Raw genomic sequence first — 72089 nt, 5'->3', positions numbered from 1 at the left:
AAATCAGTACGTGGCGGACGGAGGCCTCTGCGCTGAGAACCGGCTCAACGCGGTTTCGCACAACGCGGCAAAATGATTTTTATCCGCTTGTCAAAGACGAATCAAAGCGGGTTGCCCCATTTTAATATATATACTAATTTATAAACTTATCCGATGTATGAAATATTTTTTTAATATTTTATTTTATTTTATTTATTTATTATATATTATATTTTTTTATTATTTTTATAAAAATATTTTATTATTATTATTTTCTTTCTCTTCTTGTACTTTTTTCGTGCCCGTCGGTGCCGCCCCACCCCCTCTGCCGTCTCTCTCCACCACAGGTCGCCCCCCTCGCACAGCCTCGGAGGAACTTCCTCTCGATGAATATGCTGTCGGTGGCGATGATCTGGCGGGAGCGGGGGTCTTTTATGAACTCCACCAACACCGCCACCGCTTCCGCTCCTTCCACAGTGTCGCCGCCACCCGACCACCATCCTCTCCCACACCACCACCGCCCGATCCCTATCGCCCCTGCCCCAGCTCTGACTCCCTAGGCCCCGATTCCACTGAACGAAGTTGAAGCAGATGGAGGTGGACTGCGAGTTACTCAGGAGATGCTGCGAGAATCTCACAGAAGAAAATAGAAGACTTCAGAAGGAAGTCCAAGAGTTGAGAGCTCTGAAGCTATCGCCTTGGTTCTACATGTACATGGCCCCTCCCATCACCCTCACTCTGTCCCTCATGCGAGCGTGTCTCCAACTCCACCAACACCGCCATCGCTTCCGCTCCTTCCACGATGCCGCTGCCACCCAACCACCATCCTCTCCTCCACCACCACCACCCGATCCCCATCGCCCCTGCCCCAGCTCCGACTCCCTGGGCTCCGATTCCACTTCATCCATCTTTTCTCGATGCTGCTCTGTAGCGTACTTGAAACTCATCGCGGGACATCGTGCGAGACGATGCGCTTCGGAATTCTCCTATTTTGTTTGAACATGTGGCATGCAAACGGCTACGAAACGTGGCGGACGAAACTCGCCGTGGGACGTCGCGCGAGAAGTCGTGCTTCGGAGCTCCCTTGTTTTGTTTGAACATGTGGCATGCAAATGCCTTTGAAATGTGGCGAATGGAGGCATCGCAACTCCCTGGTTTTGTTTGAACATGTGGCATGCAAATGGCTTTGAAATGTGGCGAATGGAGGCATCGTTGCGATGCCTCCGTTTTTTTTTTTATATGTATACTAACTTGGAACCCCGGTCCACTAGACCCTCCACTACCTCGCCCCCCGCCACAGCCCCCTTTTCAGCCTCCACCTCGGCTCCACCCTCTGCATCATTGCCTTTTCCCTGACCTTGCCTGCGAGCTCTTTAAGAGCCATGACACGACCATCTCCGACCACCTCTAGACCGCCACAGCCTGCTACTTCACCTACGATGCCTCCGGCTTCGCCTTCGCCCTCGCCCTCGCCCTCTACGGTCCCCACTGGCACTTCATCAAGTGTCCGTGGATGTCTGAGCTCCTCGACCCTCAGGCCATTGACCTCCTCTGCCCCGGGCGCTGCATGCAGCTACTCGACCTCTAGGTCTCCCATCCGATCGAGGCTCCCAAAAGATGAAAAAAACATAGGAAATATTAGGGGAAAACAAAGGAAAAATCAACAAAAACAAAAGGAAGATAAAAAAAATTAAAGGTAAGATTCTTTCCCACCTCACCGTCCCATCTGTAATGCCACGTGCCCCCACCAAAAGCACCATTGGCCACGCCACGATCGCAGCCCTCGCAAGCCCTTTCCCTATTTCTCTCTTATCTCCACACCAAATCCATCCGAAAAATTGATTTTCATCCTTGAGAGCGGATATCCTTGAGAGCGGATGAAGAGGAAAGCTCCCACATCAACCGGAGGGCCTTCTTGTGGTTCCCACATCCACTCTGACCATGATTTCCGATGCCCTCTCGCTGGCCCTCTCCGCCCACCTCACCTTCGCTCTGGCCGCTGCCAGTATGCAAATATACTCCTCCAAGCCTTGCTCCCCTTCCCTCTCCTTTTGGTTCTCCATCCTCAGGAGTCACAATCGGGTGGAAGACTTGAAGAAGTAGCCAAACAAGAAACCTCACGTGTGATTGAATAGGAAAGTTTGAGCGATCCACGTGGCTCCCTTCCCTTATTTCTAAACACCCACATGTCAAACGGAGGATTTTTCTTTGAGAGATCTTCATTTTAATATACATATATATATATATATATATATATATATACATATATATATATATATATATATATATGCACACAAAACACACACAAAATACATAAAAGGGGAGTTCAGTACTCCCCCCCGAGCAACGCTTGTCGCTTTCTTAGAGGGGACACGTGTCACCAAATTAAAGGGGAGCTTTGAACTCCCCTTTAATAGCATGGCTTAAAAAATAGAAGGAAAAAAAAAATCCAAGAGGAAACTTGCAAAGAGGGCATTGAGTACATAACCATTGATGTCAAGAGAGAGAGAGGCTAAACATGTGCTGTTCGCTGTCTCAGTACGTGTTACTTCCCAGTGAATGGTTATTGTGCCTCTCTGTATAGCTGAATCAGTATTTATGTAGGAAGTTGCATGTCACCTATGAGGAAAAGGAAATGAAGGGAAAAAAAAGAGGGCACATGGATTTGGAAGGAGCATGACAATGGTTCGGTGGAGAAGTCAGGAGAGACGGAGGAAGGGAAGCAGGGAGGTCAAATAGAAGATTTGCGAGAGAGATGAACGTACGACCCGAGATACGATATCGTTGAGAGAGGGAGTAGAGAAAAAAAAAGATCTTCGCATCTCTCCCTTCAGATAGTATGCTCGAGCTAGATCCATAGCCAACATATCATAGAGAAAAAAAAATAAAAAGGTACAAAAATTTGGAAGAGATATAATATCGGCATGACTTGATTTTTGATTAGGATATTGTGGGTTAAGAAAAGAAATTGTTGGGTATAAAATATTCTCAGTCGAAGTTCTCAACAGGATTGACCCCCACGAGTCATCTCCAACTCCAGCGGCAAGGAAGACTCCGTCCGGACTTCTACGGGAGCCGTGCTCCGTCGCCAACTTCAACTCCAAGGAAGACTCCGCCCGGACTCCTACGGAAGCCGGGCTCCATCGCCAACTTCAACTACAAGGAAGACTCCGTCCGGACTTCTACGGGAGCTGGACTCCACCCACAACGCCGACTGCAAGCAGACTCCGCCCGGACTCCTACGGGAGCCGGACTTCGTCGCCAACTTCAACTCCAAAGAAGACTCCGCTCGGACTCCTACGGGAGCCGGGCTCCGTCGCCAGCTTCAACTGCAAGCAGACTCCGTCCGGACTCCTACGGGAGCCGAGCTCCATCACCAACTTCAAACGTTGGTAAGCTTCATCCGGACTCCTACGGGAGCCGGACTTCGCCCCTGACTTTAATTGCAGGAAGACTCCGTCCGAGCTCCTATAGGTACCGAACTTCGCCCCCGACTTTAACGGCAGGAAGACTCCGCCCGGACCCCTACGGGAGCCGGGCCTCATCCCCGACTCCGGCTGCAGACAGACCTCGTCCGGATTCCTACGGGAGCCGGACTCCGCCCATAACTCCGACTGCAAGCAGACTCTGCCTGGACTCCTACGGGAGCCGGGCTCCGTCGCCAACTTCAACTCCAAGGAAGACTCTGTCCGGACTCCTACGGGAGCCGGGCTCCGTCGTCAGCTTCAACTGCAAGCAGACTCCGCCCGGACTCCTACGGGAGCCGGGCTCCATCACCAACTTCAAACGTTGGTAAGCTTCGTCCGGACTCCTACGGGAGCCGGACTTCGCCCCTGACTTTAATTGCAGGAAGACTCCGTCCGAGCTCCTATAGGTATCGGACTTCGCCCCCGACTTTAACGGCAGGAAGACTCCGCCCGAACCCCTACGGGAGCCGGGCCTCGTCCCCGACTCTGGCTGCAGACAGACCTCGTTCGGATTCCTACGGGAGCCGGACTCCACCCACAACTTCAACTGCAAGCAGACTCCGCCCGGACTCCTACGGGAGCCGGGCTCCGTCCCCGACTCCGGCTGCAGACATACCTCGTCCGGATTCCTACGGGAGCCGGACTCCGCCCACAACTCCGACTGCAAGCAAACTCCGCCTGGACTCCTACGGGAGCCGGATTCCATCGCCAACTTCAACTCCAAGGAAGACTCTGCCTGGACTCCTACGGGAGTCGGGCTCTGTCGCCAGCTTCAACTGCAAGGAAGACTCTGCCCGGACTCCTACGGGAGCCGGACTCCGCCCACAACGCCGACTGCAAGCAGACTCCGCCCGGACTCCTACGGGAGCCGGGCTCCGTCGCCAACTTCAACGCCAAGGAAGACTCCGCTCGGACTCCTACGGGAGCCGGGCTCCGTCGCCAGCTTCAACTGCAAGCAGACTCCGCCCGGACTCCTACGGGAGTCGGGCTCTATCACCAACTTCAAACGTTGGTAAGCTTCGTCCGGACTCCTACGGGAGCCGGACTTCACCCCTGACTTTAATTGCAGGAAGACTCCGTCCAAGCTCCTATAGGTACCGGACTTCGCCCCCGACTTTAACGGCAGGAAGACTCCGCCCGGACCCCTACGGGAGCCGGGCCTCGTCCCCGACTCCGGTTGCAGACAGACCTCGTTCGGATTCCTACGGGAGCCGGACTCCGCCCACAACTCCAACTGCAAGCAGACTCCGCCCGGACTCCTACGGGAGCCAGGCTCCGTCGCCAACTTCAACTCCAAGGAAGACTCCGTCCAGACTCCTACGGGAGCCGGGCTCCGTCGCTAGCTTCAACTGCAAGGAAGACTCCGTCCGGACTCCTACGGGAGCCGGACTCCGCCCACAACGCCGACTGCAAGCAGACTCCGCTCGGACTCCTACGGGAGCCGGGCTCCGTCGTCAACTTCAACTCCAAGGAAGACTCCGCCCGGACTCCTACGGGAGCCGGGCTCCGTCGCCAGCTTCAACTGTAAGCAGACTCCGCCCGGACTCCTACGGGAGCCGGGCTCCATCACCAACTTCAAACATTGGAAAGCTTCGTCTGGACTCCTACGGGAGCCGGACTTCGCCCCTGACTTTAATTGCAGGAAGACTCCGTCCGAGCTCCTATAGGTGCCGGACTTCGCCCCCGACTTTAACGGCAGGAAGACTCCACCCGGACCCCTACGGGAGCCGGGCCTCGTCCCCGACTCCGGCTGCAGACAGACCTCGTCCGGATTCCTACGGGAGCCGGACTCCGTCCACAACTCCGACTGCAAGCAGACTCCGCCCGGACTCCTACGGGAGCCAGGCTCCGTCGCCAACTTCAACTCCAAGGAAGACTCCATCCAGACTCCTACGGGAGCCGGGCTCCGTCGCCAACTTCAACTGCAAGCAGACTCCGCCCGACTCCTACGGGAGCCGGGCTCCATCACCAACTTTCAACGTTGGTAAGCTTCATCCAGACTCCTACGGGAGCCGGACTTCGCCCCTGACTTTAAAGGCAGGAAGACTCCGGCCGGACCCCTATGGGAGCCGAGCCTCGTCCCCGACTCCGGGTACAAACAGACCTCGTCCGGACTCCCACGAGAGCCGGACTTTGCCTTCTACCCCAACTACGGGAAGGCCTCGTTCGAGCTCCTACAAGTGCCGGACCTCGCTTTCGATTCCAACCGAACTTCAGCCGACAGGTCTGCATTCCCTGGCAGACCGCTACGATGGCCACGATCCTGCTCCACTTCCTGCGACGGATTCCACGCGACTCCATTACCCCCTGGCAGGCCACAGTAACGGCCACAATCCTGCTCCACTTCCTGCGATGGATTTCGCACGGCTCCATTACCCCCTGGCAGGCCACAGTAACGGCCACAATCCTGCTCCACTTCCTGCGACGGATTCCGCGTGGCTCCATTACCCCCTGGCAGGCCACAGTAATGGCCACGATCCTGCTCCACTTCATACGACGGATGCCGCACGATTCTTCCATCCTCTGGCAAGTCGCGACAACGGACGTCGCTCTACTCCCTGTGGCAGACTCCACGTGGCGCGCTTCGGCGATAGCCACGGGCCTACCCCACTACTCTTCGCAACAAATTCCTCCTGACTCTGGGTGGCCCACTACCAAACGGTTACGAACGTCACTATCAGTCTGTTGCACTCTCCGCCCATAAAAAGGGGACCCAGATACGCTATTCTCTAAGCTCCATTTTCTATTTTAAAATTCTGCTAAAATTTCTGTTCGAGCACTCCATTCTTGTTGAGGCAGAGAACTGACTTGAGCGTCGGAGGGTCTTGCCGAAGCAACCCCACCTCCGGTTGAGACTTCTTTTGTAGGTTCCGATGGCGATCGCGACTCCCTCGACTCCAGCTTCTCCGACGCAGGTGAATTTTTGCACCAACAGGATTGGCGCTAGAGGAAGGGCACCGAACCTTCACGGTACCCTTGTTCTTAAAGGAGCGCTCAACGGGACCGCCCCCGGACATCTTTTTCGGCATCCTCTCCTCCTTCCTCCACTTGATCTTTGCTCGATGCCTCCCGCAAGGCATCCACGCGACGATCCACGGCCTCCGTGGCCAGATCTCAAGCTCCAATCTCACCTCCTGTTTTCCAACTTCCTCCTCCTCCAGCGACGGCGGTCGGCGCGGAGCAGTTTGACCTGCTAGCACAGCAGGTCAGGGGCCTCACTGAAGCTGTGTAGGCCATGCAGTAGCAGCAGCAGCCACAGGCATCAGTGCGCCTGGAAAGGGTGTCACCGGAACACCAGAATCCGACGGTGGGGCGGGCCACTTGGACCAGCCGTCCCGTCTTTCCTGGGAAGACGAACCCGAGGGTGGAGAGCCCTCAATCGGATCACGACTCCACCCCTAGAAGATCTCTGCCCCCATTTTGTCGGAGGATCCTCGAGACCCGAAGTCGAGAGGATTTCCTGGATCGGAGACTCCAAGAGATGAACCGGCGGATCGAAGAACTCCGCCATGCTCCCCCCGCTTATGGTGAAGATATTTGCACTGACCCTCCATTTTCTCAAATGATCATGCAGGAACCGATCCCGCCAAACTTCAAGCTCCCCCAGTTCGAAAGCTACGATGGGACTTCGGACCCGGTTGATCATCTGGAAGCCTTCCGAACGATGATGCTACTTCATGGTGCTCCCGACGTCATTCTATGCCGAGCCTTCTCATCCACCTTGAAGGGAGCGGTGAGAAACTGGTACTCGGCGCTAAAGTCGGGTACCATCTTTTCCTTCGATCAGATGAGCCACCAATTTGTGGCCCATTTTGTCAGCAGCCGGCGCCCCCGGAAGGGTTCGGAGTCCCTCATCAATATCAAGCAGAGGGAAGGGGAGTCCATTCGGGCCTACATCAACCGCTTCAACGTCGCAGCACTGGAGGTCCGAAATTTGGACCAATCAGTCGCAATGGCTACTCTGAAGGGCGATCTTCAGAAGAATGACCTTTTATTCTCCCTGGAGAAGAAGTACCCTAGAAATTTTGCTAATTTGTTGGCTCGGGCTGAAGGGTACGCCCGAGCGGAAGAAGCCTTCAAAATGAAGGATGAAGAGACCACATGAGAGCGGCAGGCGGGAGACTTGAGTAAGCCCGCAGTCGAAAAAAGGTCGAGAGAAGCTCGACCGCGTTCTCGATCCCCTCCTGGGCACAAGCGTGCCCATACTCCACCCCGGGTACGTAGGCAGAGAAGTCCGAATCTCGAGGTTCGACGGGGTTCTCCCCCGGAAAGGTTCCGCAACTATGCCCCCCTCAATGCCTCGAAGACCCAGGTACTGATGGAGGTCAGGGAGCAGCTCCCTAGGCCAGAGAGGATGCACACACACCCCGGAAAGTGCAACCCCAACAAGTTCTATCTCTTCCACCGCGACCACGGCCACGACACGGAGGAATGCATCCAGCTCCGAGACGAGATCGAGGAGCTCATCCGGCAAGGTCGACTCGACAGATTCATCCGACGTCGGCCTGAGGGTAGAGAAGATCGGCCAAGGGCCCTGTCGCAACCTGAATCGCCAAGGAGGGAGGAGCAATCCGGAGATCGACCTCCAATCGGGACCATCGACTCCATCGCCGGAGGGCCTCAAGGAAGAGCAGACCTTCCACGACCATGGAACTCGGGAAACCTGTAAATGTATCACTTACGACTTTGCCCTGAATCTAAATTTCTTTCGACTTCGCATGCTCCTCCCATTTGAAATGGATTTGTTACGACTGGGGATAACCCCTTCAAACAATTAAAATAAGGTTGTGTTAGGAACAGGAGGAGAACCTCATCCTGACATGAGCAAAGTCAAAGGTATGGTTCTTTTAGACCGGATGGGGGGAGAGGCCTTACAACACCCTAATGTGCCCCCACAGCCATGTCAGGAACAGGAGGAGAACCTCATCCTGACATGAGCAAAGTCAAAGGTCCGGTTCTTTTAGACCGGATGGGGGGAGAGGCCTTACAATACCCTAATGTGCCCCCACAGCCATGTCAGGAACAGGAGGAGAACCTCATCCTGACATGAGCAAAGTCAAAGGCCCAGTTCTTTTAGACCGGATGGAGGGAGAGGCCTTACAATGCCCTAATGTGCCCCCACAGCCATGTCAGGAACAGGAGGAGAATCTCGTCCTGACATGAGCAAAGTCAAAGGCCCGATTCTTTTAGATCGGATGGGGGGAGAGGCCTTGCAACGCCCTAATGTGCCCCCACGGCCATGTCGAGAACTGGAGGAGAACCTCATCCTGACATGAGCAAAGTCGAAGGCCCGGTTCTTCCAGACCGGATGGGGGGGAGACCCTTGTGATAGCCCTTATGTGCCCCCACGCCCCCATTGGGAACAAGAGGAGAACCTCATCCTGATGGCGAGAAACCCGACCGTCCAACAAGATCGAATGAAGGGGAAAGGCTCCTCAGCAGGACCTTCATACTTCTACGCAACCCCGCAAAAAGCAAGGGGAGGGCCCTCACTCTGAAAAGAGGAGGGAAATTAAAAAGGAAGAACGACGAACTACGACGGAAACAGATGAAGGACAAACTACACCAAAGACGTAAGGAACCCCATCTCAATAAAGATGAAAAGTTCCTACCAAATACCCCTGACCTCTAAGAAGGCTCTCGACACGGGTCAAGAAAATGGTGGCACCTCCGAGATAGTGCAGAGTTCAGACCACCAAGGAAAGCAGACCAGCGCATCGATGACTAGGCACCTCCAAACGACGTCAACATCGGACAAGTCGAACGACAAGAGAAGTTCGGCGGACGATAATTCAATACAATATGCAGACGAGGTAACATAAAATTCTCTTTTCATTCTATTTGCGAAATATACACCACGAAGCCCAGAAGGCCAAAGGAAGAAAAGCAAAACGACAAAAGTGAGACAAAACAGCAAAAGGGAAAATGTATACATGAGAAGACGGAAGGCCAAGAAGAACCCTAGGGAAGCTCTACTCCTTCCGACCTAGAATTATCTACTCCACCCCCTATCCAGGACTGTCTCAGATTCTCAACTTCTTCTTCTAGCTCTCCCTTTTTCAGCAGTGCATCCTGGAGCGCCCGACGAAGTCGCTGGCTTTCGGCCTCCGCCTCTCGACGCCTCTTTCTCAGGATCTCAGATTCTGCCTCCGCATCCATGACGGCACGCTGCTCGTACGCCAGTTGGATCTTCAGTTGCTGCAGCTCAGCCATCCTTTCCCCGAGGGCGACAGAAATTCCTTCAACGGTTCCTCTTAGGGACTGGAGTTCATCAGAATCCCGAGCGAAAGTAAGCTGAGCCCTGTCAGCCAGCTGCCTCTGAAGACGGGTGACTTCATTGGTCGCCATCCTGAGTCTCCCTTTATATTCATCTACCTGCCTGCACCAACCGGTCCGATGCACGTCGTAGCTCACCTCGGCATCCTGAAGCTGCTGCTGAAGGTCGGAGACCTTCTTCGACCACTCCCGATCGTCGTCGACCCGGGCCAAGAGCCGGGATGAACTTCCTTCCAGCTGGTCGATCTTCTCCTTCGCAGCCGATAGTTCCACCCTGAGAGCGCTGATCTTGGCAGCTTGAGCCCAAATTCAGTCATTGGCGCTCTTCTTGCATTCCTCAAGCTCTTTCGCGAAGTTCGCCTTCCTCCGGCTATACTCCATGATCCCCTTCACGTGGAGATTCTGAAAGTGGGTGGCCTCCGCGGTGGCTTCAGAATGACCCTCTCTCAATCTGCGAAGCTTGCCTTCCATCTTCTTTGACTTTTTTGTCAGGTAAAAAACTTCCTTCTTCAGCCGCTGGACCGTCGACTTCAGCGGAATCCCCAGGGGCAGGGGGAGTGCTTCGGCAGGGCACTGCCATCAGAAGGCAAAAGCGTCAAGACGCGCCTCATCACAGAAAGAAAAGCAGAGAGAAGAAAGGATGGAGGAAGAAGCCACCCATGATAAGAAATTCAACTTTATTGATTGGATGATTTTTGAAGACAAAAAGGAAAAGAAAAATTACGGTCAAATAAAACTACAAGGTCGGAGGTCTCAGACCTCAGAAGCAGGAGTTGGAGAGCTCGACGTTTCGGGAAGGGTGGCTGCTGCAGCGGTGATGGCAGGAGAGGGACCGGCCTCGTCTTCAGACTCCTCACCCAGGAAGTTGAGGTCGAGCTCCAAAAATTTTCTAGCCACCCTCTCCTGGCAGAGCTCGAACCCCTTAATGAATGCCTCCTAGCCGAATTGGACGTTCAAGTCCCTCATCTCCGCAGAGGCCTTGAACTCCTCTACCGCAAGAACCCTGACCTCCGAGACCAGGACTGGAGTCTGCTCAGCGAAATTGGCGACCTCAGCCTCCGCCTTTCTCACCGTTTCCTCCAAGGTCTGCCTCTCCTCCTCCCGGGCTTGTTTCTCTCTTTCCAGGGCCTCTTGGAGGGCGGCTACTTCGGCTGTCTTTTCTTTGAGGTGAGCGACCACGGTCCAGCAATGCTCCTCCACCTGGATGATGTCCCTCCTCGCACGGTTCGTCGCCTCGATATTGGCGAAGAGCTGGTGCCCAATCTGCAAGGGCGGCTAGGGGATCAGAATAAGGGTCGAATAACCAGATAAATGAAGATTTGTTTATCTCGAGGAAGGACCCTAAGGAGTCTCAAACCCGCTGCTCAGGATCAACGCGGTCGATCCTCTCGACGACTTCGGACAAAATGCAGTCGTCGATCAACCGCCTGATCAAGTCCTTATCGTTGAAGGGATTCTCCGGCCCCTCTTCGAAATAGAGGGACTCGTCAGCAGTGGCTCGGCGGCTACTCACCCTGCGGGCCACCAACTTCCTTCTCTTTCCCCTCTCGCCTATGGGTGCCTCCATGGAGCGGACCCCCGAAGCGGGAGCCCCGATCGGCAGACTCCTCGAAGAGGCCCGGAGGGCTGTAGGTTCGGCGTCCGAGGGAACGTCGATCGCTGGAGCCACCTAGGCGGGCATGGCCAAGCTTGACTCCTCCACCCTGACCCTCTTTGCTGGTCTGGAGGCCGTGGCCCTCTTTCTTTTGTGGGCCTTGAGGCTCCTGGCAAGCATCCGTGCTGTTTCGGCATCCATTCCTAAAAAAAAAAAAAATCAAAAAATTAATCAATCAAAAATCAGAAATCAATAATGGAGTGAAAAAGGACAGAGTAGCATCCGAAAAAAAAAAAAAAAAAAAAAAGAGAAAAGAGGAGAAAAAGAAGAGGGACAGAAGAAAAGAAGAGAAAGGAAAAGATGAAGTACTCGCAGGATCCTGAGGGCTCAAGCCGATGTTGAACAAAAATTACTCCCTCAGAAGGTTGGGAAGGGAAGGAGCGGAATAGGCGAGAAGCTTTCGGGCAGCCTGGAGGTCGTCCTCCCCTAGGCTGGGGGCCCAACAGACGGAATCCCTCAGAGAGCCCCAAGGGGGCAGGCCCGGTCTCAGGGTCGGGCAGTGGATGAAGAGGTATTTCCCCTTCCAGTTATGGATCGAAGAGGGGGCACCTTTCAGCAACCCCTTCTTGCCGAACTGAGGGGAGAAATACCACCAGTCCTTCGTCGAAGGATGACGCTTGAAGGTATAGAAATGCCTAAACAGAGAGAGGGACGGCTGGACCTCGACTACGTGGCAAAGGGAGAGAAACCCTATCAAAAACCAAAAAGAATTTGGAGCAACCGAAGCCAAAGAGATATCTAAGAACTGAAAGAGGGTGACGACAAAGGGCGGAAGCGGAAGCCGGAGCCCGGCACGGAACGCCTCCTGATACAGGCAAAAATGATCGGGTGGGGGAGTGCTAGCCCTGTCGGGGGGGCCGGGCAGCTCCAGGTCGTACTCCGAAGGAACTCCATACTGGACCCTTATCAGAAGGAGTTCATCTGAAGTCAGGGAGCATGGAATGGTGCCCGATGCAAAAACCGAGCGAAGCCCAGCCCCCGATACAGGTTCATCCGCAGAGCGAGGGACCTGAGGGGTTGAGGCGGAAGAACTCCCGGAGCCGCTGGAAGCGGAAGAGCCAGAAGATATTTCAAATGACTTCGAATGAAGACTCTAAAAATCCCGAAGGAGACAGATGGGGCAAAAGACGAGAGGTCATAGTAGACTAACTCAGAGGAATACGACAGAAGAAAATGGTGAAGAAAAGGCCCCTAGATGGCAAAAAGAAGGACGGAGGTTCTGGGACTAACCTAGATCGCTCTGAGGGATGCAGAGAGGCGAGAACAGGGATGACTCAAAGGATGCCTATGGCCCAGGAAGACGTCGAGAGGATCAGGGCTCTCGAAGAAAGGGCAGATACCGCTAGAATTCTGAAGAGGAATAGGGCCCCTAAAGGCGGAAGGACGAGTTTAAATAGATCCTGGGATCCGGCGCCATAATGATCGCGAATCCCCCCAGGCCGGCCCGCGCTCGACACGTGTCTCACTCACCACAGCAGGCAGCTGAAAGCGGCTGACGGTTGGTAGGGCCATTATTGCACCGTACCTGGTCCAGTGTACCAGTGAGAATTTTGAAGGGTCCTTTCGTATCGCCCCGATTCGAAAAGACACCAGCACGCGCACATTTAATGCCAAAATATCTGGAGGCGGTCGTACACAGAGTTCGAGGGGACAACTTTGGCTGTGCAAACCTCTCTGTACTTCCTTCATTCGAAATTCAAACTCGAAAGTAGGGGGACTGGTATTGGGTATAAAATACCCTCAGCCGAAGTTCTCAACAGGATTGATCCTCACGAGTCGTCTCCAACTCCAGCGGCAAGGAAGACTCCGCCTGGACTCCTACGGGAGCCGGGCTCCATCGCCAACTTCAACTCCAAGGAAGAATCCACCCGGACTCCTACGGGAGTCGGGCTCCGTCGCTAGCTTCAACTGCAAGGAAGACTCCGCCCGGACTCCTACGGGAGCCGAACTCCGCCCACAACGCCGACTGCAAGCAGACTCCGCCCGGACTCCTATGGGTGCCGGGCTCCGTCGCCAACTTCAACTCCAAGGAAGACTCCGCCCGGACTCCTACGGGAGCCGGGCTCCGTCGCCAGCTTCAACTGCAAGCAGACTCCGCCTGGACTCCTACGGGAGTCGGGCTCCATCACCAACTTCAAACGTTGGTAAGCTTCGTCCGGACTCCTACGGGAGCCGGACTTCGCCCCTGACTTTAATTGCAGGAAGACTTCGTCCGAGCTCCTATAGGTACCGGACTTTGCCTCCGACTTTAACGGCAGGAAGACTCCGCCCGGACCCCTACGGGAGCCGGGCCTCGTCCCCGACTCTGGTTGCAGACAGACCTCGTCTGGATTCCTACGGGAGCCAGACTCCGCCCATAACTCCGACTGCAAGCAGACTCCGCCCGGACTCCTATGGGAGCCGAGCTCCGTCGCTAACTTCAACTCCAAGGAAGACTCTGCCCGAACTCCTACGGGAGTCAGGCTCCGTCGCCAGCTTCAACTGCAAGCAGACTCCGCTCGGACTCCTACGGGAGCCGGGCTCCATCACCAACTTCAAACGTTGGTAAGCTTCGTCCGGACTCCTACGGGAGCCGGACTTCGCCCCTGACTTTAATTGCAGGAAGACTCCGTCCGAGCTCCTATAGGTACCGAACTTCGCCCCAGACTTTAACGGCAAGAAGACTCCGCCCGGACCCCTACGGGAGCCGGGCCTCGCCCCCGACTCCGGCTGCAGACATACCTCATCTAAATTTCTACGGGAGCCGGACTCCGCCCATAACTCTGACTGCAAGTAGACTCCGCCCGGACTCCTACGGGAGCCGGGCTCTGTCCCCGACTCCGGCTGCAGACAGACCTCATCCGGATTCCTACGAGAGCCGGACTCCGCCCACAACTCCGACTGCAAGCAGACTCCGCCCGGACTCCTACGGGAGCCGGGCTCCGTCGCCAACTTCAACTCCAAGGAAGACTCCGCCCGGACTCCTACGGGAGCCAGGCTCCATCGCCAGCTTCAACTGCAAGGAAGACTCCGCCCGGACTCCTACGAGAGTCGGACTCCGCCCACAACACCGACTGCAAGCAGACTCCGCCCGGACTCCTACGGGAGCCGGGCTCCGTCGCCAACTTCAACTCCAAGGAAGACTCCGCCCAGACTCCTACGGGAGCCGGGCTCCATCGCCAGCTTCAACTGCAAGCAGACTCCGTCCGGACTCCTATGGGAGTCGGGCTCCATCACCAACTTCAAACATTGGTAAGCTTCGTCCGGACTCCTACGGGAGCCAGACTTCACCCCTGACTTTAATTGCAGGAAGACACCGTCCGAGCTTCTATAGGTACTGGACTTCGCCCCCGACTTTAACGGCAGGAAGACTCCGTCCAGACCCCTACGGGAGCCGGGCCTCGTCCCCGACTCCGGCTGCAGACAGACCTCGTCCGGATTCCTACGGGAGCCAGACTCCGCCCACAACTCCGACTGCAAGCAGACTCCGCCCAGACTCCTACGGGAGCCGGGCTCCGTCGCCAACTTCAACTCCAAGGAAGACTCCGCCCGGACTCCTACGGGAGCCGGGCTCCGTCGCCAGCTTCAACTGCAAGGAAGACTCCGCCCGGACTCCTACGGGAGCCAGACTCCGCCCACAATGCCGACTGCAAGCAGACTCCGCCCGGACTCCTACGGGAGCCGGGCTCCGTCGCCAACTTCAACTCCAAGGAAGACTCCACCCGGACTCCTATGGGAGCCGGGCTCCATCGCCAGCTTCAACTGCAAGCAGACTCCGCCCGGACTCCTATGGGAGCCGGGCTCCATCACCAACTTCAAACGTTGGTAAGCTTCGTCCGAACTCCTACGGGAGCCGGACTTCGCCCTTGACTTTAATTGCAGGAAGACTCCATCCGAGCTCCTATAGGTGCCGGACTTCGCCCCCAACTTTAACGACAGGAAGACTCCGCCCAGACCCCTATGGGAGCCGGGCCTCATCCCTGACTCTGGTTGCAGACAGATCTCGTCCGGATTCCTACGGGAGCCAGACTCCACCCACAACTCCGACTGCAAGTAGACTCCGTCCAGACTCCTACGGGAGCCGGGCTCCGTTGCCAACTTCAACTCCAAGGAAGACTCCGCCCAGACTCCTACGAGAGCCGGGCTCCGTCGCCAGCTTCAACTGCAAGCAGACTCCGCCCGACTCCTACGGAAGCCGGGCTCCATCACCAACTTCCAACGTTGGTAAGCTTCGTCCGGACTCCTACGAGAGCCAGACTTCGCCCCTGACTTTAAAGGCAGGAAGACTCCGCCCGGACCCCTATGGGAGCCGAGCCTCATCCCCGACTCCGGCTACAAACAGACCTCGTCCGGACTCCCATGAGAGCTAGACTCTGCCTTCTACCCCAACTGCGGGAAGGCCTCGTCCGAGCTCCTACAGGTGCCGGACCTCGCTTCCGATTCCAACCGAACTTCAGCCGACAGGTCTGCATTCCCTGGCAGACCACTACGATGGCCACGATCCTGCTCCACTTCCTGCGATGGATTCTGAGCGACTCCATTACCCCCTGGTAGGCCACAGTAACGGCCACAATCCTGCTCCACTTTCTGTGATGGATTCCACGCGGCTCCATTACCCCCTGGCAGGCCACAGTAACGGCCACAATCCTGCTCCACTTCCTGTAACGGATTCCGTGCGGCTCAATTACCCCCTGGCAGGCCACAGTAATGGCCACGATCCTGCTCCACTTCCTGTGACGGATGCCGTACGATTCTTCCATCCTCTGGCAAGTCGCGACAATGGACGCCGCTCCACTCCCTGTGGCAGACTCCACGTGGCGTGCTTCGACGATAGCCACGGGCCTACCCCACTACTCTTCGCAATAAATTTCTCCTGACTCTGGGCGGCCCACTACCAGACGGTTACGAACGTCACTATCAATCTGTTGCACCCCCCGCCCATAAAAAGGAGATCCAGATACGCTATTCTCTAAGCTCCATTTTCTATCTCAAAACTCTGCTAAAATTTTCGTTCGAGCACTCCATTCTTGTTGAGGCAGAGAACTAACTTGAGCGTCGGAGGGTCTTGCCGGAGCAACCCCACCTCTAGTTGAGACTTCTTTTGCAGATTCCGACGGCGATCGCGACTCCCTCGACTCCAGCTTCTCTGGCGCAGGCGGATTTTTGCACCAACAGGAATCATAGAGGCTTTAATTAGAGGGAGAAGGTTTTTGGATAAAAAATCAGAAGATATCGATGGCAAGCATGGACTGTTATATCGCCTATTTTCCTGCTGAAGGCTATATATACGTGGGAAGATTTAGAGGCCCATTCGAACATGGAGGACAACTGAATAGAGAAGGTGAGGTTGCTTTGTTTGTTTGTGTTGGGGTGTTCTGATTGATTTTTCTTCTATTTTTTGATCAATTTTTCCGACGATTAGAAGGATCAAAGAGACTGAATCGAGGAAAGCAAGCTACAAAAGGTGATTTTGAAGACTCTTTTTAATTTTCGTTCCCTCGTCAGTTTGCTCTGAAGCTTTTTCATTATAGCATCAGCATTGTGTTCCTTATTAAGAAACAAGATTGTGTTTCCTATGAAGGATGCAAGAGAGTTTCTACCTTTGTTTTGACAACCTTCCACTCCTCATTTAAAACATCATGTGAGGAAGGAAAGAGACAGAGGCTTGCTGCCATGTTGTAGCAGCCATGCTCAATGTTCGGTTATTTAAAACATCATGTGAGGGAGGAAAGAGACAGAGGCTTGTTGCCATGTTGTAGCAGCCCTACTCAATATCTGAATGAAAAATGGAAGAAAGGATGGACAGAGGGTTGCTGCCATGCAGTGGCAGCCTTCCTTACTATCCACTTGAGAGAGAGAAAAAAACAAAAAAAGTGATGGTTGCTAACGAGTGGCAGCAGGGTGAACAGGAAAAAAAATCATTAATGGGTTAATGGGTCTAGAAAAGGACCAGATCCAAATCCACAATAGTTGGTTAGCAGATACAGTGAACAGATTGTTCATGGGCCGGCTTTCGATCTAGTGTTTGGGCCGAATATTGGATCAAGTCTGGATTGAGGCCTGAGAGTGGGACGGCCCCAATGAACTGAGCTAAGGTTGGGATGGATTGGGCTGGGATTAAAAGACCTGGGTTGGGCCGCAGTCTGGGCCACATGATGGGCTAGTACCTAGTCCACTGCTTTGGGCCAGATCTTGGACCAAGTTTAGACTGAGGCCCAGGGTGGGATAGGGCCCAATAATATAGGCTAAGTCAAAGATGGGCTGGGTCATGTGTTTTTTTTTTTAGGATAACTGATGGCTAAGGTTTAAGGGGACAAAAGGTCTGACCGCCGATGAAGAAGAGGTCCGACAAGGGTCAAATCATGGAAAATAGGAAAGCACTTAGCTAGAAGAAAATCGTAGGCACGGTTTCGGAGTGGTCCGACGGTGGATCCAGCTTCGAGGCCAAAACCGACGTCATGTCAGGATGGGTTAGAATGGAATTAGGGTTAGAGTGAGAGAAAAAGAAGATGGAAAAAAAATAAAATAAAATAACAATTGAAAATGAAGAAGTGGGAGAATAGAAGAACGTGAAACATGGAGAAAAATTAGTAGGGAGTAGCTGAAAAAGAAGAAAAAAAAGAAAAGTCAAAAAAAAACTTATCTATTTGAGATGAGACAGAGCTTTCCATGAGCCGTCAGAGATGATCGCTTCCATTATGGTTCGTCGGATTTAAGAAAGAAGTGGAGCATCCGAGTGAGAAGAGATAGAAAAGGGAGGAGAGTGGGCTGCCAGAGTGGATTACCGGAGTAAAGAGAGATCGGAGAGAGAGGGGACCGAAGGGAGGAGGTGGAGAGGGAGGAGGAAGAGGGAGGAGGTGGTTATGGTGGAGAGAGAAGAATTATTGGGACAAGGGAGGAGGGAGGAGAGATTTGGGTTGAGAGGGAGAAAAGATTGAGAGAAGGGAGGAGGGAGGAGGGATTTGGGCGGAGAGAGGGGAGAGATAAGAAGAAGGGAGGAGGGATTTCAGTGGAGAGAGAGGAGGGTTTGGGAGGAGAAGAAGGGTTTCGGTGGAGAAGCTTTTGGAAGAAGCTATGGTGAAGGGGGTGAGGGGGAAGGAAAAAATGAGCGAGTAAAATTAAAAAAAAAAAAAAAAAAAAAAAAGAAGAAGAAGGTGGCTGATATTTTATACAAAAGCCCCCTAATTTCTTAGGCCTATGTTGCTGGTCCTAAAAAAAAGATTTAGAAAACCAAAAAAATGAGGGATGACAAAAAAAGGGGGGTTGGGGGATGGTTATTTTTGCAGAAAACCCCCTCATTTTTTAGGTACATATTTTGATCCAAAAAAACTTAAAAATAGAGTTAATAAATTTTTGAAAAACACAGACGTGGCAGTGGATGAAAGTTTTGATAGGGGTGGTGGCGACAGGAGTCATGAAAATTTAATAGGATTGATAGAAATTTTATAGAAAAGTTGGTACAAAAAAATTTGTTTAGAGTGATTCTGTATAGATGATCTTATAATTTTAGTATGAGTCAACTAACTTCTTTTTAAATAAATATTTTTTAAGTTTATTCTAATTTTAAGGGATAAGAATGTGATTTGGTTCCTCACATTTATGACTGGACTGTTATTATTTCTTTTTTTTGTTTAAATATTTTTTTTTGGTTCTTTATTTTTTGAATTTTTCATAAAACATGGGATTTCTATTCATTTTGTTCAATTTTTTTTTCAAAAATAAATCTGTCATAGTAATTTTTTATCAAAGATTTTTTTATCCCTTTTAACTAATTAGTATATTTATGAAATAAAGGAACCATACATCCTTTATCTATTATTCAATTTCCTATTATTCCAACTACATATTTTGATTAGGGTAGATTTATTAAAAGGATATTTTCCAACTATATGGTAAGCATCTATAATTAATGAATATTTTTGGAATCCATGCACATGATTGCTATTTTTTGTTGATGTTAAAAAAAATTATGTATATATTTTTTTTGGTCCAAAAAAATGTACAATTATCTAAAAAAAATTGATGCTTTTTTCGAATTGCTAATTTTGGTATATGTTTTTTAATTGTAGAGATGGATTTAATAAAACTTTATCCAAAAAAAATACTAGAGGAGATCACAATGAGATTAGGTGCTATGCCACCTGTATATGGTTTAATATTACATGATGATCACTTATTCAGGATCTATGTCTATGTTACCTTTAAGCATGGATAGGAACCAGAGGATGAGCTATTTGAATACTTCAAAATATGGGGATGAATGATCTGTACATAGATGGAGTCTGAGCAAATAGCTGCTGAGTTTGTTATAAATGAGTTGAAGTGTCATTGTTATTTAAAGTCGAAGATATGAATTATCTGGATAAAAAACATTACAAATATCTATATGAGGTTGTCAAAAAAGCTCATGATGGTTTGCAGGTGCAACATACGAACCTACAACATCATTATAGTTTAGCGATGGAGAGCTACAAGCAACTTGAAGCAGAATATAATGCTTTATAGGAGGAGGTCGCTAGATATGAGAGAATGTTTCGTCTAGATGCTGACTCATCTATCAGAGAAAACTCGATTTAGTATTTACTATTAGGATATCTTTTAAGTCTTATGTGTATTAATCCATCTTTCAAATTTTGTTATCTTGATTTATCATGTTGTAATACATATTTTGGACTGGTGGCAGTATATCATAATATATTTATATAATCATGTAGAATGAAGGATGGACTATAATATAAAGTGTATTTTCTTTATTAGATATTCTATGTTATGTATACTTTTGAGTTTCTTCTACTTATTTATGCTGTGTTAATCATAATTCGGATGCATTCTAAGATAATAAGGAATGGAATTAAAAAAGACAAAGACCTCCATTTATAGCCATTTTTATTGTTCGCATTTAGAAGATGCTGGAAGATAAATATTCTAAAGAAATATCTACATAATTTAATTGTAAAATTAAGCTAAATATATGATATTCATAATATAAGATATATTTGGATAATTGATATGGATTACATATAGCTCCTTTGCTACATGGGTGACCCCTGAAAAGTCGTTAGTTTTTTTGAATACTATAAAAAACAAAGAAATTTTGCCATAATTATAAGGTTCTTCAAGTATATTGAGTAATGGTGTTTTATTTGATACTTTTTTATTCTTTTCATATATAATTTTATAATAGAATATATCTTAATATCAACCACTCGAATTTTTTTTATTAGGTTGTTGTGGAGATTCAAAGTATAGTATTTTGCACGTTGCTCTATTTTAGGTATAATGTAAATACACCATCATGTATTCATATTTATAATGCTTATTTATTTATTTTAAATTTTTTTATATGTTATTCTTTTTATATCAAATATTTATTACTGCTATAATATTTAATTATTTAATTTTTAGATTTTTACTCTTTTTTTAGCATGTACTTTATTTTTTGTTAGTTAGAACGCACAATGGAACATTCTCAAATATTTAGATAAAATAGAGCTAGAAGAATGAACATAATTGCCGAGGGAAGATCTAGAAAACTAAGCTGTTGTAATAATCATCCTCAACATATTGCTTAAAAAAGGAGGATGACACATATCATTCTCATTCAACTGCTAATGAGCAAGTGATGTCTATACAATCACCTATGAAATAGTTATAGATAGATCTATAGTTTTGAATCTTCAACAAAATAGAAACATAGATATGGTTCAACAAAATATCCATACAGCAATTACTTCTGAATATTCCAGTAAGTTGCTGACAATAAATCTTTTACTTTCTATATATTATTCTAAGACATCTTTTGATTTTATTGTCATTATTATATAGGTATATGTAATGAACAATTAAATATTGAAGAACTTAAACATGAATATTGATATTGTGGAGCTCTTTTTTGTTATAAAGAACGTGTAAATAAATCACGTGATACATCGACTCTTAAATTTGGTCTATGCTGTCGAGAGGGAAGAATATACATTTCATTACTGAAAGAGACTCTAAATTTTTTGAATAATCTATTGGATTATAATGAAGGAAGAAGGGCTTCTAAGTTTCGAAAAAATATTAGAGCATATAACTCAATGTTTGCATTTACTTCGATAAGGGCAAAAATTGATAACGAGATCAATACCAAATCTAGCTCTTATATTTTTTGGATCAATAGTTAAAACCATCATAAAATAGGTTCGTTGCTATCGATTGATGGACAGAAACCAAGGTTTGCACAATTATATATATATATGATACAGAAAATAAAGTGGATAATAGAATTACCGCACTAACCTCTAATAATGATGCATGTGGGATTGATTATGAGATAGTTGAAGAATTAATAAATATGTTTGACTAAAAAAATGAGATTGTATAAGCTTTCATAATGGCTAGAGATCGTTTTAAAAAATCTGATTTCTTGTCGATGTAGTTGAGAGTGATAGAAAAATGTAGGAGAGATACTACACAATATTGTAGTCCTACGTGTTTCAAAATAGCTGGTTTAATAGTTGGTGATCTTGGATAAGCTGACCATCATCGTGATATCGTTGTTGAGCATAAAATAGAGGGATTGAAATGGATCTGTGATCTTCATCTTAGTTTTATGTCTATACAATATCTGATTCTACTTTTATTTGGTGAGGATGGTTATAGAATAGATATAAAATATAAAGATTATCTTCATAAATGATCAACTACAAAATAATGTGTAATAATAAGAGAATTTTATGCTTACAGATTACAATAAAAAATGAATAAAAAAAATATATTAATAAGAAGAGATAGACTATTTCAGTAGTATTGAAGAAGAAAGACTGACTTACATCAGAAGAAATCAAAAAGATTTGAGATTGAAAATTTATAAAGATATTTAAGATACAGTTGTAAGAGGAGATGTAGACGAAAATATGATTGGAAAAAAATTTATATTATCATCAAATTTTATTGGTAGTCCAAGATATATGATCCAAAATTATCAAGAAGCAATGACAATTTATAGATATAATAGATATTCTGATCTTTTTATTACATTCATCTGCAATACAAAATGACCTAAAATTCAAGAAGCTTTGAACATTATTTCTAGTAAGAAGCCTGAAGATAGATCCGATATTGTTAGCAGAGTTTTCAAACTTAAACTGGAGAAATTGATAATAGATATTACCAGAAAAAATATTTCAAAAATTTGATTGCAAGTACATTATTATTTATTATACTAAAAAAATGATATCTACTTCTGAATAATATTTTAACATATATTTTTTCAATTTTATATATAATAGAGTTCTAAAAATGAGGGCTTCCACATATTCATATCCTATTATGGCTGGATTGAAAAATAAGTATCCAACGATGTCAGATATAGATTCTATAATCTCTATAGAAATATCTAATAAAAATAATGATCGGATTGGATATGAAATGGTTGAAAAATTTATGATGCATGGATCATGCAGATCTGATAATTCAAGATCACTATGTATGTTGAAAGGGTTCTATTCCAAATATTTTTTAAAAAATTTCGATCAAAAATAATGATCGATGAAAATAGATTTGCCATTTATAAGAGGAGAGATGACGGACATTATAGTATGAAAAATAGTATTATGCTTGATAACAGATATATTATTCTTTATAATTTAAGTCTGTTGGTTCGATATCAAACTTATATCAATATTGAATGGTGCAATAAGTCTAAAATAATTAAATATCTTTTTAAATATATTAACAAAGATATAGACAGAACAAGAGCTGTCATTATAAAAAATGTGATAACAAATGTAGACATCGGAGAACAGTGATATGAATAAGTTGATGAAATAAAGACATATTTGGACTATGGATATTTATCTGCATATGAATCTGTATGGAAAAGATTTCAGTTTGATATATATTTTAGGGAACCGACAGTTGAATAGTTAGTTTTGCATCTTTCGATGATGCATACTGTAACCTATCATGGAAATCAGAATTTAAGCAGTATCCTTAATCAATAGAATATAGACAAAACCATGTTTACAGAATGGATAGAAACAAATAAAATATTTGAAGATGCTAGAGATCTATTGTATGTTGAATTTCCATCAAAATAGGTATGGAATTCTAAAGATAAAATATGAACCTGAAAAAAGTAGAAGAATCATATCGAAAGAATTATAATTGCATACACCCAAGCTCCGGTGAATTATACTATTTAAGAATACTTCTGAATGTCATCAAAAGATCAAAAAGTTATGATGAAATAAAAACTATAAATGGTATTCTTCATCCAACTTTTCAGTCCGCATGTCATGCTCTCGGATTATTAGGTGATGATAGAAAATGACATGAAGTGCTAAATGAAGCTTCTTATTAAGCATCATCATCCGAATTGAGATAGCTTTTTGTTACTCTAATTATTTATTATGAGATAGCTGATCCGAACAAGCTACTGAAAATTTATTGAAAATTTTTTAGAGATGATGTGCTTTGTAGGATAAGAAATATTTTAGAGATGTCTGATTTGCATATTTCAAAATTTCAATTGAGGAATTATATTTTGGTTGAATATTTATTCAATAAAAAATATTGTTCTCTTTCATATTGCAATCTGCCAATGCCTAATAGAGTCATGGTGCAATAAATTACAAACAAACTGTTGATGGAGGATTAAATTATGATGTATATGAAATACAAAAAGGATATTCAAAATTATTTGAAGGCTTGATGAAGAACAGAGAATTATTTATAACTCTGTATTAGATTCTGTAGAAAAAGATAAGGACCTTTTATTTTTTGTATATGGTCATGGAGAGACTGAAAAATATATCTTTGGCGGGCAATCATCATGAAAATACACTCTGAAAGAAAAATTATTTTGACAGTAGCTTCTTCTGAAATCATATCTTTATTACTTTCAGATGGCTGAATAGCATATTCGAGATTCAAAATTTCCATTCACATTGATGAGCACTCGACATGTGAAATAAAAAAAGAGACGCAACTTACAGTGTTAATTAAATCAACGAGTTTGATTGTTTGGGATGAAGCTCCGATGAATCATAAAAACTGCTTCGAAGCACTCGATAGATCTTTGAAAGATATTTTACAATCAGACAATCCAAACATAGATAAAAAATCATTTGGAGGTAAAACCATTCTCCTTGGTAGAGATTTCAGGCAAATCCTTCCGGTTATTGTTGAAGGTGGAAGAGCTGAAACAATTGATGCATCAATAAGCCAATCATACTTATGAAAATATTTTTGAATCTACACATTAAAAAAGAACATGAGGCTGCTCAATAATGATAATGATGAAGAATATTAGATGATGCTTGCTGCATTTAGTGAATGGGTTTTCAATGTTGGTGATGGGAAGGTATCAACATTGAAATTTCATGATGAAGAAAAGGAACCGAACTGGATTAGAATTTCGGATATTTTTACTGTAAAGGCAAATGAGATCATATGAAACGTATTGCTTCACAAGTCTATAAAAATTTCAAAAAAAATTATAATGATCCCATATACTTAAAGGAACGAGCTAATCATTACGCCTACAAATGATGTGGTTGACGACATAAACCTATCTATACTTTTGTTAGTACCGATGGAAGAACAAACTTTTTTAAGTGCAGATACATTATTCAAAACATCAATCGATATGATTACAGAAGATATCCTCAATTCGTCGGAATTTCTAGACTCTCTGAAATTCAATGGAATTCTAAATCATAATTTGAGATTGAAAATAGGTGTTCTGATTATGTTATTAAGGAACATCAATCAAAATGCCAGACTTTACAATGGAACCAGATTTTTTATGATAAATTAAGATCAAAAGTGCTCGAAGCAGTAATAATCACTAAAAATCATATTGGAGAAAAAATTTGCATTCCTCAAATTATAATGCAGGTCACAGAAATAAAATGGATGTTTATTTTTAAAAAAAAGATAGTTTCCAGTAAGGCTTTGCTATGCAATGACAATCAACAAAAGCTAAGGGTAAACATTGAAAAAAATTGGGTTATACCTACCTAAACCAATATTTTTGCATGGTCAACTTTATGTTGTTCTTTTATGTGTTACTTCGCATGAAGGTCTAAAAATTTTTATAAAAAATGATCATGGTATATCGAAAACATTTATAAAGAATATTGTTTATATAGAATCTTTTCTGATTTATCTTTAGGTACTTATTATTCGTATTGTATGTTTCATTTACATAATCTATATAGTTGCAATAACATTAAACATGACTATATCATCAAATAGGATAAAAATACAGAAAATAGAGTACACCTTACTTTCACAGCTAAATTTAAAAAAATACAAATGAAAAATCAAAGTCCGACTTTCACATATATGGAACTCGACAAATCCAAATGCCAACAATCAGCTGATAAGTGTCGATTGTCTTTTCCTCGATGAAGAGATTAGTATATCTGATTTTTAAATTTTAGATATATTTTTTTTATAATAAATGATACTTCTAGGTTTTTGAATATTTTTGCTTTACATAGAACTCTATGATTCAAGCATCTATTCGGAAAGAAGACACTCTACATTTTTAGAAATTTGCTTACGGAAGGAAAGATTTACTTCACACATCGAACAAAAAAAATTTCAGAGTTGCCCCCCACCAATATATTATTTACTTTAATAGATAGACTAATATACAAAAAGTTGATGACAATATGAATTCTATACCATTTCAAAAATTTTATTTCATTGGTTTTAATGAGTTGCCTTCCAAAAACTATAATGATACATATTTGACTGGTACAACTTTATACAACAATGTCTAAAATCAGAAATATAAAATATATATTGTTGAAATTTTATGTCGGGACATGCATGTATGTTTTAAAATTTTTTTTAAAATGATACAGTGGAATAAAAAATTAAAATATCTTTTAATCTAAATCATGCATATATAAAATATAAAACACAAAGATCTTCTTCATATGCTGAAATTGAACACATGCTGAATTTTTGATGAAATTCAATATGTAATCGAATCACATATCTGTTTCACAATTTCTTATTTCAAATCTGGATCTGAAAGAGAGTAGGTTCTTCTTTAGCTGTGCAAGTATCCGGCCTCTATGGATACTACTCAGGATCAGTCTAAAACAGTCATCTTTGATGTTGATCTTTCTTCTCTAAGAACAATCACCCTGTGAATCTGAACGAAGCCTAGATCACGATCAACTCTTTGATCCTTTTTGATCTTTTCTTCTCTTCTTCTCTTGCTCTTTTTTTCTTGATTATGAAGCAATCAAGGCTTGAAAACTAGCAAGCAAGAGGATGCCCAAGCTCCTCTTGGGCATGGAGATGTTGGACGCCCAACACCTTTGGGTATTGGAACCTCAGGGGAGAAGAGAGGGAGAAAAGAAAGGGGGCGTTGGGAGGATTTGTATGAGGCATGGGCTACTAAAAATTAGAGATAAGGAGCCTTAGAGAAGGCTCCTTTAAATAGGCAAAAGGTTTGAATTCAATTGAAAATCAAATAGCCTTTTAATACAAGTCCTACTTGCATTAGGAATTCTTATTCCCTTAGTTATTTGATCTTCTTTGAGAGATCCATTAGGTACCAACTATTGGAGCCTTTGCACCCATTTTTTCACACACCACATAGGGCCTAGGGGATGCCCCATGCTGGTTCCACACATCCACTTATAGGTGGTATGCCCAACTTGATCAAATCAAGTGGCGCCCCATGCTAATAATCAAGAAAATTGATTAAAAATTTGATCCCTTAATCCATATGATCCAAAATCTTAGGCACCCAACAATTGGAGTCCAATAAATCTAATTTATTAAGATTATTAGTAAGTAATTAATTTAAATTAATCTTATCAAATAAGTAATTCAACTACAAAAAGAAAATTGGATTCAACTATGTGCTAGCAAGGTTATCCTGAACCCAATAGGATTTCTCTAAACCCAATTGAGATTTCATAAGTCCAATTGCTTATTCCAGATCTAATTCCTTTATTGTGTGACCCCATAGGTTCAATTCTATCTGTTAGTGAGATACACAATGATCTCTATTATAGTATCATTGAAACTCTTTTCAATGGGTCAGAATAATTCTACTCTAGCTCATCAAGGATTGTCAATTCTGAGTAATCTTAGTGAGCTCTCACAATTCACCAGTGACACCTAGTAGTATGTAGTGATAATTCAGTAGAATCGAAAAAGAACCTCAAGATGTAATTAACATATGATTCAGTCCCTTTATCATAAGTCCCAACTAAATGGCAGGTCATGGATAAATAGTCAAACTTTATCATCAGTCATATGATAGATTCGATCAGTACAAGTCTAATTGTGATCTTCATAAAAAAAAGATTTTATCAATCACACTGCTGTAGCCATAGACTCTCGAATTTAGTCTCTCAAATCTCATAGGATTACTCTTTATCAAGATCGATAGATTCTAGCTAGATGCGCACCCTACTCCTATAGTGGACCAACTGTCTCCAACATCTACTACAAGATCTTAATGAGGTCATATTTATATGTCAGTCAAACTCCAACAACTTCACTATGAACAGTCGTACCATCACAGATCAAAAGATCAGTCACACAACTACAGCATCGAGATAATCACTGACGATCGATTAGAAATCTAAGTGATCTCTCATATGATCATACTCAATATTACTTATTCACTAACAACTATCCGCACTCACCGCTCAATGTCTCTACACTATAGATCAAAAACTTATCTACTCCGAAAGAAGTAATCTGTATGTCGATCTATTCGGATCGATCACCATCCTTATGATGATACTATGATCGAAAGTATTTAAGAATTAATTATCCATGCCTCTAATTTTTAATACTTTGAGAATATGTATTGAAGTATTAATTCTATGGACGATTCAAGGACACATCAATCTTGAATGAAATTTGTTCTTTTATTGATCAAATCAATGTATTAAGTATAAAATTGTACCCTAGACTTATTACAATGTATCAGTCAGATTAGCTTCTAAGACATACATCTAACAATCTTTCACTTGGATTAAAGCCAATTGATCATTAATCTAAGTGCCATCTTCTTAAGATGGACTTTTATCTTTGGTTGGCTTCAATTACTTTATTAGCGGATCTGCCATGTTATCCATGGAGTCTACTCTTCACACTTCGATATATATTTTTTGAAATAGTCGCGTATACTGCTGCTCTATGTGCTTGAATTTCTGGTGAGATCTAGGCTCCTTAGCAAAAGCTATGGTGCCGTTGTCTTTGCAGTATATTGTCATAGCATCTAATGTTATGACATTCAGTTATGCAACTAACATTAATATTAGATTTCATCCTACACATCTATTGCGTACTTAACTTTCATTGATCGGTTATTTAGAATCTTTCCAACATATCGAACCTACATTGCATAACAATACACCTTGATATAGTCATTCTATCATTAACATCTGTGTATCCTCCCACTCCTAACTCTGTCTATTCTCCAAAGATCAGAAATAAATTTTTAGTACTTTTCAAGTATTTAAGGATGGATTCATAGCAATCTAGCACTCCTAGCTTAGATTCGACTGATATCTATTTATGACACTCACAACAATGGCTATATCAGAGTACAAAACATGGTATACTCCTATGCCCAAGAGGTAGAAGTCCTTTTTTAGAGTTTTCTATACTGAATTTTTTCAGCATCTCCTCTTTGTACTGCTTTTATGATAGGTTTAGTTTTCTTTTAGATCTATCCCTATAGATTTTTATTCTAAAAATATAGGATGCTTCTTCTAGGTCTTTCATAGAGAATTTTTTAGACAATCATCTTTTGATCGAGATCAACATGAAAATATCATTTTCAATAAGGAGAATATCATCCACGTACCATATGAGAAATATTATTGCACTCCTACTGACCCTCTTATATACACAAAGCTCCTCTTCATTCTTAATAAAATCAAATAATTTGATTGCATCATCAAAACAAAGATTCTAACTCTGAGAAGCTTGCTTTAATCCGTATATAGATCTTTGCAGCTTGCAGACTCGGTAATTACCATCACCAGATGTGAAATTCAAAAGCTACTTCATATAGATATCTTTCTAAAGATATTCATTTAGGAAAGTAATTTTCATATCCATCTACCAGATTTCATAATCATAATAAGCTGCAACAGCAAGCAAAGTATGGATGGATTTCAACATGGCTATGAGCGAGAAGATTTTTTGATAGTCAATGTCTTTGCACTGACTATAACCTTTTATCACGAGCCTAGCTTTATAGGTCTCTACTTTATCATTGGCACCTATTTTTCTTTTGTAGATCTATTTACACCCAATATATACTATACCCTCAGATGGATCTACTAAGATCCATATTTGGTTTGAGTGCATCAAGTCAATCTCTGACTTCATTGTATCTAATCATTTTTCAAAATCAATATCAGACATCACCTCATCAAAGGTATTAAGATCATCTTCATGACCCTTATCTTTCATAAAAAATATTTTCTTTACTTTCTCCATAAGCACATCCATGTACCTTTCAGGAGGTTGGGATGGTGCTAGATTTATGAGATCGTGGAGGAACATCAACTACTAGCTCATGAATAATGGGTTCCTGAGGATCTATAGCTTTTTGCTCTTCAGAGATATTCTCTTCAAGCTCGACTAACCTCCCACTGCTACTATCTTGAATAAACTATTTTTTTAAAAATATGATATTCTAACTCACAATTACATTGTGATCTTATAAAAAGTAGTAGTATCCCATTGATTCTTTTGGATACCCTATAAAATAAGCTATTACAGATCCGTCCTCTAATTTATCAGCCATATGTCTCTTGACATAAGTCGGACATCCTCAAGTCTTAAGATAACCTAGACTCGACTTCTTACCGTACCATATCTCATATGATATGATAGAAACAGATTTTGATGAAACTCTATTCAATAAATAAATTACAGTTAACAAGGTATGTCCCTAAAGATATAAAGATAAATCAGTGAAGCTCATCATGGACCTAACCATATCTAATAGGGTCTTATTCTTTTTTTCAAATACTTCATTGAGCTGAGATATTCTAAGAGGAGTCCATTAAGAGATTATACCATTGTCTTTAAGATATCTCAAAAATTTTTGACTAAGGTATTCACCTCCTCGATCAAATCGAAGAACCTTAATGGGTTTGCCTATTTTTTCTACTTTATTTTTGTATTTCTTAAATTTTTTGAAAGCTTCAAACTTGTGTTTCATCAGATATACATATCCGTACCGTAACAGATCATCGATAAAGGTGATGAAGTAGCTATAACTATCCCTTACCTGCACATCAAATGATCCATACATATCGATGTGTACTAGGACAAGTAACTTAGTGGCCCTTTTCCCATATCCTATAAAGGATAACTTGACCATTTTTTCTTGAAGATAAGATTTATAAGCTAGATATGACTCTGAATCAAAAGAGCCAAGGATCCCATTCCTTTTCAGTTTGTTTATCATGCCTCTCCAATATGGCCTAGTCTATGATGCCACAAGTATTTTTGATTAATTTTATCTCTAGATCTTTTTTGGCTTACAGCACTCACTATTTGCTCGTTTAAATTTATATTCTCATCAACATGTAAGTGATAAAGACTGTAAATTAAAAGATCACGTGCAATCAATTTATTTCATAAATAAATAGAATAAAAATATTTACTGAAATTAAAATCAAAACCATCCTGTGCTAGCACAGATATAAAAATCAAATTCTGACTAGCTACAGGAATAAAATAACAGTCTTTTAAATCTAATCTAAATTCTGACGGTAATTGAAGAGGATAAGTGCCAACAGCTTCTGCAGTAATTTTTGCTCCATTGTCAATCCGAAGGATCATGTCACTTTTTTTCAACCTCTTACTTTCTATTAGACCCTGCATTGAAGTACATATATGAGCACTCGAACTAGAGTCCAATATGCAACTAGAAGTAGAAGAAACCGTAAGGTTAGATTCTATTACGAGCATACTTTCTGGAGGTTTATTATCTTTTTTGATCTTTAGGCTCTTCAAGTAAAGTGGACAGTTCTTCCTCTAGTGGCCTTCAGCATCACAGTAGAAATACTTTTCTGTTACTTCAACCTTCTTTAGAACGTCTTTCTTTGACTTTTTCTCTTTCTTTTGTATCTTAGTAGATTTATTCTTTTTCTTCTAACTAGATTTTTTCTTAGAAGAAGTCCACTTCACAGCGAGAATGGTGCCTCTTGAACTCTTCAAGGTTCTCTCAGTAGTGACCAATATATTGACCAATTCGCATATAGTGCAATAAAGTTTGTTCATATAAAAATTTATAATAAATTGACTATATAAATTTATAAGTGATTGAAGGATCAAATTCATCTGTAATTTCTTTTACATATCAAGCACGAGCTTCCCAAGCTCCTCGATATCCTTGATCACTGTCATACAGTACTTATGGACTAACTATCATTTGTGCATCTTCAAATTGAAGAGTCTCTTGGATACTTCGAAATGCACTGTATGGCTCTACTCACCAGACAACTTTTGTAGGTGAGTGATCATAGCCTTGATAGTGGGTATATGCTCATGCTAGCTCTGCAACTCATTTGACATGGATGCCAGCACATAGCACTTGACCTGACTGTCTTCATCCGTCTACTTTTTATAAGTTGCTTTTTGTTCAGCAGTAGGATGATTTGATAACATTAGAGATTTCTGATTGAGTACATGATCTAATTTTTCAAAAGTCACGGCAATCTTAAGATTTCTTAGCCAGTCTTTATAGTTTATTCCGATCAAATGATTGGATTCAAGGATGTGGACTAGAGGATTTGAAGTTGATATTGTTTAACTGTAAGAGTAGAGATTTAAGTTAGACTTTTATACTTTAAATTTATATTTGCTCTGGAGACTTTAAGAAGTAAACAATAACTCCAACTAATATTTTGGATCCCTCCACTCTTCAAATGAAAAATGAAAATCCTAATACGACAATTGGATTTCTAGTGGGTGCTGCGGTCCCACCGATGTCATATACCTCACCTAACAGTTATTGATAATACGTACACTGATGCGTGGACAACTCTTTGTCCAGATGCTTCTCTAAGCATGTTGCAGTGACTTGGTCTCTAAGTCATATGGGCTCACCTAATAGTTATTGACTACACTCCTTAGTTAAGCCCGATCCACCATTCATAAGTAGGTGCAAAGCCATCATTGAGACCCTTACCTAACAGTTATTGGGTCCAATCCCATCCTTATCCTGGAGTAACTCTTTGCTAATAGAGTGATTGCGTGTTCTCGATACAACTGAACCACTGTGACCAGTCGAGAATAATCAACACTGGTAGCATGCCTGCACATCTACAACAGTGGAAGACCTATGGATTTAATATTTATGAAAATATTTAGATTTAGGTCTCATCTAATCAGTCATCATATGATTGATCTAATTGGAATGGACTAAATCAAACCACCAAGCAACCTTATTCAAGACATAATCTTCCAAATAGGCCAGATAAGTGGAGATCGATGGGGGTCCCCCATTATTTTCCTTAGACATCAATAAATTGATCAGATCAGTGAACAAAATCAATTAAATAATCATCTCTCAATTACTTATCTTAAACACCAATAGGTCAATTGGTTCAAAAAGATTAGTTTAAGCGAATCAGGCTCAAGCCATTGAGCCGAATTTGGTCTTTAAATTAACTGATTCTACATATGGGATATAATTGATTTGATCAACAATAATTGCATAATTTTATAACTTTGATCAACAATAATTGCATGATTTTATAACTTAATTGATCTAATCCTAATCAATATTTGATTTGGATTGATCAATTACTTAATCGAATTAGACCCATTATGTTCAAATAAAAAATTCAATATACAATTTAATTACATGACCTAATTTTTGATTTTTTCATGACCAAAACATTCATGCACAAATATAAATTTTAGATTCTAAAATTAAATTTTAGATCTAAATTCTTTACATGAAAGATAAGTTTTAAATCATGAAACTAATTTTTAGATTTAACATATAAGCATATATCTCATATATACAAAATTTAGATCTAAATAAAAATTAGATCATAACATGATATCATATATCTTATATACAAATCATGAATCAATTGAACTTATTTTTAGACCTAAATATGTAATCATATATCTCATATATGAATCATAAATTAGGTCAAATTAATTTTTAGATTTGTGCATGCATCTACATATCACATAGAACATGAACTAGAAATCGATCTAGATCAAATTTTAGATCTATGCATGCCTTCACATATCAAATATATGAACTAAAAATTAAATTTAAAATAAATTTTAGATTTAAAGCAATCATCTATACATCTCATATATCAAGAAAAATTAGATTTTAAATTTTTTTCAGAAATATGTATGTCAATTTCATGCATATGAAATCCATGGCTTTAATACTACTGTTAGAATTTCATGTCAGGATATGCATGTATGTTTCAAAAATTTTTTTCTAAACAATACCGTGAATAGAAGATTAAAATATCTTTTAATCTAAATTATGCATACATAAAATATAGAACACAAGAATTTATTTTATATGCTGAAATTGAACACATGCTGAATTTTTGATGAAATTTAATATGTGATCGAATCACATACCTGTTTATAATTTTTTCTTTAAATTTAAATCTAAAAAAGAGTAGGTTCTCCTTTAGATGTGCAAATATCCAATCTCTATGGATATCCACTTAGGATCAGTCTGGAATAGTCCTTTTTGATATTGATCTTTCTTCTCTAAGAATAATCACCCTGCGAATCTGAACGAAGCCTGAATTACGTCAACTCTTTGATCTTTTCCTAAATCATTTCTTCTCTTCTTCTCTTGCTCTTCTTTTATTGATTATGAAGCAATCAAGACCTAAAAACCAGCAAGCAAGGGGATGCCCAAGCTCCTTTTGGGTGTGGAGATGTTGGATGCCCAACACCTTTGGGCGTTGGAACCTTAGGGGAGAAGAGAGGGAGAAGAGAAATGGAGTATGGGGAGAATTTGTGTGAGGTGTGGGCTGCTGGAAATCAAAGATAAGGAGCCTTAGAGAAGGCCCCTTTAAATAGATAAAAGCTTTGAATCTTATTCAAAATCAAATAGCCTCTTAATACAAGTCCTACTTGCAATAGAAATCTTTATTCCCTTAGTTATTTGACCCCCTTTAGGAGATCCATTAGGCGCCAACTATTGGAGCCTTTGCATCTACTTTTTCACATACCATATGGGGCCTAGGGGATGCCCCATACTGATCTTACATATCCACTTATAGATAGACATGTCCAATTTGATCAAATCAAGTGGCTCTCCATGCTAATAATCAAGAAAATTGATTAAGAGTTTGATCCCTTAATCCATATGATCCAAAATCCTAGGCATCTAATAATTGAAGTGCAATGAATCTAATTCATTAAAATTATTAGTAGATAATTAATTTAAATTAATTTTATCAAATAAGTAATTCAAGTGTAAAGAAAAAATTTGGTTCAATCATGTGCTAGCAAGGTTATCCTAAACCTAATAAGATTTTTCTAAACCCAATTGAGACTTCATAAGTCTAATTACTTATTTCAGATCTAATCTCTTTATTGTGTGACCCTATAAATTCAATTCTATTTAGTAGTAAAATATACAATGATCTCTATCATAGTATCATTGAAACTCTTTTCAATAGGTCAGAATAATTTCACTTTAACTTATCAATGATTGTTGATCTTGAGCAATCCTAGTGAGCTCTCACAATCCATCAGTGACACCTAACTGTATGTAGTGGCAATCCAGTAGAGCTGAAAAAAATCTCAAGATATAGTTAACATGTGATTTAGTCCATCTATCGTGAGTCCTAACTAGATGGCAGATCATGGATAAATTGTTTAACCTCATCATCTATCATATGATAAATTCAATCAGCTCAAGTCCAATTATGATCCTCATAGAAATTTTTTTCTATCAATCATACTGTTATGACCATAGACTCTCAGACTTAGCTTCTAAAATCCTATAAAATTATTTTTCTTTATCAAGATCGATAGATTCCATATAGATGCACATCCTACTCCTATAGTGAATTAATTATCATCAATATCTACTACAAGATCTCAATGAGATTATGTTTATGTATTAGTCAAACTCCAACAGTTTCACTGTAAACAGTCGTACCATCATAGATCAAAGGACCACTCACATAACTATAGCATCGAGACAATCACTGATGATCGATTAGAAATCCAAGTGATCTCTCGTATGGTCACGCTCAGTACTAGATATTCTCTAACAACTACCCACACTTGTCGCTTAGTATCTCTATACCGTAAAGCAGAGACTTATCTATTCTGAAAGAAATGATCTGTGTGCCGATCTATTCGAATCGATCACCATCCTCATGATGATACTATAACTGAGAGTATTTAGGAATTAATTATATATGCCTCTAATTCTCAACACTTTAAAAATATGTATCGAAGTATTAATTCTATAGATGATTTAAGAACACATCAATCTTGAATAAAAATTATCCTTTCATTAATCAAATCAATGTATTAAGTATAAAATTATGCCTTAAATTTATTACAATATGTTAGCCAGATTCGCTTCTAGGACATACATCTAACATATATATATATATATATATATATATATATATATATATATATATATATATATATATATATATATATATATATATATATATATATATACTAACCATCTCTTTTTTTTACAGATGTGATAGGACATATTACGGCTTTCGAAAATATTGAAGAAACAAATGTCAAACAAAAAATCATCAAAAAAAAATATGGAGATAGAAGATTTAGAGTAATAAATCTAAACTTATACGTTTTTGATATGGCAAACCACAATGATAATCTAGATTTTTTTTTAATAAATTTCACCAAGCTAAAAATACCATCCATCAATAATAATGCAGTATACAAAAAATATTGATCATGCTCTGGGCACAAATTTTTGAAGAGCTCGATCGAGATATTATTCGGACAATGGAATTGACTGGTCTGGTGATAATTATTTTGACAGGAATGATTGTCAGAATATATAGAGGTATATTCTTTTCTATAAAGAAATATATCCTTATAGAATTCATATAATAATTTTTGAGTACTGATAATATTTTTCGTATACAAAAAAAAATTATCTTTCCAGCTCTTCTGCATCTAGATATTACATAGATGTTCAAATTTTTGAAATCCAAAATTATCAAAATAGGTTTAGAAATATAATATGCTATTTTATATATTTAAAAAATAAAATTTATATATTTTAAAACTTAAAAGTTGATTTTATGATGCACAGTCTCAATAGGATGATAGCCGTAATTGCATTTACAAAAAAAAAGCAAGTTACACATGTCGATCCTACACATGAAGCAACCACAAATAAAAAATAATTAAAGAATTATTGCAAATGGATCTGTGAATTGCTCAGATATGATACTTAGTACGATCAAAAGATCTGAAAATATATTGCTATACATATTGTTCTTCAACAAATTTTTTTTCATAGAGTATGAAATTTACGTGTTGAATAAAAATAAAAGCAATCGATAACTCTTATGATTGGTAGTACAAAGCATGCTATAACTATAGATCCGCGATTAAAACATATGGCAATAATTTTTTGTGCAACCAATGCAACAAAAATGACCAACCTCCAGTACCATGGTAAATAAATAAAATTTTCTTCCAGATTATTTAAAATAGAAAATCATATAATTTATTCTTCTTCCAAATAAATATGTTTTTTTACTATTTAAATTTTTAAGGTACAAATTGAATGTGATAGTCAAGGATGACACTGTTGATACCAGCTTCATTATATTCGAAAAATTGGCACAACAATTGATTGGCATACTAGCATTTAATCTTGCAACCAATCCAAGATCAAATAAATTTGTTCTTTCAAATATTATAGAAAAAATACTTGGCAGCTTCTTCACCTTTTAAATTATGCCTGGTCTGCAGTATGGTGAAAATGCTAATCATAATTTTTGAGTAATAAAGATTTTTCATGATAGCAATCTTCTAATCGACAGCTCACATGAATCTTGCGGTACTGAATTTTCTTCGCAGTAACTTCCGGAAGAAGTAATAATTTCTACTCTTGAAAAATATTTATATTTAGAAATCTTTCAATAGATCACTCCTCAAAAAACATCTTCTCTTACAATCAGGTAACAAACTTTCTTGGCATTCATGCAAAAAAATATTTTTAGTATAATTTTTTTTTTTTTACAGAGAACCGGCAACACCACCACCTGAGAAAAAATTCTGCATAAGGTAATATAATATCATCCAACTAATTTATTTTTTTTATATTTTTTTGCTACACTTTACTATGGTATAAAAAAAATTTTCAGAATACTAATAGAATATTTATATATTTTTGAAATGGATGATTGAAGAAAAAAAAATAAAAGAATACTAGTCTCTTTGTAATTTTTTTGATAAAATTATATGTTTTATTTTTTTTAGTTGAGATTGTATTTTCTTGCTCTAACTATTGAAATCCGCCGCATAGAGCGGTCCCTTGCTAGTGTGTGTGTGTGTATGATTTTATCACATTAGTTTTTTTTAATTATCTTTATTATTTACTATTTATTTTATTTTATTTTTTTTAAATTTTTAATATGGTGCGAACGGTTGGTGGGCTGGGCCAACCAGGGCCTAGTCACGAAACAGGAATCGCCGGACTCGTCGTCGGCGGTAGGCGGTCGGCCGTCGGAAAAGGGTTTCTTATTTTTAGCACATTGAGCGGTCCAGGTTTCCTTGTCCTTTAGAAAAGAAAAAAAAGGGTTTTTCTCTGCGCCTCAAAGCCCTCCAGCGTTGTAGCTCCATAAGCTTGTTTTTTCTTTTCGTCTTTTCTCTCCTTTTTTTTTTTTTTTTTTGGGCGAACCCGGCGGAGTCCAAAAAGCCTTGCCCGTCTCCAGCCACCCGACGTTCCGATCTTTGGTGGCCGATTCCAGGTCCATAATCTCACCCCCTCTCTCTCTGTTCCCTTCTGTGATCTCTAATTTGATCCAAGCCAGCTATTGCATTCATATTTTTGTACGATTTTCGATGGTTTGATTCTGTTATAGATTTCCTTATGTTTTGTTTAGTTGCATTATTTTCTGATAAAGTTGCGATTGTTTCGATCGGATGAAACTTTTTCTTGATCAGATTGCCAGTGAGAGAGAGCATGAAGTAGTGAACTTTTAACTATTTAATTGATAGTAGGATAAGAGCATGTTCTCTATATTTTTTGGGCTCTGGTTGTGCCGTTGAGTTCTCAACCATCAATGAAGTAATCCTTTTTGGATCGTCGATGGGTTGAATCTGAATATTTTAGTAAAAAGTCGTCGCTTATGTTTAATAGATAGTATTGGCTGCTCGTATTTTGTTTATGGATGGTATTGGTAAAATTTGATGTCCTTTAACGTCATGATGTTCTTGAGATCACAATTGTTGTTTGACAGATATTAACACAGGATCTCTGTTCATACCTGTCTTTTTTATGTGGTCTCAGATATTATATTGTTGATTGATACGTGACCTGATTACTTCTGATTTCTTAAAAATAAAGTTTTGGTGGGAGTTTATGGCTGTCTTTGAAATTCTGCTGAACTGAAAAAGCTGTACGATTGCGTTTTGGACATTCTGTTGGGATGGGAAGAATAGATGCAATCAGAGCTCGACTTTCAATTCTGTCAATTTCGACAGCAACTTTTTTTCTTGTAAGAGGAAATCACGAAGTGTATATTTTGGCACAAGTCTCTTTTCTAATGTTGGGGCAAGTCAACCGACCTCCGACTCAAGTTAACCAACCCCGACTCCGACTCTACATCGGCCGACCGAATGTATTGAACAAACTCACGATCGGTTGACCGACCAACAGTTGGCTATTATCAATCAACAATAGACGACTTGAACAACCTCCGACTTGAGACTGTCGGTATATCAGAATTGCTTACCGATGGTCGCTCGGACTTTCTACCAACATATTAGTATTGCTGACATATAGTCCGCCTGTTTGCTCAACATATCCTAACCGTTATGAACGATTATCGACTACCTATCATAGCAATTAGTGAAAATAAATAACCCACTAACTCCACAATTATGACTCGATAATTTAGCGTCATAAAAAGTGGGACCATGTGCTTGACGGTTACATTAAAATCATCTATAAAAAAGGGTAAGTGGGCAACACTGGTAAGGTAATCTTGAGCCAAGACTTTGCTACTCATTTTTCTACTGTTCCCCAACTCCTCTCTGACTTAAGCATCGAAAGGTCCCCATCGGACACAACTCCGGTCTGTAAGGACATTGTTTTACAGGTGCTCTTCACCGACGACAGGCAATAGGAAGTTGGCCGCAACACCTAGAAAACGATGATTGCTCCAACATAAGATAGTATTATAGATTTGCAAAGGTTGAGATGATGAGCTAAGCAAACCAAAAAGTGGTCATCTTAATGCCTGTTTGGTTTTTAATCATTTTCATTTAAAATTTTGTTCTTTTATCCACGTTCTGCACTAAAATTGTTCATCAGCTCTGCCTTTTGTGAAATATAATTTTATTCATTTTTTTTTAATTTTGAACTTGCTTTTTAAAAATTTTCTATACCTTTTGCTTAACTTCTCCATAGACTTTTCAATATCACTGTAATTGTTATTTTGTAATTTCTGACTACTTTTTCTATATTTGCTTTGTTATCATGATGATGAAATGTCTGCTATCCTTCTTTGTATGCCTTAGGAATCTTCAGATGGGAGTTTGTAGTGGTAACTGGTGAACATTTAAATTGTTCTAATATGTATTAGTTTTCTACTAATAGTTTATATATGCAAATTGTGAAAGGTCTTCATGAGTATTCTTCTAGTTTGACAAAAAATAGAGATCCTTGGTAGTCTGTTTCATACAAGATCTTAAATCTTGTGAGATTGGGGTGTCTGAGTTTCTTCATGGAATAGGACGCCCTACTATCCCACCCTATGCAGTCCCAATTGAGAGTCACTTAGGTACCCTCCATCTCTATCCCCTTCTTCTTTCCTTTCCTTTTTAGTTTTCTGTTATTGTTTTTCTTCTTTCTTTCCTTCATTTTTTCATTCCTTTCTTTCCATTTTATTCCTTTTTCTTTTTCTTGTCCCTTCCTTTCCTTCTTTCTTTGTTTCCTTTCCTTTATTTTTTCTCTTTCCTTTTTTTCTTCTTTCCTTCCTTTCATTCTTTTTTCTTCTTCCTTTTCTTCTTTCCTTTCAATTTTTCTTCATATTTCCGAACTTTCTTTCTTCTTCTTCCCCGCATGGATGGGTCCCAATCTTGTTTTCTTACAGGAATGGAACAAGACAATCGAGATGCCCCTATCCTGCTGAGACTTAAAATCTTGGTTTCCTATGATATTCAATTCTTTTATTTTTGAGATGTATAACAAATCTCAACTTGTGCTTTTAGCTGCAATGTTTAAAAACTAATTTGATTTTATCTTGCAATTTTTGAAAACTAATTTGATTTTTTCTTGCAATTTTTGGAAGTATATTACATTGAAATAAGTTTTGTTAGATTCAGCATACTAAAAATTAACTAGAGTATGATCTGCAATAATGCTGTGCCATCTCGTGAGCTTTATTCATGTTGGCAAAGCCGCTTTCTAGAATATAGTTAGCTCCATAAGGAGTTGATCAGATTTTGATTATTTGAATTTGGCTTGTTCTCTTTGGTCTTGATCTATATTATTTATTAACAATCCTGTTATTTGTCTAAAACTCCTTTGGCACTATGGCATTTGGACAGGTACATCTTTTATTTGGATGAAAGATGGGCAATGGTCCAGCTCCATTTTCTGATATTGGGAAGAAGGCAAGAGGCAAGTCTCTATTTTCACTTATATTATTCTAAACAGAAGCTAGAAAATAACAACCAGAATTCCATTTGTGAAACTGAAATTTTAACGCTGAAATTATGTGGCTTTACTACACAGTTTCAATGATATTATGATATATTACACTCTTAAATTTTAACAATACTTGAATGAAATGTACTTTAAATACTTAATATGGAGTACATTTTATCAGAAGAATTAGTGCTGTTTTAGATATGTTCTTTATCGACAGGTTTGAAGCTATTTTTCAGCTTCCACAATCTAATTTTCATTAACACATGGGTATTCGTTGTTGAGACATTTCAATTTTATTTTACTCATGTATTTGAGTCTATTAGATACTATGCTATTATGGGATATTCTTTGCTCACAGCTGCTTCTACATGCAAAGCTGAACTGCATGAGAGTTCTTTTTAGTCTTGATATGGCCAGAACCCTGTAGCATCTTTCTATTAAATCTTTGTGGTGAGTTTATAGTTGAGCATATGTGGAGTAATAATCTGGTTGGCTTCTTGTAAAGATAAACATGTGTCTTTTACATATCTAAACCCGCTAGTATCACACTACTGCATTTATGTTGTTAATTTTTTGGACCCGGATTTAGCTAGGTTATTTCTGTCACGAAATCGACTCACTTATGTGATGCCATTTGCTTAATCAAATTGATTTTACACTAGGCATTACCTTTTCCAGAATCAGTGGATGCTAGTTGCAAAAACATGCAAGTTTCAAGCTTATTCCATTTCACAATCTTTCAAAAGAACTATCCTAGGCACTTAAAGATGCTCATCTGTGACTTGAGTTGAGAGAGACAAGGGAGTTTAACTGAGTAATTGTTGCTGAACATAATTCTCTGTTTTATAATTCATTCTGCATAAACAACTTGTAGTAAGGATCCAATGACCCTGTTGTTCTTTTGCAACTCAAAAATTAGTTGCTGTGTTTTGGAACAAAGATCAAAGTTATTATAAGGCTCGGTGTACAAAGGTGCCAAGGTCTCTTGGGGCATAGGTGTAAGGAGTGAAGCTACTCATGCACCCGTAAAGTTGCAAAAATATTTTAAACATATTTGACAATGAAATATCAGTCAAACACAATACATATAGCACACATGTAGACACGACACACTCACAGTGCATACATTATGCAACCAAACAAGACAGTCACACTCACAACCCGCAAACATACAGAGCACATACAGGAAAGCATGCAGTCACATGCACGAGAAAATGAAGATGATGGCAACAACTTATTGGTAAAGCCCTAGCTGTCAAAACCCCAGCTGCAGAAATCTTGAAACAAATCCTCTGCCTTTTTCTTTATTTTGGCTTTTCTACCTTTTAACACAACTAGGAGAGTGGCTTGATTATGGCTGGATATGCATGGTTCATGGTGGTGAGTTTAGTGGCTGATGTCACCATCATCCTTTACATGAAGGATCCTTTTAAATTTATGAAAATCAGTTTGGTCTTTGGTTTAGGTTACTTTCAAATACAGAGTTTTCTTAGTTTCAATCCTCTATACAAGGTTGAACCTTAGGTGCACTATTTTAAATCTCAGATGAATTGCACTCTAATGATTGAGAAATTCAAGAGAAGATTGAATATGTTTTCACTAAATTTCTATGCTTATGGGTACAACCATCCTTTTTGAATATCATGTTCTAGGCACTTTCTACTTCATGTCCATTCTTTTAAATTCTAACAGTTATGAAAAATGCATCAGAAGGACAAAAGGATTTTGTGTGGCCAAAACTGCATGGATGCTAATAGAGCCTCCATGGCTTATGGGATAAGTTTGTTGAATGAAGGCCAATGGATGTGGCACGGGGTTACTTATTTAGACATAAGGCACTCCTAAATGGCTTTGTTACTATGTATTGTTAACAGTAGTCTCTGCGAAGATATCATGTATATGAGTATTGCGGCAGGGGATTAGGTTCCTTTCTATTTGAGTGAGATATGGTAATGGACACGCTTGAGTTTTATGGTTAAATGTGGATCCACGGTTATGAAACCTATTTTGACCTGAAGAATTCTGGCTGGTTTGAATGTTTGGAGCTGTTCCTACACTTAACCATCTGTTTTGGATGATTTCTGGTCATAACATATTCATATATGGATCAGGGTGACATGATTGCTAGTTCCCTCTGGACCAATTTTAAGTTCAATTTTTGAATTATATACTTACATTTTTCAGTTTATGTCTGGATACAACCCTAAACTTGAAGTGTTTGATGAGACAGTTTTGAGATGGCCTTGTTTGAACGTTTTTCATCTAATACTTTTATGATTGGTGGCACTAGGTGCTAGATGTTAGGTAATATGAACGCGGTATGCGGTATGTGCTAAACACGGTTCATGCATTTATCTATCTTGCTAGCAATGACGACATTGAATGCAAATCATTTAGAACTGGTGGAACTCAGGGAATTTTCCTCTTAGTATATGTTGTTTCCTTCAAAAGAAATACACCAAACACCTATCACCCAATATTACTAAGGTCAAATTATACACTCCATTTCCATAAGAAGATCGGGTGTTTGGACGAATAATGTCTGCTGGATATTATGTCGATGTCATTTTATACATTGCTTTGTTGGAGAGAACCATGCAAACCTTTGAGTAAATTTAGATTCATGGGGGCAAACGTAATTATTATTGTGAAATTATCCTTCAACTGGCCCATGGTTCTCATTAGTACAGGGATTTGGGTAATCCTGGTACTTCTGATGTTGTTGTTATTCTTATTTATCCTCAGGGTTTGGTCTTCCCTTTTGGGTGGACTGGTTTATTTTACATAATGACATTTCAGGTGGTGTGCTCCCATTTTATGCAGAACTCGTCTCCTGGCAGTTATTTATTTTCATATTGTTGGCTTTGAACTAGTAACAGAATGAACTGAATCTCTCACATAGTTGTTGATTCATTCAAGTATCTAGAGTTTTCCTTATTCTAAGTGTTTATTATTATTATTAAAAACATATGATTGCAGATAATTCAAACAATGCTACTAAAATACAGATTTGATATAACTTTTGCTGTTTAATCTTTTTTTCCTTCTTGTCTCTTGTATTGCTTTACAAACTTCTTGCTTTTCATAGTGGCCTTCTGTTTGATGTGGATACATGTATCAATCTGATAATCAGATTTGTTTTTCTCGTCAAGTCAGCTAATAATTTTTTTATACTTTCTCCTTGAAGATCTTTTGACGAAAGATTACAACTTCGATCACAAGTTCACTTTGACAACACCGAGTGATGCTGGACTGGTAAAAAAAAGATTTTCTGCATTTGAGTGAATTTCTTTTTACATTATTAGTAATCCCATGTCTAGTGAGATCCTACAGAAAAAATAAAAAAAATAAAATTGCTCCTGGAGAATGAGGTTTTTAGGCTATTATTTGTTATTTTAATGTTCCCTCCAGATGTTTTAGCATAATTTATGTGATTGTGCTATATTGCTAATTTTTAGTCTAAGCATTTATTTTAATTTGTCGCTTATTACAAATTATTTATGAGAATGCTATGGAGTTGCTTATTTGACTAGCTTACACCATAATCACAAAGTCAAAGTTCTGCACTTGATTGACTAGGGCCGTAATTTAGCATAAAATTAAGGAAATTGGTGAGGAGCAAAATGACTAAGAGAAAGGAATAAAGAAATAACAATTTAAACATAAACATTTTGATAAGTGGACATTTTGCATATGATGGAAGAAGCAAATTGAGTTATAGATTGTTTTCCTGGTAAGCAGACTATTCTTGATGTTTTCTCCTTTCATATTGTTAGATTTTGCTAGAGTTTATAATTTATTCTTAACAAGGATGCAACAGGTGCTGACTAATAATTTTTATGTCCAACAAGCAATTGATCAAGTTTGGATCTGTCTTACATTGGCAAGAAGTTACATCTGGATGTTTTCAGCTTTAGGATTGGTGCTGAATCCTTAACCAAACATGACTATTGGGAAAGACTGACCTTGTGTGAAGCCTAGGTATTAAACATAAAATTAATAAATATTGATAGCAATGCCCTATGTTTTGCTTCCTTTGATAGGTTCATATGCTAACATACTTAAAAAACTACATTTCCTTAGGGGGAAAAAAGAGTATGAAAAATGTATAGAACAATTTTTTGGAGAAAACTTTGCAAATAATATGCAACATTTTTCGACTGTTTCTTAAATTATTTATATAATTTATTCTTATATAAAACATATTTTTCATGAAGCTAAGATAATGATAGGAAAACCATGAAGAATGGACTTGGCACTTGATAGTGAACTAAGAATTTATTTTGTAATTAGAAGGTACTTGGACTAACTAGTTTTAGATGGGATGAACGCTACAATTTCATCAATTTTGTTGCATTTCTTACGTTCATTTTTTGATGATTTTCTAAACATTTATAAATTTCAAAATAGAGTTAATGGAACCATAATTGTTTTAAGCCATAATTTTCATGTATTATCTTTAGGTTTAGTTGCTTGTTAAAATTATTTGGTTTTTTATCGTCTACTTTTGTTACTTTGTCAAGTTGTGAATGGCAACATTGTTATTTTGGATGTACTTTTTGAAGAATTATAATGCAAGGCTCTACTGAAGAAGCTCTGCACAGGGCTTCTGCCCCCCCCCCCCCCACCACCCACACACACACACAAAATCATCTGTTTTCTCCTTTCTGTGTTCTCTGTTGTCTCCGCACCCAATTCTGAAAACAGGTTCTACCTCCTCTGCTTGTCCTCCACCTTCATTCTTCTTATTTGTTATTCTCCTCATTTTCCCTTTTTCTTCTCTGCCTTACTCCTTTCCTCTGCATCTTTTTGTATATCAGATCTGACAGCAGATCTGCATATTTCTTAGCCTGCCAAGTTTTTTCTTAGAATTGGCCTTTTGCACAGTGATACTCATTATGCAAGTTTTGAACCTGCATGCTATGGCAAATTTTATCTGTTCTTTTTAGAGTTTTCTTTTGCACAAAAAGGTTATTTCACTTGTGCATGTTGTTGTTTTGCATTCTTCTAAAGATGCTGATTATATGGACAGGGGCTCACAGCTATGGGTGTGAAGAAAGATCAGCTATTTATTGGTGATATAAGTACTCAATATAGAAGTGGGAAAACAACTGTTGATGTTAAAGTTGACACCGATTACAATGTAAGTTGAGGATCTTGGATACAATGTTAAAGTTAGATCATCTTCAATTTTGGAAACTCTTATGTAACTTTAATGCTGGACGAGTCTACTATCATAATTAGATAGACATGGTATACCTTCCAGTGGGGCTGCATGCATGGTTTTATATTCTATGCATATGCATCTGATCAAGTTAACATTGAAGGAACAGACATATTTCTTCAATTACATATGCTTGTAGATGTGAGAAGATGAGCCTGAGTATTCTTACATATTGCAGGTCTCAACTACAATTACTGTTAATGAGTTAGTTGCTGGTGTCAGGACTTCATTCAGCTTCAGAATCCCTGATCAAAAGTCTGGCAAGGTGAGTAACCGGTCAATTTATGAGGGTGAACAAAGTACTTGTATAGTTGTATTTTATATGTGTGCTTTCATTCTTTAGAGCAGCTGATTAGGTTGTGAGCTGAACCTATTCTAATTTAGTTCTATTGCAAATCAAAATCTAGACTAGTGTTTTGGATCTTCATCTGACTTCCCAACCAAGTTGGGTTTTGGCAAACAAGTGGCTTCAGTTAAAGAGACAAGTAAGAGCTCCTATCATCACTTGGAAAAGGTGACTAATCTTTTGTACAAAAACTGTGTAAAATGAGGAAAATTAGGGAAAGAATATTCGAACTTCATTTCCTTATGGAACCCCATTTAAAAGGACATCTTAAACTTGATTCGATCTTACTGATTTTATGAGTTATTAAACATCTATTTAAAAGGTTCTAACCCTTTTGTTACATGAAAGTACAAAACTGAATTATCTTACCTACCCCTGGACTCCTGATTTAACTTAAAATTCTATTGGCTGTTGTCCAATTTCAGAGTCTTCGTGATGCTTTTTTTTCTTCTAATTTATACTTAGATAATGTAGTCTTGTGGATCTGTAATGATTTCAAGAATATCTGGATAAACATCTCAGAAACTTACTTTAAATAGAAATATACACTGGTTTATTTCCAGATTTTGTATATACTGACTGGAGGTCTTGGGATTAACAATCATCCAAGTCCTATCCATATTCTCATTTTCCCCCCAAGTTGACTCAGTACTTTTTACTGTAATTTAACTTCTTAAAGTGATGTCTTTGCTGAGTTCAGCTAAAATTTTGCTTGGTTACCTAGAATTTTCTTGCTTGTCTGTCCTTACAAATTCCTATTCCCAATTTGGACCCACTTCTCAACTCTTCTACTATCACTATCATCAAGCATGATAACTGCCTGCTTCTGTTTTATTAATGTAACTTTTGGTGAATAAGGTGTACTCGCTTGGACATGTGTTGACCATGATTTATTTTTTGTGATAAAAGAATCACTATCTACTGAGCTATCTAATGTAGTATAAATATGTAATGTTAAATTTATACTGGCTCGTGTCTGGGATCTCATTTACAGTCAGTAGGGTCGAAGTGTTTTCTCTATCATTAATTCCTTTTATGTGTGCTGGGATTATGTTGTTCAGTTGATAAAAGCAGAAACCTGCTTTGTGTTTCTATTTTGTACAAGGATAGCACATGCTAGTTGTCATTATCAATTTACCATATTATTGATTTTTGGGCTTTCAATTGAGAAGTATTTGCAGCATAATGATGAGAAGGGTGAGAAAATCATATTTACATTCATAAGATCCTCTCATTTCCTATAATATAAGGAGGCTCGTGTCTTTTGTTATAAATATGAGTTTGATTTTGGAAAAGGAGTCTGATCATTTTGGATGTGTCTTGTTCCAGCTTGATCTACAATACCTTTATGACCGTGCAGCGATTAATTCTAGCATTGTTTTAACACCTATACCTTTGCTGGAATTGGCAGCGGCAATTGGCAGCAAAGAACTTACTCTTGGTACTGAGGTTGGGTTTGATAGTGCTTCTGCATCTTTCACCGAATACAATTCTGGGATTGGCTTTAACAAGCATGATTTCTCTGCTGCCCTGATATTGTAAGTGCTTTGTTATCTATGTATTGGTTGTTCTTAATTATTGTAAACTTCAACCCTCTCATTATCTGCTTAATACTGAAAGCATAATGGTATAAGTTTGCATAGCTTTAATAATGTTCTTATCAATTAGTTGTAACATTTTCTGCTTTTCATACTCAGTGCATGCTTCACTTTAAAATGTTGTTTATTTGTTGGTTGGTTGTAAATTCCATGATAGATGGAAGCTCTACTGTTACTCCTTGAATTGATTTTGATGATTACAAAGCATTTGAGGGGATTACTAATGATTTTGGCTTGGAAAAAAACTTATTGCATTTCAGAGCAAAATCGTAATTTTGTCAAGATCTAATTCAGAAGCCTCAAGAGCAAGAACTGAAGATGTACAATCCATTGGAGGAAATTTCAACATTTTTGGAAGTGTATTTTGTAAGAAAACTAGATTTTTACTAGATTTTTATTTTTGAGTCGATCCCATGAGTCGACTCATGGCTTAAAGGGTTGAACGGCACGCTGAAATTTTGGCTGGCACTCTCTATGAGTCGACCCCATGGGTCGATCCCTTGGCATGAGTCGACCCTATGAGTCGACCTCTGCTGCTTTGCAGACCAAAATTACAGAACAAGCATTTTCTGTTCTATTCCACAAAGGTCGACCCTATGAGTTGACCTCTGTGACGGAAAAGTTCCGCAACGGCTAGTTTTTAACCCGTTTCAATTGCATTTAATGTTCATTTAATGTGCTCTAACGGCTCTATTTCAGTCCAGATTATTCTCCACCATTATTTGAAGTTATATAAAGGGACTTAAAGGAGGGAATCAAAAACAAGAGAAGGGTGTTGAAGAGGATTTCAAGCATTCATTTCAGCCCTAAGCAAAGAGCCCTTTTGAAGTTAAAGAAGCTTTCATTTCAAGTTCACCAACCCCTCAAGAGCTTATTCAAGTCTTCAACCATCTTGAGGAAAATCAGAAAGAGCTTCCTTCTAATTGTGTAAAGTGTATTTAAAGCTTTATTCGCTCATTAAAGGAGCTTCATCTGTATTTCTGTGCAATTAACTGTAATACTCTTTTTGAGTTGTTGTTTTTGTTTTGGAAGGATTCCAAAACGTGGAAAGGTTGATCCGAACCTTGAATCGGATTGTATTCGGTTGGTTTGTACCCGAAAAACAAGTGTTCTAGCTTGGAATAGCTAGAGTCGGAGGTTCCGACATTGTATTGGGTTGGCTTGTACCCGGAAAATAAGTGGTCTAGCTTGGGATAGCTAGAGTCGGAGGTTCCGACGAGTGTATTTAGGTTGAATACAATTTAGTGGATTGGAATTCTCAAGTAGGAGCTTGGGGAGTGGATGTAGGTGCAAAGTTGGCACCGAACCACTATAAATCCTCTTGTTTATATTGTGCTTAATTGCTCTCCTTTTAAACTTCTTTATTCTCTTGCATTCTTGCATCCAACCATTACCCTTGCATCAATTACACTCTCCTTATCTTGCTATTATTAAATATTCTTCATAAGTTGTAAGTTAAGTTTAAATTTTTAGAAACCCAATTCACCCCCCTCTTGGGTTGCATAGCTGGGCAACAAGTGGTATCAGAGCTCGGTGCTCTAGCCCTACTTTGATTTAACCATCAAAGAGCTAAAGATCTATGGCAACTCAAGTTGGTGCTTCACTAGCTGAGGGGCAGTCCACTAACCGACCTCCACTTTTCAATGGATCAAACTATACCTATTGAAAAGTTCGGATGAAAATCTTTATTCAAGTACTTGATTATGATATGTGGAGTATCATAGTAAATGGATCACACACACCCACTAAAATAATTGATGGTGTGGAATCAACCAAACCCGAAAGAGAATGGAATGAGGTTGATAAGAAAATGGCTCAACTAAATGCAAAAGCCATGAATGTTGTGTATTGTGCTCTAGATGCTAATGAATTCAATCGTATTTCAACATGCATGTCTGCTAAGAAAATCTGGGATAGATTAGAAGTAACTCATGAAGGAACTAACCAAGTGAAAGAATCAAAAATCAACATGCTTGTGCATAAATATGAACTTTTTAAAATGGAGCTTGATGAGTCAATAACTGAAATGTTTACTCGTTTTACTGATATTATTAATGGTTTAGAAAGTCTTGGTAAGTCTTATTCTAACAGTGACCTCGTAAGAAAGATTCTTAGGTCTTTACCAAAGACTTGGGAGGTCAAAGTGACCGCAATCCAAGAAGCCAAAGATTTAAACATCCTACCTTTGGAAAAGCTTCTAGGATCACTGATGACTCATGAGCTGAGCATGAAACAACATCAAGAAGAGTCAAATGAACAAGCCAACTTGTACCTTATGACACATAAAAATAGGTAAATATTGAAACTCCTATTGACTTTACCTTTGAAGAACTTCATGAAGCTTTTTATGATCTAATTGATGAACTAAAGAAGCTAGGGGTAAAGAACAAAGAATTAAAGTCAAGAAATCAATCTTTACTAAAAAAAATTGAGAGCATTTCAAATGAAAAATCTATCCTGTCTCAAGAAAATTTGAATTTAAAGAATGAGATTGCCAAGTTGAAACTAATGGTTAAAAAATTCACTTTAAGCTCAAATAAACTTCACATGATACTTGACAATCAAAAAGTCATTTATGATAAAGTCGGTCTTAGATATAACCCTTTAAAGAAATAAAAATTTCTGAAAAATATCTTTGTAAACTCATCATATAATAAGTTTTCAAATATAACTTGCTTTAAATGTGGTAGAATAGGACACAAATCCTATTCATGTTTTTCTAACAAATATGAAAATTTCAATGTAAAGAAAATATGGGTTCCAAAAGGAACCATTATGACTAACCAAAAAGGACCCAAGAAAACTTGGGTACCAAAAGTCAAAACTTGGGTACCAAAAGTCAAAACTTGATTCTTGTGTATAGATGTGTCTTGCATCCCAAGGAGCAAACCGGAGATGGTATCTTGATAGCGGATGCTCAAGACACGTGACTGGTGATGAATCCCAATTCATTACACTTGTTGCTAAAAATAGAGGGATGGTCACCTTTGGAGACAATGACAAAGGAAAGATCATTGGTATAGGTAATATTGGTATCACTCCTTCCAAGTATATTGAAAATATTTTATTAGTAGATGATTTAAAACATAATTTATTAAGCATCAGTCAATTTTGTGATAAAGGATACAAAGTCATTTTTGAATCTTCATAATTAAATCAAATCTTTTAGATCTAAAAATTAGCATATATGATATGTTTAATTTAAGTTTAGTTCTAAAATTAGAATGATTAAAAAATTTACATCAAACTGATATAAGATTATCCTGATATTGGGTTTACCCCCTATATTGTAAAGGTTGTCCTAGTTTGATGTGAATCAATTTTTGAAAAGATATTTTTTAAAATATTTTAATCATTATTTTAAATTTAATTATATATATATATATATGATATATGTAAATTTAGTTTTAGATCTGAAATTTAATGTATATATGATGTATTTTTATTTAGATCTGAAACTATATATATTTGATATATGAAACTAGTTTGCATTATAACTAGTCCTGCTAATGAAGGCATTAAATTTGTTGGGCATAGACATGACAATGTTTATATGGTAGATTTGAATGATCTATCCAAAATAAACATGCAATGTCTAGTATCCTTAAATACCAAGATTAATGAGACTAGTTGGATTTGGCATCGTAGACTTGCACATATTAGCATGCATTCACTTTCAAAACTTATTAAAAAGGAATTGGTTATCGGCTTACTCAAATTGAATTTTGAAAAGAATAGAAATTGTGATGCATGCCAAATGGGTAAACAAACACGAGTCTTATTCAAATCTAAAAATATTATTTCAATTTTTAGGCCATTAGAACTATTACATTTGAATTTATTTGGATCCACTAGAACTACTAGTCTAGGTGGAAAATGATATGATTTTGTAAATATTGATGATTTTTCTTATTTTACATGGATCTTCTTTTTGGCACATAAGGATGAAACTTTTCATGTTTTTGATTGTCGACGTTTTGTTTTGAACAATGGTAAAGAAAGACTAAGAAAATTTGATGCTAAATCCGATGAAGTGATTTTTCTTGGTTACTTCTCTTCTAGTAAAGTCTTTAGAGTTTTCAACAAAAGAATCTTAGTAGTAGAGGAGTCAATACATGTTGTCTTTGATGAAACTAACGATCTTCCTTCAAGGAAGAATGAAGGTTTTGATGATGCAGATCCTTTTATAGAAGGAATAAAGGAGATCACTCTAAAAGATTCAACAATTCAAAATAGTGAAGAACATGAAGACAAACAGGATGAGAAAGATGAAGAACAATAAGAACAACCTCAAGGTACAAATAATCTATCCTAGGAATGGAGGTATGATCACAATCACCCCAAGGAACTAATCATTGATGATCCCACACATGGTGTAAAAACTCGTTCTTCACTTAAAGATGCATTTAATCATTTTACTTTTGTCTCTCATCTTGAACCTAAAACTATAGACGAAGCTGAAAAAGATTATAATTGGATTAATGCAATGCAAGAAGAACTTAATCAATTTGAAAGAAATAATGTATGGACCTTAGTATCAAGACCTAAAAACTATTCAATAATTGACACAAAATGGGTATATAAGAATAAATTGGATGAATATGGAAATGTAATAAAGCAAAATTGATTGCAAAAGGTTATAATCAAGAAGAAAGAATTGATTTTGATGAGACTTGTGCACCTATTGCTAGATTAGAGGCAATTAGACTTCTACTTGCTTATGCTTGCTTTATGAAATTTAAATTATTCCAAATGGATGTCAAAAGTACCTTTTTGAATGGATATATCGCTGAAGAAGTTTATGTAGAACAATCCTCAGGTTTTGAAAATCATGTTTTTCCTAATCACGTTTTTAAATTAAATAAAGCTCTATATGGTTTGAAACAAGCACCCAGGGCTTGGTATGAAAGGCTAAGCAAATTTCTACTTAATAATGGTTTTTCAAGAGAAATTGTAGACACAACTCTTTTCATTAAAAGAAATCAAGATGATATATTAGTTATACAAATATATGTTGATGACATTATTTTTGGGTCTACTAATGAAACTCTTTGTCAAGATTTTGTAAAGCTCATACAGGGGGAGTTCGAGATGAGCATGATGGAAGAACTCACATTCTTCCTCGGACTCCAAATCAAACAAACGAAGGAAGGAATCTCCATCACCCAAACCAAGTACACAAGAGAATTACTCAAAAAATTTGGAATAGAGAACTTCAAAGTGATTGGCACACCCATGAGCCCAACATGCAAGCTTGACAAGGACAAAGAAGGTAAAAATGTAGACTTAAAATTTTTTAGAGGCATGATTGATTCTTTACTATATTTAACTGCTAGTAGACCTGATATCATGTTTAGTGTTTGTCTGTGTACTCGCTTTCAATCAAATCCAAAAGAATCACACTTGAATGCAGTTAAAAGAATCCTTAGATACTTAAATGGTACACAAACTTTAGGATTATGGTATTCTAAGGACTCACTAATTGATTTAATAGGATATTCAAATCCTGATTTTGCTGGATGTAAATTAGATAGAAAAAGTACTAGTGGAACTTGTCAATTTCTTGGAGTTAACCTAATCTCTTGATTTAGCAAGAAACAAAATTCGGTAGCTCTGTCTACAGCCGAGGCTGAATACATTGCAGTCGGAAGTTGTTGTGCTCAAATTTTGTGGATTAAGCAACAACTCGAAGACTTTGGTATCAAACTTAATGAAACTCCCATAAGATGTGATAACACTAGTACTATAAATCTCACTAAAAATCCAATTCAATATTCCAGATCAAAACATATTGAAATCATGCATCATTTCATAAGAGAACATGTCCAAAATAAAGACATAATTCTTGACTATGTTTGTACTGAAAAATAATTAGCTGACATCTTTACCATGGCCTTAAGTGAAGATAGATTTTGTGAAATTAGGAGAGAACTAGGAATCTTTGATCCATCTGCTTAGGTGTCTCTCTGATTCCAAGGTATCTATGCCAAAAATTCTTTTAGCTTAATTCCATCTTTTTTTTTGAGCTCAAAAGTCCAAAATAAACATTCTCATGATCAATTTTTGGGTAAACATCCTTCTCCTAATATTTCAAACTTTTTCAAAATTGTTTCATCATTTTTCTGAATTTCTCTGTGCCATGAGTCGACCCCCAAGGTCGATCCTAGGGTAAACTTGTAATATTGACTAAATCCTTCGGGCACTTTCTTTTTGTTGAAAACCTCCCTTAAGCCGACCCAACTCCTCATCTTCTTCCTTCCACCAAGCCAAAAGACTCCCTCTCTTCTTCCTCAAACCCAAATTTTTCCCCAAAACTCTTCTCCCATCATCTCTCACCCTCAAAATCGCCCTCTTGGAACCAAGCTCCTCCCGTTTCTCCTTCTCCATTTGGAGCGAGTCGAGCTTACCCTAGACTCTACCCGTCTTTTTCAAATCGGCACTTCTCTTCTCCAAAATTCTTATCCTTCCCTTAAAAACCTTTTATCTCTCCACACATTTTGCTCTCCTAAGTTTCTTGCTAGCTCTGGTTGTGCAAATGGCTCCGAAAATGAAGCTTCCACAGAGGAGAAAATCAGTTCGCGGGTTGGAAGAAAATGTGCACCGGAAGAGACAAGCAACCAAGACCACGTCAACTTCAATCTCTGCTCCTGCATCTGCTCCTGCTACAACTCGGTCTCCAATCAGCCCCAGTAAGGTACCCCTTTCCGATAGGAAGGTAGAATCCAGCAAAAACATTGATTTCAGATTTTTTGAAAAGGAGGGGTTCTCTATCGGATCAAAAATTAAGGACCAAGGTTGGGAATTCTACTGCTCCCTAAAAGAAAATACTTATGTGGATCTTGTTAGAAAATTTTATCTGAATTTGGGATACAGCAATGAAACAGTAAAATCCACAGTAAAGGGTATAAAAATTAGCCTTGATCCTATGTTTTTGGAAAAAATTCTTCATTTACCTTGTGAGGGATACACAAATATGGAACTCCCAGTTAAAGAGGAGGAAATAAATGTTATTCTAGGGAGAACCTTCGCTGGAAGCCTAAACAAATTAGAGGCTAAGATTCTTTCCATTGAGATGAGGCTGCTGCACAAAATGGTAACTAAGTTATTCTTCCCTAGAAGTGATAGACATGATCTCCTCTCTGGTCGGGATATCTGCATTATGTATCATATTATTACTCAAACCCCCCTGAACCTCCCGGCATTGATGATTGAGGCTATGAGAGAGACCTTGAATAGGTCCAAGGCACATTTGCCTTTCAGTATGGCTCTCACTTTAGTATTTAGGAGGTTTGGAGTTAGCTTTGAGGGGGAGGCAGTAGTTAGGCTATCTCACTCCGATACTATCAACCGCCATACTCTGCACCGCATGAAATTTTTCAAGACTGATGGTGGTTGGACAAAAGGTGTGGAAGAGAGAGCTGAGGACAGAGCAGAGGAGGAAGGACCATCATCACCTCTCCGTGATCACAGGGCTGCATCTTCAGATATTCAGTTTATTTCTGACCATGAGGTTGGGCCGTCAGAGTCTGTGAGGAGGCACACTTCAGTTCAGCAGTCGGACAGCAGAGCACATCCTTCAGAGATCAGATTGGCTGATGATCAGATAGAGATGATATCTCAGCGTGTAGCTTCCATACTATCTTGTCAGATGGATACTTCAGCTTTTGCTCAGAAATTGACATCTCACGATGTATCTGATCAGACACTGATCCCCCACATCTCCACTGTGTTCCAGATGATTTCTGATCAGTCAGTATGCATCGAGCAGCTTGAGGGTTGTGTAGTGAGGCTGACTGGCAGAGTATTTGACTTGCAGAGGCAAGTATTAGCTTTAGCCCATCCACAGTCACATGAGGACATCATTGAGGTCTCAGACCTATCTGTGGAGGCAGCCAGACTACGAGGAGTCTTAGAGAGTGATTTTGACTTTCTGAGGAGAGAGATCAGGGGCTCTAGTGAGCATGCTTTCACTCAGTTCACTGCACTGCTACAATCTGTTTTGAGAGCTCTGAACTTTCTGGACACCATCAGACTCTCTCTTGTAGCTCAGTCTTTTGCTTCTCAGGCTTCAGGATCTTCTACCCCTCCACTCGTGCTGGCATCTCTATCCGTGGCAGAGGCAGACGCGATCGAGGTCGAGCTCGTGGACATGATCCTTCATCTCCTCACCCCATCTCTGATTCATCAGACTCCGATCCGTCCAGCCATGATATCTACTAGATCCAGTGTAGTCTGTCTTTTCTTTAGTTTTTGTCTAGGATCTATCTTGTAGTTGTTGACTGATTGACTCTTGGATAGTTTCTATCCATGTCTTTTGAACTCTAAGTCAACACTTATGTATTGAAATATCTTTGTATTCACTCATCTTTTGGATATATATATACTTTAACTTTCAATGAATATCTCTGATCAAATGGAGTTACTTTTAAAGTCTGAAATACTTGAATAGCAATATCTTTTCAATGACCAAATTGATATATCTTTTACGATTGCTATATTGAGGGGGAGTAAAATAATAAGCAATAAAGAAGAAAGCTAAAAATATAAAATTGATCCCATCAAAAAGAAGGAATAGAGAAAATTTATTCAAAAAAGAGAGAGTAGAGAATCTCAATTGATGCTATCAAAAAGGAGGAGTAGAGAATCAAGATTGAGATTGAGCAAAGCAATAAGAGCAATAAAGATTGCACATTAAGCACCAATGCAATAAAGATTGCACATTAAGCACCAATTCAAAAATCGAGAAGAGGATTTTGATTAAGCAATAAGAGCATTAAAGAATGAACAACACATGTGTCATATGCCAAAGAATCAAAATCAGTTTTTTTTCTTTCCAGGCAAATGCACTTATAAGCAAATTTCAGATTTACAGCAAATTTTAAATTTATTCCTTAAACTACTTATGATGCATCTCGTTCCAATACTTGGCAATAATATCTAAGTGATGCATCTTCATAAATTTGAAATTAATGTTCAATGCTTTCTATATGCTTTTGCTCAAATATTTTGTCATCATCAAAAAGGGAGAGATTATTGCTCTTTGAATTGATTTTGATGATTACAAAGTATTTGAGGGGATTACTAATGATTTTGGCTTGGAAAAAGACTTATTGCATTTCAGGGGTAAAATCGTAATTTTGTCAAGACCTAATTCAGAAGCCTCAAGAGCAAGAACTGAAGACGTACAATTCATTGGAGGAAATTTCAATATTTTTGGAAGTGTATTTTGTAAGAAAACTAGATTTTTATTTTTGAGTCGACCCCATGAGTCGACTCATGGCTTAAAGGGCTGAACGGCACGCTGAAATTTTGACTGGCACTCTCTGTGAGTCAATTCCATGGGTCGATCCCTTGGCATGAGTCGACCCTATGAGTCGACCTCTGCTACTTTGCAGGTCAAAATTACAGAACAATCATTTTCTGTTCTATTCCACAGAGGTCGACCCTATGAGTCGACCCATGAGCATGAGTCGACTCTATGAGTCGACCCCTGTGATGGAAAAGTTCCGCAATGGCTAGTTTTTAACCCGTTTCAATTGTATTTAATGCTCATTTAATGTGCTCTAACGGCTCTATTTCAGCCCAGATTACTCTCCACCATTATTTGAAGTTATATAAAGGGACTTAAATGAGGGAATCAAAAACAAGAGAAGGATTTTGAAGAGGATTTCAAGCATTCATTTCAGTCCAAAGCAAAGAGCCCTTTTGAAGTTAAAGAAGCTTTCATTTCAAGTTCACCAACCCCTCAAGAGCTTATTCAAGTCTTCAACCACCTTGAGAAAAATCAGAAAGAGCTTCCTTCTAATTGTGTAAAGTGTATTTCAAGTTTTATTTGCTCATTAAAGGAGCTTCATCTGTATTTCTGCGCAATTAACTATAATACTCTTTTTGAGTTGTTGTTTTTGTTTTGGAAGGGTTCCAAAATATGGAAAGGTTGATCCGAACCTTGAATCGGATTGTATTGGGTTGGCTTGTACCCGAAAAATAAGTGTTCTAGCTTGGAATAGCTAGAGTCGGAGGTTCCGACGTTGTATTGGGTTGGTTTGTACCCGGAAAACAAGTGGTCTAGCTTGGGATAGCTAGAGTCGGAGGTTTCGACGAGTGTATTCAGGTTGAATACAATTTAGTGAATTGGAATTCCCAAGTAGGAGCTTGGGGAGTGGATGTAGGTGCAAGGTTGGCACCGAACCACTATAAATCCTCTTGTTTGTGTTGTGCTTAATTGCTCTCATTTTAAACTTCTTTATTCTCTTACATTCTTGCATCCAACCATTACCCTTGCATCAATTACACTCTCCTTATCTTGCTATTGTTAAATATTCTTCATAAGTTGTAAGTTAAGTTTAAATTTTTAGAAACCCAATTCACCCCTCCTCTTGGGTTGCATAGCTGGGCAACATCTACTTTTTTTGAGAAGTATTATCATGATCTATGGCAGCAGTCTATCCTATATGTATGACTATTCTCACATATATTGATGCCATATGTAATTTGGTTCAATTTACTTCAGTTCATGATGAAAACAGGTGTCAATCTGGTCAATCACTTTTAGCACTATAAGTGCATGTACAAGCACATTACTTCTACAGGTGTTAGCAAAATACACCTATAGGTGGTAATGTGTTGGCTTCATCTTGTCTCAAGTCAGATGTTCTTCACCATAATAGTTTATCTAGACTCAACATTTCTAACAGATAGGTCGAGTATTCAAACACTAGCCCAACTTATCTATTAAATTACCCAACCAAACATGCTTAACCCATTCAATTAGTAGGTCTCAGTTGTTATGGAAAATTGAAATTAACCCAAGATTCATCCCAAGTAGCTTAAGCCTAAGAAGACAGTGAGAAAAGTGGGAGCTACATGCTCTTAGCTGTGTCATTATCATCTTGCACTTCACTACGTGGGAACTGGCCTTGTTGGTCAGCCCTCCTCTCCCAGGGCTAGAAATGAGCTTGATCTGGGCTAGGTTACTACTTGCCCATGCTTGGCCCTAAACATGTTGGACTTCTAGCAGGGCCTAAGTGGGAAAATTTTACAGATTCTGGTCCAAGCCGGACCTAAGCTTTATTTTGTGTCCAGCCCGAAGCTCGAAGGGAGTTGCTCCTTGGTTCTTAAGTTACCGCTCTAGAAAGTGGCTCTCGATGATGGCTGCAGATATAGAGGCAATAGTGGAGGGCATGGGGAGGACGGAGGGTTATCAGGATGCGAAGGCCTCCTCCTCCAAATCAGATGTGTGGAGGTGATGGGGAGGAAGGATGGGTCATCGAGAGGGAATCATCATTGATAATGGTGAATGGGATGCCATTATGTTAAGATTTGGGGAGGAGATGGGGAGGAAGGAGGGTTGTTGGATGGTACGCAATATTGTTGTGGTGGAGGGGCCGAGGAGCTTGATGTTGTCAATATAGGATTCAATGGGCTGGAGTTGGGAGAGAAGAGGGGCGCGATGGGAGACGAGGGGTCAGAGGAGTATCAGAGAAAAGTGCTAGAGATTTTGTGAATAGGTGATGGGGATTCGGGTTTCTAACATTTGTCACCTATCATCTTAAGATGAGTGGCTCAGAACAAAAAGTAATTTTTTATATATAAATGTATTGTATAAACTATATATAAAACATAAGTTAGATGTTTTTTAGATTTCTGGCTTTGAGATAGGCCAAGACTTTATTGGAGCTCGAGATTTAATTAGGCTTTTAAGATTTTAAGCCCAAGTGCAATTTGAACATCTGGTGTTAGGTCCAAAGCCCATACCAAAGCTGGCTTGGCCCAAATATACCTGGCTTGATGGGTTTTGGGGCAGCTCAGCTCATTTGCAGATCACTGCTTGTGATGGGAAGTTCTCCTAAAAAAGGGAAAGGAGGGCGAAGAAAAGGAGGATGATGCTATTTTTCTTGAGCATAGTTAGCATAATCATTCTATAAATTTACTCATATGATGGCAACTGTAGATGATAATTGTCTGCATATTGTTCTGCATATTTGGAAGAGCATGGAATAAAACAATTAGGTACTTTCCAATGAGGGATAAGAACAAATCATTTATCATGTTTTTGGAATCATCCACTTTGCAACCACTTGATGTGCAGGTTCTCAGCTTTGAAACACAGATTTTGTCTTATAATTTAGATGACCGTACAACGGCACCAGAGTAGGCATAATTTATTTTGGCCCTTGTTGAAGTTTGCTTCATTCAGGTTTTCAGCTTTGGTTGTTTGTTTTCCTCTTCTATTTAACAAACATTATGTTTCTCTTGTAATTTACATATGCTTGCATTTCTTTTAGGGCTGACAAAGGAGGGACCTTAAAAGCTTCTTATGTTCAGGGGGTGAATCCAGTCACTGGAGCTGCAGTGGCTGCTGACATGATCCACAGGTTCAACACATACGGGAATAGTTTTACTATTGGAAGCTGTCATGCTCTTAATCCCTTAATAACAATAAAGACACGGTTTAACAACAGCGGCAAGGCTGCAGTCCTCTGTCAGCATGAATGGAGGCCACAATCATTCCTTACTCTTTCAGCTGAGTATAATCCCAAGGCACTAAATGCACCATCAAGGGTGGGTCTTGCACTTGCTCTCAAACCTTGACCGGATAAGCTCTCCTAATCTAGGCGAGCATGTTTCATGTTTTGATGTCATTATATTATATTTTTTATTGAAAAAAACAAAGCTTGCTTTCGGGTGAAGGGGATATATTTTTGGAATATGTTTAGAAACATGTGGCCAAGGGTCCATACTCAGTTTCTACAGAAATTCAGTATAATGATACAAGTTCATATAAAATTGTTTTCTAATTTTCCTTTTTGTGAGGCTTTTTGTGTGTGAACCATGTGTTGCATCAGTAAGTGGCAATTTGTCTGCTTTTGTTATTCAGGTATCTTTGTTTCAATGACAGCTTCATCAAAGATCAAATTGTGATTATATTCCCAGTGATTTTAATTCACACAGAAATGGGTCACAGCAGTCTCTTTGGTCATGGGCATCACAGTTCATCACATTTTTGCTTGCAATGGTTTCATGGATAATGGTCCAAATAGCACCTAGTAAAGAAACTCTGACATATCCTTTGTTCCTTATTTGATATTTATGAATACTAATAGAGAAATACTTCTGTGATATTAAGGGAGGATTGGCATCATCAATTTGGGTTAGCTGTGGGCTGAGGCTATTCTTAGAGGTGATTTTCGGTAATGTTCTTCTGGCCTAACTCATGATGTAGATGCCCCCTAATTTTCACTACTTTTATTTGAGTTATTTGTTTGTTATGCTATGGTTGGTAAGAGGACATCCATTTTTGTGTAAACTCTAGGAAGGAGGAAGAGGAGAAGGAGAGAACCATGACCGGTACATCATTATAAAGGGGACATTTGGATGCAAGAATGGGACTGTTTGACTGTGCCTTAGGTCATGCCTAGTTAACATGAAGGATTGCATGGTTTTTCCAGGTGATGGTAAGAGGAAGAGGAGGAGCCTGTGATGATGATTTCAAGGTATCAATGGAAGGAGAGGAAGGCCTTCTCTCAGAGATTTGAGAAATGGCGTTCGGCAGCCTCAATTTGGAACACTTGAGCTCTGTAGAAACCTAGTCTTGGTTATTTGATAAGGTATTAAGCCAGTTGGATGAAAAATGCAATTAGGCTAGCACAAGGAGCATCCATTGTGCCCTATCTAATACCTGTGAGATGGCATATCTTTTAAAGGAATGGGATACGAACATATATTACCATCAACAATCTGAAAACTTAAACCTGAGTCTTCGTTACATAGTCATACCTGGTAAATTTTAGAGTATCAAAGTAGTAACGAGGAGTTTTGCAGTGGAGATCTAATGATGTAATTAAATTTAGTAATTGCATCCTCCGTTTAAAACAATCAATAACTTATTATAGATTAGATTTCTTGTTGCTAATAATATACAGATCAAGTTTTAAATATTGTGGGATGGATGTGTTTCGATTACTCTATGAAATATGATATTTCACTACGCTGTTCTATCTCAGCAGTGGTCTAAATTATACGATATAATGGATATTTTTAGTCTCTCTTGTTCTTCTTTTTTTTTTTTTTTTTTTTCTACTTTCTTTTCTTTCCATTCTTTTTTCTTCTTTTTTTATCTCTTCTTTTTTTCTTTTTTTCTCTTTCCCTTTTTTTTTTCTCCTTATTTTTTTCATTTTTCATTTTCTTTTCTTTTTTTCATTTTTTCTTTTTTTTTTTCTTTCGTTCTTCTTTTTTTTTCTCTAGTAGATGGGTTTCAAAGTTTTGACCCCATTCTATCTCATTTTTTTATAAAAATGAGATGGTTATGATATCGGGATGCCTCCATCCTCCAGGGATGTAAAATCTTGTTTACATTATTAGTACTCATTTAGTCTTTGTTAAATATGGATTTATAAAAGGCATTAACCAGGAGCAGAGTTGGATTGGTAATTTTATTTAAGAAGTCAGTTGAGTTGGATCAACAGTTTTGAAGCTAAAAAAAAAAAAAAGCAAAGAAAAGAATTTAAGTGGTTGGAGGATGATTTTTTTTTTTTTTTGATTACTTGGATGATTGCTTTGTGAAATAGATAATAGCATCCAGTCTATATTAAGCTTTCTACAACAAGTGCAGAAAAATCAAAAAGTGACGTGACTTTGCAATGGCAAACATTGGGCCATCTTTGTTGGATTTTGAAAAAAATTGAAATGTGGAAAAAATTATGTGTTATGGCATTTTTTTCTCTTTTACCATCAAAATTTTATACCCAGCCGAAGTGGTTTGAGATATCATTGGATTGGTTTTCTAGAATAATCTTAATAACTAGAATAAATTAAATTACCCAATTTTTCTAAAATAACAATATTGTACTTGGTTTATTATAATATATTTTATAATAATACTCTATATTATAATATTAACACTGAAGAATTACTATGATGTATATCAAATATAAAGTATATTAATATTATATAGTAGAATACAATATGTTATTATATAATATTACTATTCAAGTGAAATATAATTACGTATATGTCGTAGTAATACATTGTATTTAATGATGTGTTGTATTAGTACGAGGGGCTTGATCTAGAACTGCACAAGAAATTGGTACGAATAATGGACATAAGGGCATCATTATTTTGTTTCATATAATATATTATAATTGTTAATTTTATTTGAGATCAAGTCAAATCTTCGTAAGCTCAACGGGACACTACGTTGGGTCAAACCTGTCCCAAAAAGAAAAAAAGAAAGCCTGCAACCTGCACTTAGCTATTCAAGTAAATTAGTGTGAGCTACATTATTAACACCTAAGAAATCCTCTTTTTTTTTTTTGTTATTATTAACAAAAATCTTTGAGAACATGCGCAAATAAAGGAGTGAATTATACAAAAGGTGTTGTACTATTGATATACATTTATGTGGTTTTCCCTCGTGTGGTGCAACTTATTCGCTTTGGATACGGACGCAGGGCTATCAAAAGAACTTGGCTGACTTAAGCTGGTTAGGGTTCAAAAGCTCAAATCAAATTTGGATTGAAAATAAATAGAACTTGAAGAAACAAAGCAGTTTCAAAATATATTGTTACTTCAGGCTTGAATCAAGCTCGAATTACCGCTTGAATCCAGCTTGATTTAAATTTGATTCGATTTTAATTTTACTTGGGATTATCAAAACAATCAAGTTCTTAGAATCAAGCTCAAAATCAATTTCAAGTCCCACGGTAGACCCAGCAAAGGAATTTGAAAATGTCTAATATGAATACAAATGAATATTATATTTTAATAAAAAATTAAAAATAAAAATAAAAAATACATAATATAGTAAAAACTCTATGCCATAATAGTGAAATGAATAAAAATATCTTAAGATAAAAATAGAATTATAAGAAAATGCACTAATCGGAAATAAAAAATAAAATGATAAAATATATAAAAAAATAAAACTATAAAATATAAAAATATTTATTATATTATTATAATATTATTAATTAAATTAAAAAAAATTATAGAAATATTCCATCAAATTTAGCTTGATTTCATTTACATCTCCTATATTTTAAAAAGTGTCATATTGACTCTTCTAATTATCCGTACATTCGAATATGATCCAGTCATCTATCTCTGTTAACAAAATTTTATAAAATAATAAAAATATCTTTATCTCAATCTCCTCCCTCGTACCTATTCGTCGGCATCCCTCTTTCTTCCTCTTTTTTCATCCCTTTTTTTCTTTTTTCTTCCCTCCTCATCCATTTTTCTTCTTCCATTACAAAAAATCTGATTTTTTACAATGAAATTTTAGCGATGAAAAAATTTTTCATTGTAAATAGGTATGTTTTTGAGATAAAAAAAATTTCGTAGCTAAAAATTAAGTATTTACGATGAAAAAAATTTTGATCGCAAAAAATTGACTCTTTTGCGATGAAATGTTAATTTTCGTTGCTAAAAGTGGATTTTTAATGGCGAAAATTTTTTTTCATCACTAGAGTTTTTTTTTTTTAAGATGAAAAAAATTTTTCATCATAAAAAATTAAGTATTTTTGATGAATAAAATTTTCATCACAAAAAAATACTCTTTTGCGGCAAAATTTTTTTGTTTTGGCGACCAAAATTTTTCGTTGCTAAAGAACTTTTTCATTGAAAAAACAGAAGGGAAGAAGGGGCTTTAGGATAAAATTTTTCTCCAAAATCTTTCACATGCTGACACCACTGTCCCACCGTGCCCTCCCTCTCTCTTCATCTTTCTCACTCGCTCTGTCGAGCTGCACCACCGACTGATCGATTCAAGCCATCTCCGATCATCGATCGACGTCGTCCCTCTGTGCCATCATCCCACCATGCCACCGTCCCACTGCATCGATCAAATCGAGCCATCCCTCGTTATCATCATCCCTTCGCCACTCCTGTCATCATCCTCTTCGGGTTCTCTCTTTCCCTCCCTTACTTTCTCTCTCTCTCTCTCTCCCTCTTCCTCTCTTATGTATGATTGTTTACTTCCCCTAGGGCCATGATCGTTGTCATTGCTCTGCCTTTGCCACCATCGTTGTCACTCCGCCTTCGCCTCCACATCCCTCTTTGAAGTCTGTCGGGCCGCAATCTCTACCTCTCTCTCAAGATCTTTTAGGTATGGCCCCTCTCTCTCTATGACTCTCTCTTTCTCATGGTCCATCTTGTAGGTTGCCACCATCATGCGCCTCCATCGTCATCGCTGCATAGCTGCCGCCATCTGCATCTACTCGGTACCCCTCTCTCTCTCCCTCTCTCTCTCTCTCTGAGATTTTTGGAGTCAGAAAATAAGGGCATGATTTATTTTAAATTTTATGATTGTTAGGTGGCTGCACAAATCTAAAGCAATAACTTTGACGATTTGTTTTAAATTTTATGATTGTTAGGTGGCTGCACAAATCTAAAGCAATAACTTTGGCAATTCTCCATAGTGTTTTAAATTTTGTTCTTCTTTTTTTAATTGATTTGAGTCGTTAGTCATATTATGATTATTTGTTGGTCTACTCATTATATGAAGCATAGGTTGAGATCTAAAAATAGTTTAAAAATAAAAATAGTTATAATAATTATATGTTAATCGTAGCATGACAAATCTATAAATCTTAGAATTTCTATTTGAGGATAGCGTGCATAAACAAATATTTATCTTTTAATAAAAAAATATTGATGTTGTACATGCTATTCTCGAATTGTCCTTGTAGACAGTTTGGGCATGTAAGTGAATTTTATATTGCATACTATGGCTTCTACATCGGAGAGTTTCGTCGGCTTTTTTGATCATGTTCTTTGGCTATATAGCATAATTTTAGTGTTTGTGTGTCCTGGGAACTACACCAAAATGCTGTCAAAATTTTTTAGTATAGAAGACATGTATGACAATGTTAAATTCTCGCATTCCTGAATGGGATAGGACCACCACTATGTAGGTAGGAGAAATAAGGTGTTAGTCAACTATTATTACATAAGATTGACTATATAGTTTGCATCATAAACATGTAGGCATAAATCATAGTTGGATGTCATTGCGCAATAAGTTCTGTCCCGAGTACATTGCGAGTGTGACGTCTTTCATGAATGTAACGTCCAATCACACTAGAGAAGATGGAAAAGCTCGTTGTCCATATCGTCGATACAGAAATCTATTTTGGTATACCCTATAGGATATTTAGAATTATTTATACAAATAGGGTATAGATATAACTTATAAGAGATAGATTTATCATGATGAAGATTTGTCGACTGGTTTGAGCATGTTGCCCAGAAGTCCCACAAATATGTCGTCAGTAGGTGGATCACTCAGTCGTGAAAGGCAAACACTCGATGCAGAAGATAGAGAAATTCTAAAGGATCTCCATCTGAAGTTATTTGAAAAAAATATGGAAGTGGAATCAGAATATCAGCATCTCGTCTCCAGACAAGAAGCTGAGGACAGTAACATGTCTATGAATAATAGATTCGAGCATCTATTAAGAGATGTGCAAAGTGATGTTTATCCTAATTGTAAGAGGTACTCTCTGTTGTCCACCGTAATAAAATTATTACATATGAAGATACTTAGTAAGTGGTCAAACATCTCATTTAATTGGTTAATCAAGTTTTTGAAAGACCTGCTACAGTCTATTAAGAGATGTACAAAGTGACGTTAATTCTAATTGTAAAAGGTACTCTCTATTATCTACCGTAATAAAGTTATTACATATGAAGACACTTGGTAAGTGGTCAAATAACTCATTTAATTAGTTACTCAAATTTTTGAAGGACCTATTGCCTAAGAGAGAGTTACTTCCGTCAAATCATTATGAAGCCAAAAAATTATTGAGAGGATTTGGATTGGGAGTCGATGACTTGGGCCTACACTGTGAAAAGAGACATGCATGTCCAAATGATTGTGTTCTATTTCGGAAGGATAAAAAAGATCTACAAACATGTCTGATTTATCATTCAAGTAAATGGAATGAAAGTCATGGTAAGGATAAAAAAAATATCATGCAAAGTTTTATAGTACTTTTTGATTATGCCACGATTGCGTCGATTGTTCATGTCGAAGCATACTGCCTGTGAGATGCGATGGCATAAGGAGGGAACAATATCAACGATAATGTCATGAGACATCCATCAGATGGAGATGAGTAGAAATATTTCGATCGTGAATATTCATGGTTTGTAGTTGATTCACGAAATGTTAGGCTAGGGTTGACAACAGACAGATTAATCCATATGGTAATCTTAACACTACATATAGTATGGGCCTGTTATAGTATTTTCTTATAATTTATCATCTTAGAAGTATATGAAATCACCTTTTAATTTACTGGATTTGTTGATCTCCAGTCTTCGTGCCCCTAAAAGAGATATAGACATATTTTTAGAACCGTTGATCAAAGAGTTGCAAAACTTGTGGAAAGAAGGATGCGAAACGTATGATCATGTCGTAAGAGGCATCATTCGCATGCATGTGGTACTACTTTGGATAATTAATAATTTTTTCAAATATGGCAATATTTTTGGATGGTGTACAAAAAGGTATAAAGCATGCTCAACTTGTAACGATTATATTATATCGAATCATATTCGTGGAAAGATTTGTTTCACCGACCATCAACATTTCTTGTCGGATGATCATAGATAGAGGAGATATTTTAAGTTCAACGGCAAGCATGAATGACATATCCAGCCAAGATTTTGGTTTACAGATAATATTTTAAATTAACTACTTAACCCACAAGATGTCATATTTGGTAAGGATCCGGCCAGCCAAGCAGGCATGCGAATAAGTATAAAAAATTGGAGAAAAAAGAGCAAATTGTTCGATCTTCCATATTGAAAAATATTTTTTTTTCGACAAAATCTTGACATCATGCACATTGAAAAGAATATATTTGATAATATATTTTATACCATCCTCAATATCGAAGAAAGAATGAAGGATATCGTGAAGGCTCATCTTGACTTAGAGGATATGTGAATTAGAAAGAAATTATATTTGATTTGATGGGGGGATAGGCTGGTCAAGCTATTGGCATATTATGTACTGAATCGAAGAGAGAGAAATCAATTTCTCACATATCTGAGATCATTGAGATTTTTCGATGGATACGCCTCAAGCTTAAAATGATACATTAAGTCGAAAGATGAAAAGATCATTGGGATGAAAAATCACGATTGCCACGTGCTTCTACAACATGTGCTCCCAATTGGCTTGCGTGGATTATTGCTGGATAATATGTGAGATACATTACTTGATCTGAAAATTTATTTTCGGGACTTATATATGAAGATATTGAGGCGAAGTCAAATCGACATATTAGAGAAGAAGATTATCTTTACTCTCTGTAAGTTTGAGATGATATTCTCATCTGCCTTCTTTGATATCATGGTGCATCTTTTAGTTCATCTTCTACATGACGCTAGACTGGGTAGGCCAGTACATACAAGGTGAATGTATCTAATTGAAAGATAATTGCATGATATTATAAAACTTATTATTCATTATTATAAAATTTATTATGTATGTATATCAATTGATAATTTATTAGATAGAAAGATGTGAGAATACAAGAGTGCCATCGTTAACAAAGCACGGTTTGAAGGTTCAACAGTGGAAGCACACATAATGAATGAATGTTTGACATTCTGCTCTATGTACCTTTGAAGAGTTGAGATCAAATTTATGAGGTTGCAACGAAATGTCGATGTTGACGACATTCTCACTGTTGTCTGTGTTCTCCAATATTGCCCGACCATATAGTAAGATAGATTTTTGAATGTTGACACCACAGAAAATGGACGACATGCATTGGTATGTATTAAACAATTACAAAGAGGTGGAAGCATATATGATGTGAGTATACACATTTAATTTTTTCAATGTTGATATTGCATGAACGTACATCTTCATAAACTCTAAATTAAAATATATATTATTACTATATCACTTCAGCGAGCACGAAAATGAACTCAGAAGAATCAATCCTACATTAGCAGTAGCACGACATAGGAATCAATTCGCATCATGATTTGATGAATGGGCAAGCTGCATTAATATTTACCATGACTCAAGGTTCATTTATATAGTATTTATTTTGTCAAATATAATCTGCTTATCTTTTAATTATAGTTAGCTCAGCTACATATAGACAATCTTAACTGTATCAGTGATGACTTAGTCGCACTTGCACGAAAATCTGACAGACATGTATCAGTATATTCAGCAAGCATAATTAATGATATGTGATTCTTAATGAAAAATCATGATCATGATTGAACCACACAGAATTATGGAATAAGCGTGGAGGGCGAGAACAAGAGTGAGATAATGAATTTTTTTGGTGTTCTATATGAGATTATAAAACTGTGATATAGTGGTCTTCGATGGGTCATGTTATTCAAATATCGATAGTATGATTTAGGACGACACAAGATAATTGTTATAGACCCTCAGCTCGTCAGTGTCCACACCAGTCACTTATGGTACAAAAGTGATCCTTATATTTTGGCAAAGCAAGCAAGACTAGTGTGGTTTGTTGAGGACACCAAAATGAAAGAATCTTGACGAGTTGCAATAATGGCTCAGTATAAATATTTGATTGATCCCATACTTTTCATATGCCCAAATGATGAAGATCTAGAGAATGAAGTCCGTGCAACTATTAAAAACAAAGCATATCAAATGCAAATATCAGATAACATATTGGTGCCAGATGACACAGTCGATATAGAACAATTGCAACGAGACGACTGTGAATCTGAGGATGTTCCTATTGTTGGAACATTGGCACGGGCATGGGCACGATCCAACAATAATTTGGGATCACAATCATATGTGGATGATGACTCATCAACAATGATGATGATAGCATTTTAAGGTTGACGCTTTCTACGAGTCCTGTTGAGGATGACTATATAGACATGAGTTCAGATTCTGAGAATAATAATTAATATGAATAAGTAATTTAATTTATTTATTTTATTATATCATATAGTATTTGAGTTTTTTTAATTACATGCTGATTTAAATTATCTTAATCATTACAGCATCATAGTTGGTCCTGAACATGGATGTTCATGGAATAGACAGTAGGCTCCACTTGATGATACACATCCTTACTTTAGCATTTTGTATGATGAGTCAGAGGACTTAGATGAGACTCAGCTATCCGAGTCTGTGGAGCAGGCTAGTGCTCAATCAGAGCCCGCTCAATTAGAGGTCATGGCACCACAGCGTCATCCCCCTGTAGGTATACCTCTATCAAATTTATAAACTATGTATATTTTTTATTATAAACATCCATTGGTAGATGATATATGTTTATTTTATGAATTTTCATATGCAGGAACACATTAGTGATGCATGGTACGTGATCCTAGTAGGGGCCTCATGTTGGAGAAATATGTGCATATGCATAATGAAAAACCAAAAATACAGATATTTCGAGATCATCCGATTGGCACAGAGACTAGTATAGTCACCAATGAGATCAGTCTGTATATGTGAAATCATTTTTTATGGGCCGCTAAAAGTTTCAAGCATGTCGTCCATTGATACCGGATGCCCTTATCTCTCACATCAAGGTAAGAATCAACTTCGAATGTGTAGGATAATAAGAATGTCCTCACAAATAATGGATAATTCTATGTCTTATACATCTTACATGGTCCATATTATATTTTCTCTAATATCTTTGTTAGACTTCAAGGATGTTACATGGATAATTCTTTGTTACCTGGATAATTCTTTGTTATATGGATAATTCTATATCTTTGCTTCTTGTTATGATAAATATTCATATGTGTAGGATAATATTAACTTCAAAGATTATACCGATTAATAAGTGACGGCATGTATTCTTAAAATGGCTGCAAACAGATATAGAGATCGATAATATAGGCTTTATACGTACTGCAATCAACTGCGGACGAAGGAGATTAACCCTGTGACCCAGTCTTACAGAAATTGGGTTGAATCTAGTGACGATTGGTGATGGTTATGCGAGCATTTTGAGAGTGAGTTATTTAACATATGTTTAGTATTTCACGTTATTTTGATATTATTATGCCCTTTGTTTGTTATAATTGTATGTATTTTTTAGCGATGATCGAAGGTGAACAAGGTGAATAGGAGTAAGATTGATTCTATTCGCATGCAAGGAAGTGCCTCTTTTGCACAAGGAATGAAGAGGATGTTACGTAATTGCCTTTGCAATCACATGTTGTAAGTTGTTATTGAATACATAAATTACTTTGATATTTTTTTTCTTCTTTTCTTTTGTTTGAATACAGACTATCTGGGGTCGACGTCTATGGTAAATTCTATCAAAATAAGAATGGTGAGTTTGTAATTGAGGAGGTGAGACTGCTTTTAAAGCTTTTGAAACAAACTTATGATTTTATTTGGTTTATTGTGAAGAAAAAAATATTATAATTGAGAAAGCAGATGATGAGGGAGGTTGGATTTGACAATGATGCTGGATCACAGTTCATTTATTTGATGAGGGATGATGCGATCTTGGATACTGTCCTCGGAGGGTAACTAGGGTCTAGGTACAACATGTGCTCAAAAAAATTTCACAGTTCATCATCCGATCAGTCTGATGATGCTTCGATGCCAAAGATAGTCAATACATCGATGAGTATGATGTAGGATTAAATTACTTATTGAATGAATTGTAGTCAGATGCTTGAGAG

General features: G+C 38.7%; 1 protein-coding gene across 13 annotated transcripts; it reads left to right on the top strand.

The window, feature by feature from the left end:
• Positions 1–38133: 38133 nt before the first annotated feature.
• LOC105061113 (mitochondrial outer membrane protein porin 6) lies at positions 38134–62166 on the top strand. 13 transcript variants are annotated; one of them, XM_073245678.1, is made up of 11 exons: positions 38145–38339; positions 41146–41218; positions 43539–43650; positions 44436–44503; positions 46281–46391; positions 46651–46737; positions 48148–48356; positions 60701–60977; positions 61543–61596; positions 61729–61763; positions 61865–62166. In XM_073245678.1, the coding sequence occupies exons 3-11, from the start codon at positions 43569–43571 to the stop codon at positions 61866–61868; spliced, it is 927 nt and encodes a 308-aa protein (XP_073101779.1). In that variant the 5' UTR covers positions 38145–38339; positions 41146–41218; positions 43539–43568; the 3' UTR covers positions 61869–62166. The 13 variants fall into 13 exon arrangements, 10 of the variants coding, with proteins under 10 accessions (XP_073101782.1, XP_073101781.1, XP_073101774.1 ...); XM_073245676.1 differs by having other exon boundaries at positions 61543–61606; XR_012135366.1 differs by lacking the exon at positions 61729–61763 and adding an exon at positions 61294–61462 and having other exon boundaries at positions 38146–38339; positions 61543–61606.
• Positions 62167–72089: the final 9923 nt, after the last annotated feature.

The sequence above is a fragment of the Elaeis guineensis genome, chromosome 11 (genome assembly GCF_000442705.2).
Source record: "Elaeis guineensis isolate ETL-2024a chromosome 11, EG11, whole genome shotgun sequence".
Taxonomy (NCBI): domain Eukaryota; kingdom Viridiplantae; phylum Streptophyta; class Magnoliopsida; order Arecales; family Arecaceae; genus Elaeis; species Elaeis guineensis.
The sequence above is the reverse complement of the archived record's forward strand: the minus strand, read 5'-3'. Positions and strand labels throughout refer to the sequence as shown.

Coding starts and splice junctions, on each gene's coding strand:
- LOC105061113 (XM_073245673.1), top strand. CDS start 43,569: ATGCGGTATGTGCTAAACACGGTTCATGCATTTATCTATCTTGCTAGC. Junction 48,357..60,700: donor TTCTCTGCTGCCCTGATATT/GTAAGTGCTTTG, acceptor CATTTCTTTTAG/GGCTGACAAAGGAGGGACCT. Junction 61,597..61,728: donor GGCTGAGGCTATTCTTAGAG/GTGATTTTCGGT, acceptor TGTAAACTCTAG/GAAGGAGGAAGAGGAGAAGG.